This window comes from Oncorhynchus mykiss, chromosome 11, assembly GCF_013265735.2.
Source record: "Oncorhynchus mykiss isolate Arlee chromosome 11, USDA_OmykA_1.1, whole genome shotgun sequence".
Classification (NCBI taxonomy): Eukaryota; Metazoa; Chordata; class Actinopteri; order Salmoniformes; family Salmonidae; genus Oncorhynchus; species Oncorhynchus mykiss.
In genome coordinates this window covers 53,115,017-53,176,031 of record NC_048575.1, presented here as the reverse complement: position 1 = coordinate 53,176,031, position 61,015 = coordinate 53,115,017, and the positions used below count along the sequence as shown (strand labels likewise).

General features: G+C 45.7%; 1 protein-coding gene and 1 non-coding gene across 10 annotated transcripts; both read left to right on the top strand.

The window, feature by feature from the left end:
- Positions 1-1,788: 1,788 nt before the first annotated feature.
- On the top strand, positions 1,789-33,292 carry LOC110535947 (E1A-binding protein p400). Of its 9 annotated transcripts, none has more exons than XM_036935773.1 (54): positions 1,789-1,917; positions 3,006-4,352; positions 4,478-4,585; positions 4,748-4,829; positions 4,949-5,008; positions 5,092-5,205; positions 6,931-7,316; positions 7,416-7,715; positions 9,307-9,492; positions 9,597-9,737; positions 9,846-9,918; positions 10,021-10,070; positions 10,179-10,233; positions 11,149-11,238; positions 11,396-11,509; positions 11,670-11,860; positions 12,062-12,239; positions 12,350-12,486; positions 12,739-12,908; positions 13,126-13,300; positions 13,559-13,695; positions 13,906-14,092; positions 14,295-14,464; positions 14,629-14,801; positions 15,995-16,264; positions 19,234-19,407; positions 19,674-19,817; positions 19,969-20,024; positions 20,173-20,462; positions 20,654-20,856; positions 21,011-21,180; positions 21,994-22,190; positions 23,777-23,888; positions 24,032-24,298; positions 26,427-26,501; positions 26,633-26,767; positions 26,888-26,932; positions 27,206-27,359; positions 27,443-27,675; positions 27,871-28,044; positions 28,137-28,184; positions 28,280-28,416; positions 28,545-28,680; positions 28,795-28,974; positions 29,086-29,131; positions 29,227-29,339; positions 29,526-29,727; positions 29,906-30,042; positions 30,294-30,518; positions 30,746-30,920; positions 31,071-31,216; positions 31,411-31,569; positions 31,701-31,778; positions 32,080-33,292. In XM_036935773.1, exons 2-54 carry the CDS (start codon positions 3,039-3,041, stop codon positions 32,371-32,373), a joined length of 9,366 nt encoding a protein of 3,121 aa, XP_036791668.1. In that variant the 5' UTR covers positions 1,789-1,917; positions 3,006-3,038; the 3' UTR covers positions 32,374-33,292. The 9 variants fall into 9 exon arrangements, with proteins under 9 accessions (XP_036791668.1, XP_036791670.1, XP_036791672.1 ...); XM_036935775.1 differs by lacking the exon at positions 1,789-1,917 and adding an exon at positions 2,018-2,164; XM_036935777.1 differs by lacking the exon at positions 1,789-1,917 and adding an exon at positions 2,018-2,180 and having other exon boundaries at positions 19,234-19,398.
- LOC118937476 lies at positions 21,333-21,462 on the top strand. Its single transcript, XR_005034815.1, has one exon. It is a non-coding gene; the product is annotated as a small nucleolar RNA SNORA49 (small nucleolar RNA).
- Positions 33,293-61,015: the final 27,723 nt, after the last annotated feature.

Genomic DNA, 61,015 nt, shown 5'->3' with positions numbered 1-61,015 from the left:
AATGTGAAATCTTATGTTTATTAGACTCTGATGATAAATAAATAGAAAATATTCCTGTAAAGACTGTTAAATATTTAGGAATACATCTGTCAAAAAACACTCAGTCAGACAACATTTGAATTTCTCTCCTAAAATTAAGAAAACCAAAAATATAGTTAATAATTGGCTACAAAGAGATCTTCCTATACTTGGGAGAGTACTTCTGTCCAAGGCAGAGGGACTGTCTCTTTTTGTGTACCCCTCATTATCTTTATGTGTAAATCCTGCTACTTGTAAAGAGATCAATAAAACCTTTCTTGACTTCATCTTGAAAAATAAGTATCACAAACTAAAAAAAATCTGTCCTTTCTAACAAAAGAGCTGAAGGTGGTCTAGAAGTGTTGGACTTTGTTGACATAAATAATACTTTCAAGATCAACTGGTTGAAAATATGTTTGATCAATACTGATTCAATATGGTATTTCATTCCAAATAATGTATTTAATAAGTTGGGAGGTCTTCAATTTTTACTGAAATGTAATTATATTCCTGAAAGATTTCCTGCTAAATTGGCTAGGTTTCACCAACAAGCTTTAATGCCCTGGAAAATGTGTTTCATACACAATTTTTCCCCACATAAAGCTCTTTTGTGGAATAATTCAGACATAACTGTAAGGAATAAGTCATTGTTCTACCCCAGCTGGCATGAGAGCAATATTGACTTTGTTCTTGATGTTTTCAACAACAAGGGTAATGTTCTCACATATGAACATTGAAAGAGTTTCCAATACCTTTCAGAGAGTTTATTTCTGTGATCAAAGCCGTTCCCAGTGGTCTAACTACACTAATGAAAACTCATCTTAGCTTTGGCAATGATTACAACATTTATCCAGAACTCAGATTAGAAGGAGTGGGCTTACTTGAGAAATATTGTTGTAATAAATATATAGGGCAAATTCTTCATTCACAAAACCAACTTACACCGAGAGGAAAATTTTTCTGGAACATGCTTATTCCTGACATTGTCTGGAAAAATGCATGGTTAAGGGCTTACAAATATTGTATACCAAACAAAGTTAAGGAAGGGCACTTTAAAATTTGACAAAAGATATATCCATGTAATTCTATGATATCCACATTTGTGGATATTGATGATATCTGCATTTTCTGTGAAAATGTCTCACTTGTTCTTTGAATGTAGATTTGTGTCAGAATTGTGGGAAAATCTTGCAAAATGCTTATTTAACATTATGAACACTACTCATGTTTTTGACATGAAAGATATAATATGTTACTATTACAATGATAACAAGACCATTGAAATGATTGTGTTTTTTTAAATTCTTGTTGCCAAATACTTTATACACAAACAAAAATTCTAAACCAAAATTACCAATTTCTTTGATTTAATTTAATTATCTTGTTAAGACATTATCCCTAGTAAATAACAGCAAGAATAACATCTTCCTGAATCATTCTAATTCGATTTTTGCACTAAAATTGTTTCTTTTTTTTTATTATTTCATTGATATTTTTGTGTACGTGTGAGTATTTTCTTGTTAATACCTGTGCTTTGTTTTGTTAGACATGTTTGATGTAGCAATGTAAGTTGATTTTTGTATTATGAATAATATATATATATATTTTAAATGTATTTAAAAAAAACGAAGTTAGGGTACCCCAACAAGCAGGCCAAATGCGGTTTTATTTGCCCCCAAGCTCCTAGTGATTTTAATTGTGGAAATCTGTTCCCAAGTATTTCCACACATAATAGAGAGACAGATGATGAAATACAAATGTAAGCGCAGCTTTAAATATGATGTATGTTTGTGCTCCTTGCGGTCAATCTACAAAAGTGTAATTGTGTTCCGCACCGACCAGCCGCTCAAGAAAAAAATCGTCCCTCGCTTGAATGTAGTTGATGATCCCTGGGTTAAGGTAAGAGTTAGGGTTAAGTAAGGGTTATGGTAAATGTTAGTCTAAGGTTATGGGTTAAGGTTTAGGGTGGCGACGTCCCAAGGATACCAGATAGCACGATCCTTGAAAAAATTAAGGTGGCCACCGCCATGTTTCAGAATGAAATATGTCCAAAACATTACATGTAATATTTCCGTATAGCAGTATTTACATTTCATACATTTTTCTTTATTTTGAAATAATACTTTTTGGTTGATGACACTACAGCGTGAGTTGTATTTGCTGTAAGTAGCTAGTTCCGTCTATTTACCCATAGACTAACGTATTAGCTAGCGCTAGCTAGTAGCACGCTATCCGAGGGAAGGAGCGGAATATCGGCCTTACGCGTGCCAAGTATTTGGACATTTAGCTAGTTGACTCAAAAGCTTTTTGTAAGCAACGTAAATACACATTTCATTAATGCATGGTCAACGCTGCATAGTTGGCTAATATAATGCTCGACCGTAGCATTATAGTTAGCTGTATCACATCTGAGTTAGGACAAGGCCGTGCAAAAACATAAGCATAGTTTAGCTACTGTAGCTACAGCTCATTTGAAAATATAGGCAGCCTAATTGTTTATTATGCTGCTGGTTATGAAGGTGGTGTTAACTAGTTAGCTGCATAATATGAAATGGCTCGGCAGCTATTATTACCTAGCTAGCTAACGTTAGCGAGCTCAAATAGCATTGTTACATTGTCTTAAATTCTGCAAACAACATTGTTAGTAAGCTAGCTAGATGCTCAACTGCGTCTGTCAGTGGATGTCTTTATTTCTTTACCAAATAAAACACGTCAAATATAACTAGCTAGCTTGCATGATGGAACTCATTCATGAAAGGCTACCTTTGCCAAGCCATTCACTGATCTTTGCCAAAGCTGTCAAAATTAAAAGTAATGTTACAGCGTCAAATAGCTACAGTTATTATGTACAGAATTATTCATGGTTGACATTGATACAAGAATATGTCAATGTTTGATTGAATGATACATATTTGCATAGTTTTGACCATTAAAATATGAAACCAATATTGGCTAAATTATTTGATGATAATGTCTACCCGCTGCAGGTATTGTTTCCCATAAAGTAACAGTGTTACGCAATGCACCATGGGAGTGGACAACAGCATATGCAACTTCAGAGATCCAAGTCCATCACTGGATCTGAAGCAGAAGACCACCAGCAGCAGCAGACCATGGCAGTTACTCAACAGCAGGCAACAGCCAACCACCCACAATCACCTGTGACCACGTTTGCATCTGCAGCCAGCCCTTCAGCCCCCAAGTCACCCAACTACCAGATAATCATGAGCCGCAGCCCTGTCACAGGCCAGAACATGAACATCACCTTACAAAATGTCAGTCAAATGGTGACGGGCAACCAACAGATCACCCTCACCCCGCTCCCCCTCCAGAACCCAGGCTCTCCCGGCTTCCAGCACACAGCTCCGCAATGGAGGTTTGAACATGCCCCGTCCTCCTATATCCAAGTCACCTCGCCCCTGCCCCAATCCATGCAGCCCCAAAGTCCCACCCAGCACAACCCAATACCCCTCCATCGACCTGGGGCACCCGGAGCAGGACTGAGTGTGTGTGGACAGAGCCCAACACGTTTTGTTGATACTGGCATGCTTGTGAGACAAATCAGTCTTGGCAGCCCATCTGGAAGTGGCCACTTTGTTTACCAAGAGGGGACAGGGTTGACACAGCTGGCTCCAACCACAGCTGGGCAGGTGCAGCTGCAACTGTCCTCCCCAGGGGCACCAGGCTCTGTGCGGGAACGCAGGTTGTCACAGCCCCATTTACAGACTGGAGGCACCATCCACCACCTTGGACCTCAGAGTCCTGTGGTCAGTGGCACTGCTCTGCCCACACTGGGGAGCCCAGGCCACATCACCACCTCCAACTTGCCACCTCAAATCAGCAGTATTATCCAGGGGCAGCTGGCGCGTCCCATGATATTTGAGAAGACTCTTGGTGTGGTAGCTGGAGTGGGGACAGCTGCCACAGCATCTTTCAATATGCCTTCCACCATTCCTCCTTCCAGCCCTTCCCTCACTAACCCTTCCCAAGGCATCCCCAATCCCCCCCTCACACCTACCGGCATGAGCATGGGCTCCATCAAGAAACAGATACCCAAAAAGCTGGAGGAGATTGCACCTTCCAACCCAGAAGTGGCCCAGCTGAGGAAGCAGTGTCTGGAGCACCACACTAAGAAGATGGAGGGTCTGAAGGAGATCTTCAAAGACTACCTGATTGAGCTGTTCTTCCTCCAGCACCTCCAGGGGAACATGATGGACTATTTGGCTTTCAAGAAGAAGCCCTGCGTCCCGCTTTTCACTTACCTGAGGCAGAACGACCTGGACCTTGAGGAGGAATCGGAAGAGGAGGAGCAGTCAGAGGTCATCAATGACGAGGTACCGTTACAGAATTGATTGATATCTTGTTGTATTGTGTCTTAAAGTCCTATATTCAGAACCCCTCGGCTTGTTATCCTGTGTTTAGGCTACATGAATCTAGTTCAAATCTCTGCCACTCCCAGGTCAAGGTTGTCACTGGAAAGGATGGACAGGCGGGGACACCAGTTGCCATAGCTACACAGCTTCCACCCAATGTTTCAGCAGCATTCTCTTCCCAGCAGCAGTTCCAGGTGAAGAACGGTGATGGGGCACCAAGTGACTGCAACCTCTATAACCAGAGCGGATGGAACGGATTTATCGTTGTTTTAAATGTTTCCTTTTTTATCTCTTGGAAGACCATTTTTGATCTCTTGTATCCAAGCTCGTGTTAACCCTTGGATATGTCTCCTCAGGTCCACCTGGGAGCATCAGGCAGCATGACAAACCCAGGGGACATGGATGCCTTTAAGAGGCAACAGGCAATGGCACACGCAGGTAGGGCAAGGACAGCACACTCCCGTGGCCTTTTTGTTGGTTTGTTTCCTCCCCCTTTTCGTTCTTTTTGTTGTTGTTTTTTGTTTTGTTTTCTTACCTCAAATTGCTTCTGCTTTTAGATATTTGGCATCTTCTACTAGCGCTGTGTGTAGAAGTCTTAACCCGAGGAAGGAGAGGTGGTCTGTATGGTGTACAGAAAGTAATTGCTGTTTGCCGAGTGTCTTTTTCTCGTTATGAGGGTATTGTGTGTTTTAAATCCCAGATCAGGCTAAGAGGTCCCGGATTGAAGTTGGTCGCCATAGAATGATTTTCCAGCATCCTGGTGTTTTAGGATCACCTGGCGTTCCACTCCAGCAGCTTATGCCGACAGCGCAAGGTAGGAGTGCTACTACCAGGCCGTTATGTGTTCTGTTCAATGCTGCTGGACGTGTCATCAATCCTATGAGACAAACTGAATTCCAACAGCGTCCCATTGTCTCCAACGAAACCTCAAAGCAGCATCAACAAAGCGATCTTCATCCATCCGCTGGACAGACAACCCAGGAAGTTCAGGCATAGCTCTCCCAGCACTCTCTCTTTCTCTAGAACAAGGGATAACATGGGGAAGAAGAAAAAAAAAAGTCTGAAGAAAGGAGTAGCCTCACTGGGAAGATGCCATGTCTTATGATTTGACTTTTATGTTTTATTGATCATCCATCTCCATCCGTTTCTATTGTCAAATGTGTTCTTCTCGAGCGTCTGTTTGGACGGACTTTCCTGTGCCGTTGGAGCTTTGGCTAATTCGCAAGCGGATCACGGAAAGTAAGAAAGGAGGAACCCTGGGAAAAAACAAAATGTATCTTTCCAGTGGGGCATGTTTGCTTATTCGGTGATTGCTTTTTTGTTCTTCCTTTTTTATACTCATCATTCTCATCCCTCTGTCTCCTGCACCCCCCTCCCTCTCCGTTGGCCATCATTGCATTGTCAACATGGATTCACAATGCATTTCAATACTAAATTCAGTTATCAGTCATCAAGAGCATCCGTTGTTTCCTTTTCTTGTTCCATCATGCTCATCCTTTGTTGATTTCCCCCATCTGTTTCCATGGCATACCGTTCTGACTTGGCCTCTTTCCCCCAGTTGTAGTAGGAAGGAGGGGAGCCGTGTGGAGGAAGCTTGATGCAGTCATGACATGTCACAGGTTGGCGTGGTGTATGTCAGGGCCAGGTGTTGATGTGGTCTAGGGGATGATGTGAGTGATGGTCAGGGAGGTAAGACAGGTGCTGCTCAGTCTGTGCACAGCTCCGCTCAGCCCTGCTGTCTGCAAGATCACATGTGTGTCCTCCTGCTCACTCCTTTGCTTTGCTTTGCTATGGTCTGTGACCACAAAACTAGAGGCAAGTATTTGCCAGCATTCCAGCTAGGCATGACATTGCTTCATGCATGCTGAACATATGGTGTTTTTGTGATGGTGATTGCTCAATTTATTTTCTCTTTTCTTCCCCTCTGTTTTATATTTTCAATATTTTCTGTTTCATTTGATTTTGAACCCTTTCTTCTCAGTCCCTCTGCTGAAACTGTTTATGCATGATTAGTTCTGCTGTTTTAATCACATTCTCTTCTCTTAACATTTTAAAGATAATGTTTTTATTTGTAGTATTTTATTTGAAGGACATGTAGATGATCACATTGATTTGTTTCTTCTGTAACCATTGTTCTTTATCATTTTCATGAATGTTCTCTCTTCGTCAACAGTAAGAAATGCACTGCTGTTGACTCATAGTACATCCAATTGAGATGTTCTGGGTCGCTGGTACCATAGATGGAGCAGTAAACACTATCGTTTTAGAATCAGATGATCACGTTCAGTCAGTACTGAAATGTATTGGCTTAAGAACGAGGCACAAAATGCCCTTTGGCCTGAGTACTGCTCAGTCCCCCTTTAGTGCTCACCTGAATCTCAGTCCAGTGCAGAGTGTAGTGTTTTTAACAGGCCATTATTTTAGAGAGAGCAGGATTGGTATGGACAGAGAAACAGTAACTCACAGCCACACCTTGTTATTCTTTCCCTCTCTCTGCTCCGCTCCTTGTTTTCCCCATGACTTGGTTACTGTGCACCAGGCGGGATGCCCCCCAACCCACAGTCAGTTCAGATCCCCGGGCAGAAGCAGAACCAGCCACTCTATGACCCCTCTAAAGGGCCTCCGGTGCAGAACGCTGCCAGCCTGCACACCCCTCCCCCCCAGCTGCCAGGTCGCCTCCCACAGGGCGCCCTCCCCATGGCAGGCCTGCCCATGGCTCTCTCTCAGCAGTCACAGCTGTTGGAGAGCTCAGCCCAGGCCACCAACCTGCTTCAGGCCCAGGTGAAAGTGCAGGGGGCCGGCCCCATCATGGCTCCAGTAAACCACCACACACAGCTTCAGCAGCAGATGCAGTCTGGCCTTCACCTCCAGATGCAGGCTCAGCAGCTACAGCAGCCTCAGCTCATGCTGCAGCCAGGACAGGCGGTGAGTCCAAAGGATAACTTCCAAACATTGCATGTTTTTGGTTGTGTTCATCGGTTTGTAGATCAACGGTTTGCCTTCTCTCTCTCCTCCCTTGATCAGACTGTGGCTCTTGCTCGTCCTGGAGCAGAGTCCAACCAACCTGGCCAAAGAATGATGATCAACTCCCTGTCTAACCCCTCCATGTCTCCTGCCCCCCCCAATGTCCCCAACTCACTCCCTTCCCCCCACACCATTAGCCCCCTCCGCCATCCCGGGTCCAACATCACCCCTGCCACACAGTCCAAACTGGCCGGGCCCAACAGCACCTCTACTATCAAAATGGGTGGCTTTGGTCAGGGCTCAGGTATGCAGTCATCAGAAGGGAGCTCACAGGACAAACAAGCTGAGCAGACCAAACTGGTGAGGAGTTGGTTCAGAAAAACCTATGACTCTGCAAGAGCTTTTGTGTTCAGACTGTGTTTCATACTCTTTCAGGTGCTTTTGTGTTCAGACTGTGTTTCATACTCTTTCAGGTGCTTTTGTGTTCAGACTGTGTTTCATACTCTTTCAGGTGCTTTTGTGTTCAGACTGTGTTTCATACTCTTTCAGGTGCTTTTGTGTTCAGACTGTGTTTCATACTCTTTCAGGTGCTTTTGTGTTCAGACTGTGTTTCATACTCTTTCAGGTGCTTTTGTGTTCAGACTGTGTTTCATACTCTTTCAGGTGCTTTTGTGTTCAGACTGTGTTTCATACTCTTTCAGGTGCTTTTGTGTTCAGACTGTGTTTCATACTCTTTCAGGTGCTTTTGTGTTCAGACTGTGTTTCATACTCTTTCAGGTGCTTTTGTGTTCAGACTGTGTTTCATACTCTTTCAGGTGCTTTTGTGTTCAGACTGTGTTTCATACTCTTTCAGGTGCTTTTGTGTTCAGACTGTGTTTCATACTCTTTCAGGTGCTTTTGTGTTCAGACTGTGTTTCATACTCTTTCAGGTGCTTTTGTGTTCAGACTGTGTTTCATACTCTTTCAGGTGCTTTTGTGTTCAGACTGTGTTTCATACTCTTTCAGGTGCTTTTGTGTTCAGACTGTGTTTCATACTCTTTCAGGTGCTTTTGTGTTCAGACTGTGTTTCATACTCTTTCAGGTGCTTTTGTGTTCAGACTGTGTTTCATACTCTTTCAGGTGCTTTTGTGTTCAGACTGTGTTTCATACTCTTTCAGGTGCTTTTGTGTTCAGACTGTGTTTCATACTCTTTCAGGTGCTTTTGTGTTCAGACTGTGTTTCATACTCTTTCAGGTGCTTTTGTGTTCAGACTGTGTTTCATACTCTTTCAGGTGCTTTTGTGTTCAGACTGTGTTTCATACTGTTTCAGGTGCTTTTGTGTTCAGACTGTGTTTCATACTCTTTCAGGTGCTTTTGTGTTCAGACTGTGTTTCATACTCTTTCAGGTGCTTTTGTGTTCAGACTGTGTTTCATACTCTTTCAGGTGCTTTTGTGTTCAGACTGTGTTTCATACTCTTTCAGGTGCTTTTGTGTTCAGACTGTGTTTCATACTCTTTCAGGTGCTTTTGTGTTCAGACTGTGTTTCATACTCTTTCAGGTGCTTTTGTGTTCAGACTGTGTTTCATACTCTTTCAGGTGCTTTTGTGTTCAGACTGTGTTTCATACTGTTTCAGGTGCTTTTGTGTTCAGACTGTGTTTCATACTGTTTCAGGTGCTTTTGTGTTCAGACTGTGTTTCATACTCTTTCAGGTGCTTTTGTGTTCAGACTGTGTTTCATACTCTTTCAGGTGCTTTTGTGTTCAGACTGTGTTTCATACTCTTTCAGGTGCTTTTGTGTTCAGACTGTGTTTCATACTCTTTCAGGTGCTTTTGTGTTCAGACTGTGTTTCATACTGTTTCAGGTGCTTTTGTGTTCAGACTGCATTTCATACTGTTTCAGGTGCTTTTATGTTCAGACTGATCAGGTGCTTCAGTGTTCAGACTGCTCATGATGTGACCTCTGACCCCCCAGGAGAGCCAGGTGCACCAGCGTATCTCTGAGCTGAGGAAAGAGGGCCAGTGGTCAGCCAGCAGGCTGCCCAAGCTCATGGATTCCTCTCGGCCCAAGTCCCACTGGGACTACCTACTGGAGGAGATGCAGTGGATGGCAGCTGACTTTGCCCAGGAGAGGAGGTGGAAGATGGCTGCTGCCAAGAAGGTATGATGCCATAGTCCTCTTGGTGTACTGTTACTGCAGTATTGTCATTGTTAAGATTTCAGTACACGATCATAACTGCGTATGACATATTCCACATTCCCCAGCTGGTTCGCACCTGTTCCCGTTACCATGACGAGCAGAAGAAAATGGAAGCGAAGTTCAAGAAAGAGGAAGAACTGCGGCTTCGTCACATTGCTAGCACCATCGCTAGAGAGGTGGAGTTCTTCTGGTCCAACATTGAGCAGGTAAGTTTCTCTTGATGTGAAAACTGTTCCATTGTTGTCCTTATTCATTTCAAGAGTGTGATCCACTCTGTCCATCCTAATTCATTTGTTCCATTTGGTTTCTCTCAGGTTGTGGAAATAAAACTACAGTTTGAGATTTATGAGAAGAGACTGAAAATGCTCAGCCTGCAGAGAGCATCGAGTAAGGGGGAGAGTTTATTTAAGAGCCTTTTGAAATGGTTTTACTACAAGCTAACTTTCATATAATATCTATTGAATATATTGGTTATTCCTTGTGTCACAGGACAAGATGTTAAACCTACTCTGCCGACAGCAGATAAAGCTGAAAAAGACGTAGGTGCTGCATTGACTTCCTGGCTCTTGTTGTCCAAATTATCCAGACATAATCTAATATTTTTTGGGGGTGGTATGACACTTATTTAAAATGTATCTTATTCACAGGAACCCACTATGTCATCAAGGAAGCGAAAGTCCAGCACTTCATTGGCTGAAGAAGGTATGTGTCCAAAATATACTGAACAAAAAATATAAACCCAACATGTAAAGTGTTAGTCACATGTTTCATGAGCTGAAATAAAAGATCCCAGAAATTGTCCATATGCACAAAAAGCTTATTTTCTCAAATTTTGTTTACATCCCTATTTGTGAGCAATTCTCCATTGCCAAGATAATCCTTCCACCTGACAGGTGTGGCATATCAAGGAGCTGATTAAACAGCATGATCATTACACAGTTGCACCTTGTGCTGGGGACAATAAAAGGCCGCTCTAAAATGTGCAGTTTTGTCACACAACACAATGCCACAGATGTGTCAAGTTTTGAGTGAGTGTGCAATTGGCATGCTGACTGCAGGAATGTCCAACATAGCTGTTACCAGAGAATATAATGTTAATTTCTCTACCATAAGCCGCCTCCAACGTTGTTTTAGAGAATTTGGCAGTATGTCCAACCGACTTCACAACCGCACACCACGTGTAACCACGCCAGCCCAGGACCTCCACATCCGGCATCCTCACCTGCGGGATCGTCTGAGACCAGCCACCCAGACAGTTGATGAAACTGAGGAGTATTTATGTCTGTAATAAAGCCCTTTTGTGGGGAAAAACTCATTCTGATTGGCTGGGCCTGGCTCCCAGAGAGTGAGCCTGGCTCCCAAATGGGTGGGCCTGCCGAGTCATATAAAATTCATAGATTAGGGCCTAATGAATTTATTTCAATTGGCTGATTTCCTTATATGAACTGTAACTCAGGAAGATCGTTGAAATTGTTTCATTTATATTTGTGTTCAGTATAGATGTCATTTTGTTTAGGCTTTGAGCAGGTGGGTGCCAACAGGTGCCCTCTTGCATTGAACAGTTGTTTGAGCACAAGTTATCCTGTAACTTTTCTATGGCTGTGTTCTCTCTTACAGTTCAGGATGAGGAGAGCACCATAGAGGAGCAGGAAGCCTTGGAGGTGACAGCTGATCAGAGGGCAGAGTTGGCCGATCTAGCTAAAGATGGTCAGCATGACATACCTTTTTCTCACCAGAACCAGTGATGGATTTAGCCCGATGACCTTTATTTAATGGTGTTTTCTTTAAAACATGTCATGTTTATAAGTACCCCTTGGGTTTTGTCTCTGCTGAGCCTTTCCTCTCTGTCTTGTACCGTTCTCAGCTGAGATGCCTCTGGATGCATTGGTGAAACAGTATGCTGGTGCCTACACTGACAACTTTGACTGGCCCCAGCCTGCCCCACCGAGTGATGAGGAGGACCGGGAGGAGACTGAAGGTACACTTAAACTCTACATGTAAACTCCATCTCTGTGTACCCGTCTTGCTCGGTGCCGTGTGATTGTTGATATGCCAAGATGATTAGTTTCAAAGCAAAAGGATTTGTGGACGGGTGGTGTTCTCTCTGTAGTGCTGATGTGGTTATTGTTCCATCTCAGAGATGGAGTCCTCTCTGGACAGCCCCCACGAGGCTGTAGTGATAGACTCTCTGCTGAGTGTGGACCAGTATCGAGGTTCTGACAAGGCCTGCCCCCCTGGTGCTGACGGGAAGCCTAAGAAGGACATAGCAGAGGTGGCAGCCGCCACAGAACTCATCCTACCCAAGGGCAGTGCCAGGACCACCTCTTCTGTGAGTCCTCACATCTCAGCCTCACACTGACCCAGTGGTTCACTGTTGGGTGTCATATAACCAGTTTGAGAATGAGAGGAATTTGGCAAGATTAATGAAATAACAAAATAGCTTATAAATGAAGTCTACAGTTAAGAGGACAGTTAGTGGGTTACTATGTACAGACAGGGAATCATTATGACCCTTTGCTATGTATCCCAGGTCCGCAGCCAGGCTCCTTTCCTGCTGCACGGATCACTGCGTGAGTACCAGCAGATCGGAGTGGACTGGCTAGCCAGCCTCCACAAGAAACACCTCAACGGCATCCTAGCAGACGAGACTGCACTGGGCAAGACCGTGCAGATTGTGGCCTACCTGGCCCATCTGGCCTGTCAAGAGGGTAACCTAACCTAATGCTGAAATAGGTTATTCAATTCTTCTTTTATGTTTCTGTATGTAACCATGTATGTAGACATTCATATAGACTTATTTAAAAATTTTTAAATGTAGGTATCTGGGGCCCCCACCTAGTTGTGGTGAGGACCTGTAAGATGCTGAGCTGGGAGATGGAGTTTAAACGCTGGTGTCCTGGCCTCAAGATCCTCCTCTACCTTGGCAACAGACATGAATGCAGAGCAAAGAGACGGGTAACTACTAATGATCTGTTTCAATAGGACCTTTTTCAATAGACAGATCCATGAGATTGAGTCCTTTCCAGCAGAGAGACTTTGGGAAGGACAGCAGCACCAAATGTGACACAGTAAATCATGGACACTTCTCATGAATACAGTGCCATAAAGATGAACATTTTCTTCTCTTTTTGTCTAATTTCAAATGCCCTTGTATACCAGTTTGTATTTGTCTGTCCGTAACTTGTCGTGTTGTTGATGTGTCTCCAGTGGTGGGCGGAGGCCAATAGCTTCCATGTGTGTGTGACGTCCTACAAGCTGCTGCTGAAGGACCAGAGCCACTTCCTGAGAAGGAGGTGGAAACACCTGGTCCTGGATGAGGTGCAGCTCATTAAGAACATGTCTGAGAAACACTGGGAAACCATCTTTGCTCTCAAGAGGTGAACAACTCTTATTTTAGATTAGCTCTGTGGTTACACCCAATCACAGACTGGTCTGCCGAGTGCTTTTCGGTGACCGCTTAGTTAGCATGAAATGAAGGCTAAACTCTGAAATGTGTTATTTTTTTACCTTGTGGTTTTCCATGCATTTTAAATTGTTTGCGACTAAGAGAAACAACTAAAACTAATGATGTGTTGTTGTGGTTTGTGTTTCCAGTCAGCAGAGGATCCTCCTGATCAACACTCCACTACACAACACACTGAAGGAGCTGTGGACCATGATCCACTTCCTCCTGCCAGGCATCACCAGACCCTACACAGACTTCCCTGTCAAGCCAGGCACAGACCAGAACCAGGACTACTGCCACAAACTGGTCATTCGCCTACACAGGGTCAGTAGGGGTACAACCAAACGCTCATCTTTCTAATCCTTGTGTGTTTAGAGGTTGTCAGTAGTCACTGATATCATGGATCTCGATGGCAGTTTAGTTGTGGTGTGAAGTTGTTTATCATTCCTAATGTGTGTGTTTCATCATTAAAGAAGACATCTTGCTTAACATTGGTGGTCAGTATGTTTCCCATTTACCAGGGCATAGTTGTTCATACCTAGTTACCAATTGATCTGACATCCTTTCTCCTCTCCTCTCCAGATGATCCAACCCTTCATTCTGAGGCGCTGTAAGAGGGACGTGGAGAAGCAGCTCCCTAAGAAGTATGAACACATCCTCAAGTGTCGCCTGTCCAGCAGACAGAGGAGCATGTATGAAGATATCCTCACTCAGCCAGGGTGAGTCGGGCCTCCAGACACCACAGTTCCTTAGCCTAATGTATGGACAACCTGATTGCATTTTGTCCTATTCTTGTAGACTGAATATTTGAGCACAGGTTCAACGGTAGAAATGCATGATGATTCTATGGTTATTAACAGAGCATGGTTGCACAGATGTTAAATTCACTTGCCCTGTTTCTGAATGTCTTGTCCTCTGTCCGCCCATAGAGCCCAGGAGGCGTTGAAGCCGGGTCATTTTGTGAGTGTGCTGCAGGTGCTGCTGCAGCTGCAGAGGATCTGTAACCACCCAGACCTGGTAAACATCAGGGAGACCAGCAGCTCCTACGTGTGTTTGTCTCTGCAGTACAACACCCCTTCCCTGGTGCTGGGAGCCCTGCAGGAGGACCAACGCACGGTAGGACTAGGAGGGTGCCAGTACCACACAGCTAAAAACTCCTGAGGGTTTTTATTCCGATTATTTTATTTAATTAGTACTGCTCACCTGAATAACGTACAATGAAATTGATTAAATTGATTTTGATTTATCTCTAGGTCTTTATCTGACAACTTAGTCTCCACCTACATTCAGAACACGCTTTCCTTTTGTCATTTTCTAGAGCTTGGACCTGTCCCCGTTTGACCTGATCAGTAATGAGAACAGACTGACGCGCTACGAGACGGAGGAGGTTCTACCCAAACTCAAAGTCACCCGTCAGCTAATCGAGGAGCTCCACAGAACCCCGGACCCACCGGCCAGGCCCAAGCCCTGCAAGATCAAACCCATGAGGTCTGTGCGCTGCCTTTCACATCACATGGAAACCATAATACACATGACATGGATGATTACATTCTGTTTCTGACGAAAATGCAGAATGAAGTATATTTTTGAATTCTCACAGCGCTAGGCTGACTTGCTTGAACTTTTCATTGAATCTATGATTTGATTAACAGGTTGTTCCAGCCAGTGCAGTATGGTACCAAGCCAGAGGGTCGTCTAGTGCCCATGAGTAGTACTGTGGGTCAGCAGCGTCCTCCAGCCACCACTACCCCCGACACCTCCACCGCCCCTCAGTCAGCCCAGACCAGGGGCAAGTCCCCAGTCACCACCACTACCGCCACACAGGGTAAGACCTCACTATAGATCCCTATAACAAGGGTGCACCTTGGTATGCACAGGGGTTCACACTGTTTTCAAGTTGAATAACTTGATGGCGTAAATCAAACATTTATCTTAATGTGTTTTGATAATTGCAGTTGATTATTTACAGTATTTTTGCAGTGTGTATCACACAGATAATCGCATGATGCTACCATGTAATGGCATGTGTGATTTTAGTCTGTCATGACACTAAAAACTGCATTTTAGTGAAGTTAATTAAACTAACTGCATATTGTGTCATTACCGCCGTTTTACATTTTGAAATTGTCTGGTTTATGCACGTGTAACTTTAAAAGATGGGGTCATCAACGTAATTTTGGAAAAAAATCTACAAAACATTTTACTGCTCCAAATGTATTCTGAAGCAGGGAAGTCGAGTTATTATATTGACATCCTCTTTTGACTCTAAACCAGGGATGGGCAACTTTGATGGGGGTGGGGGCCATCAAAAATGGGAACTCTCCATGAGGGGATGCCGTGGCTCGCGGGTGTGCATACATGAGGTCAGAGCCGGCCCTAACTGTTTGGGGACACTAAGTGAAATTTTGCAAGCAACATATTTTAGGTGCCTCCTTGACAGTGAAGAGGGAAAAAAGTTAAGGTGTGAGAGTCAATTTCCTGCAAATCTACACATTTTTAAAACAAGTGCTGCAATTTGACATATTTTGCTATGGAGCGGAGAGAAGATTTAGCAATTTTATAACTCATTTCATGCAATTCTACTCATTTTGCCATGACGGCGGAGAAAAAATGTGTAGTTTTATAGCCTATTTCCTGCAAGTCACCACATTTTACTGACATGGGCTACTTATTTGACTGTCAGTGACTGACATAACAAGAGAAAGACTGCTGATTCACAACCACATTTTCAACTTGCACTTTGTGTATTATACTATTCTAACTCTCCACAGTACGTTGAGACACTCGACTGAGTTCCATAATCGAAAAATGATAATAATTGGAAATTGATCTGCGGGCCTACAAAAGGGGGTCTGCCAGTTGCCCATCCCTGTTCTGGACCTATCTATCCCAGACCGGTATAAACCAATCCTATGTGATGGACCCACCACCCTCGGGTTGTGCTGTTGAATTAACTGACACGTTGTTTCAGTCCCTTCCTAACAGTTAGCCCATTCCAAACCCCCTTGTACTTCACAGTGGCTGGGACGGCTATTCAGAAAGCCCAGACTACCTCTGCAGCCACCGGCACCACTGGGTCTGCTGTAGGCTCCTCTGGGAGCGCTGCCACTGGCCAGCATGTGGTGGGGACTGTGGCCCTGGGCCAGGCTCTGTGTGGCGCAGCCCAGCCCACTCTGCCTGGCATTGTCCAGGTCCACAGGCCATCCCTAGGCCCCACCCATGCCATCCAGCCCAGCCTGGTTCCACAGAGGCTGGTTCTAACGTCCCAGGCCCAGGCAAGGTTGCCTAGTAAGTGGCCCCCTCCCCTTCCTCCAACGTTTCCCTCCACTTTCGGCTCAACAGATAGGGCTGCTCTGACAACAGGCCTCTCTCTCTCTCTGGGACACTGCTGATGTGTGTTTGGGTCTTGGCTTTTAAAGAAACAGCACTTCTTTCTGTGTAAATACAAAAATGTATGTCATTGTGGAATTATAGTATTAGAATATTATTATCATGTTAACAGTATTGTTTGATATATTTTTAAAGGTAGAAAACATATTCAGGTTTACAGCTATGGCATTTCCATTGTCCTATTTTACTGCAGCGTATCACTGAGTGAAGATAAAAAGCACTTTAAAAATGAGAACTACAGCCACGTCAGCAGCATCCCCAAACAGCCCCCTCAGTATCTCTTCTGAGACCTGCATGTCCACAACCCAACGTCTGCTGCCATGATAGACCACACAAGACTGTTTTACCCATTTGAAAATTATATTCCCCCACCCCTAAATATTGGTTCTCCATTTTATTAATATTTTGCCTCTTATCAGCTCAGCTGCAGGAAGGGATCCTAAATCTTTGGTTCCTCTGTTTGTTGATGTTGTTTTTTCTGTTTAATTTGACTCTGAAGTAGAGGTCGACCGAAAATGATTTTTCAACGGCGATACCGATTATTGGAGGACCCAAAAAAGCCGATACTGATTAATCGGACGATTTAAAATAAATTCATATAAAAATAAAAAAAAATGTAATGTATTTGTAATAATGACAATTACAACAATACTGAAGGAACACATATTTTCACTTAATATAATACATCAATAAAATCTAGACTCAAATAAATAATGAAACATGTTCAATTTGGTTCAAATAATGCAAAAACAAAGTGTTGGAGAAGAAAGTAAAAGTGCAATATGTGCCATGTAAGAAAGCTAACGTTTAAGTTCCTTGCTCAGAACATGAGAACATATGAAAGCTGGTGGTTCCTTTTAACATGAGTCTTCAATATTCCCAGGTAAGAAGTTTTAGGTTGTAGTTATAGGAATTATAGGACTATTTCTCTCTATACCATTTGTATTTCATTAACCTTTGACTATTGGATGTTCTTATAGGCACTTTAGTATTGCCAGTGTAACAGTATAGCTTCCGTCTCTCTCCTCGCTCCTACCTGGGCTCGATCCAGGAACACATCGACAACAGCCACCTTCGAAGCAGCGTTACCCATGCAGAGCAAGGGGAACAACTACTCCAAGTCTCAGAGCGAGTGACGTTTGAAACGCTATTAGCGCGCACCCCGCTAACTTGCTAGCCATTTCACATCGGTTACACCAGCCTAATCTCGGGAGTTGATAGGCTTGAAGTCATAAACAGCGCAATGCTTCAAGCACAGCGAAGAGCTGCTGGCAAAATGCACGAATGTGCTGTTTGAATGAATGCTTACGAGCCTGCTGGTGCCTACCACCGCTCAGTCAGACTACTCTATCAAATCATAGACTTAATTATAACATAATAACACACAGAAATAGGAGCCTTTGGTCTCATTAATATGGTCGAATCCAGAAAGTATCATCTCGAAAACAAGACGTTTATTCTTTCAGTGAAATACGGAACCGTTCCGTATTTTATCTAACGGGTGGCATCCCTAAGTCTAAATATTCCTGTTACATTGCACAACCTTCAATGTTATGTCATAATTATGTAAAATTCTGGCAAATTAGGCGACTCAAACTGTTGCATATACACTGACTCTGCGTGCAATGAACGCAAGAGAAGTGACACAATTTCACCTGGTTAATATTGCCTGCTAACCTGGATTTATTTTAGCTAAATGTGCATGATTAAAAAGATATACTTCTGTGTATTGATTTTAAGAAAGGCATTGATGTTTATGGTTAGGTACACATTGGAGCAATGACAGTCCTTTTTCACGAATACGCACCGCATCGATTATATGCAATGCAGGACACGCTAGATAAACTAGTAATATCATCAACCATGTGTAGTTAACTAGTGATTATGATTGATTGATTGTTTTTTATAAGATAAGTTTAATGCTAGCTAGCAACTTACCTTGGCTTACTGCATTCGCGTAACAGGCAGGCTCCTCGTGGAGTGCAATGTAATCAGGTGGTTAGAGCTAGTTAACTGACTAGTTAACTGTAATGTTGCGAGATTCAATCCCCGAGCTGACAAGGTAAACATCTGTCGTACTGCCCCTGAATAGGCAGTTAACCCACCGTTCCCAGGCCGTCATTGAAAATAAGAATGTGTTCTTAACTGACTTGCCTAGATAAATAAAGGATAAATAAATGTGTAAAAAAAAAAACGGCCAAATTGGTGTCCAAAAATTCAGATTTCCGATTGTTATAACTTGAAATCGACCCTAATTAATTGGTCGACCTCTACTCTGAAGGTGTGCACTGCTAAGCATGTGTAAATGGTCGCACATACTGCTGACCTCAGGCCAGTCCCTACCCCCAGTGTGAACACACACGGTTACCTTTTCAATAGTAACTCAACACACAACTCAGAAATTATAGCATTTAAAACTATTATTGCCCAAAAATGTTTCTTTAAAAGAGCATACAGATCTTTTTGGGCAGTCATTTGGATAAAGGTGCATCGTCTAATTGCATGCCTGCAATAGGTGTTGTTGAAAAAGCAGTTAAGTGCAAGCCACTTTAACTGAAAAAAGCAGTGGCACCTGAAGATGACTTGTTCTTTTTTTAAATTTTCCCCCTCAGGTTCTGGTAGAGATTAGCAACCACAATGGTTCTGGTGTTGTGGAGTGCAGCTACCTACGCTTGTCCCACTCATTAACCCACCCTGGTTCTGCATGTCTAGTCCCCCTCACCCTTCAACTAACTGAAATATCAAACATGTCTTTATTTTGTCTTTTTGGTGATGCACTGCTAGACTGTTTCTGACAGCAGTCCTCTTTTGGTCTGTGGTGTTATTTGACTAGAGGTGTGTGTGTGTGTGTGTCTTCCCTCCTGAAGGTGGAGATGTGGTGAAAATAGCCCAGCTGGCATCCATAGCAGGCAGTCAGAACCGGATCTCCCAGCCTGAGACCCCCGTCACGCTGCAGTTCCAGGGCAACAAGTTCACCCTGTCCCCCAGCCAGCTCCGACAGCTCACCACAGGGCAGCCCTTGCAGCTCCAAGGTACACTCGGTAATGTACACCCAACATTTCATACTCTCCTTATTACCTCTCTTTCCCTTCAATATATTGCAATCACTTGCAACAAATATGTTACTTTTCTCTCTGCCATGTAATTTATTCCAAATCCCCATCATATAAATATTTAGAGTTGAATAACCGATGTTACATGTATATACATTTTTACTTAGAGAGTGATGAAATTAAATGGTTATTACCCTAAATAGCTGTTTGAAGGTTTCCGTGTTGTCTGTGTGCCTGGTTGTGTGGTGGTACAGGTAACATCCTGCAGATAGTGTCGGCCCCCGGTCAGCAGATCCTCCGGCCTCAGGGCTCCATGCTCATGCAGACGGTACCTCAGGCTGTACCCGTCTCCAACTCCTCCTCCACACCTGGCACCCCATCCCCCCCAACCCACCAAGGTAAGCCATCCACCTTCAACTGTGAATAATGCAGATAGTGCCTGAAGAATTACATCACTGTCTCTGCTGTCTTGGCTTACAACTCTATAGTCACCTTTCTGACAGTGGTTGTGCCGTAATGGCCTTGGTCTTTATCCCTTTACTTGTAAAGTTTCAGCCTCAGGGGTGAGCGTCAAGCCAGCTCCTGCTGCTCCTATTGCCCCTCAGGTAGGTAGAACTGGCACCGGTAGAACACATACACAGAACACAGACGAACACAGAACTACATACCTATATTTCTGTAGTCCCATGATCCATATTCTCACCAACGCGATGAAATGTCACTATGATGCTGTTCTTGTGTGTCATGTACAAGGAGTCGTCAGAGGAGAGGAGTCGTCTGCTGAAGGAGCGTCTGAGCCGCCTGTTCAGTTCCAACGAGCGGCGCTGTGGCCGCAGTGTCCTGTACGGGGCTGACCTGCTCCAAGCCTGTTCTGTGACCCCAGGGGCTCCTCACTCTGCCCTGAGCCCCAGGGGCTGGAGGTGGGTGGGCAGGGACAGCTGCCTCAGGGCCCAAAGGACCCCTGTGGCCACCACCACACACCTCCAGTCTGCCCTGCTCTCCTCCACACACCGCCAGGATGCCGGCAGCCACCTAGTCAGCAGGTATCCAACTTCCCACAATGGTCAATCACCTCACATCACTGTCAGATTAAACTTTTATTTCAGGATGGATGTGATCACCCTGGTTCAAAATATAGTTATGTTTGCGTATAGTGAATTGAGTTAAAGCCTACTTGAGTTCATATAGCCTTTTGTATTTCTTACAGTCATTAAAAACTCTCTCCTCTCTTTAGGTTATCATGTGTTGTCCCTGTCGCAGTAGCTCCTCCCCCTCACCTGTATGCAGCCAATCCCCCAGCTCCCTACAGCCTGGAGCAGAAGTCGATCAGTCGCAGGCTTCAGGAGGCTGCAGCCCCCTACAGCACAGAGATCCACCGCCTGGCCTCTGGACGCCAGCTCCAGTTCCCTGACCTGCAGCTCATGCAGATGGACTCAGGTGAGCTCAGCAGAAGACTATATTTAGCTTTGTGTGCCAGGGCTCTAGGCTCTCCTATAAGCCTGGCTCAACATAGGTAGTCCATTTGGTGCGTGGGCTGCACACATTGTTCGAATTACGCAAAAATGAGCTTCTTTTTTTTCCCTCGCTGAAGGTAAACTTGAGGCCCTGGCCATTCTGCTCCAGAAGCTGAGGTCGGAGAATCATCGAGTCCTCATCTTCACACAGATGGTGAAGATGCTGGACATCCTGGAGGCCTTCCTGGACCACCGGCAGCTCACATACATCCGCGTGGACGAGAGCCTGACCACAGAGGAACGCCAGGTAAAACACCTTTGTACCAAGGAAGTAATCCGCTGCACCAGTTATGGTGCCTGTGTTATAGTGAGTTCACACACAGAGACTTCTATTGTGTTGCATGACTAGGGTTAATTGTAGTTCACTCACTAAGTGACAGCCCTGCCTCTCTTTCTGTTTCTCCCTGTCTAACACTGGGACCTGTTGATTCAGTGCAGTGTTCTGGCACTATAAGGGGACAGAGTACTATGCTCTCTTCCCTCCCTACTGGATTCTGTTCCTCCTAGGGCCTTAAGAGAAGCACACAGTGACAACTCTAGAGAACCTATGGGGCTATTGGGCTTTTTTAGTGCTGTACTTTTTACTTTTCTGCTACACTTGCTATTTTTATTTTCTGGCTGTCCAATCAGATGTGTCTGCCTCTTGTCTAACCGACCTCTTGTTTAATTCTCCTTCTGTCTCTCTGTCGGTTAGCTGAGGGAACTATACCGGAGGTGTTTGTTTTGTAACATTTGAAGCAGAGGAAGCGTGTCTTCATTTGTCTAAAAGACAAAGTATAGTTGTGATGAACTGCTCAGTTTCAGCACACCAGTCACTGATGCAGCATATACTCTTATCATAAACCATACAATAATTTGTAGGATTTAGACCTCTCCAACCATCTATACCATGTGTTTTGTAGATGCTAGACAAGTATTGGTCAGGGTCAGAAGACGTAATGCTACCTATACAATTATCTTAATTGGAGTATTGGGATAGGATACAACTCTGAAGCCCTCTCCTTAGGACTAATCTGTCTCTCTCTCGGTTTCTCACGATATCTCCCTCCCCCCCCATCAGGAGCATATGAAGACCTTCAACAGGAACAGACAGGTGTTCTGTAGCATTCTGACCAACCGCTGCTGCTCAGCCGTGGGGACCGTGTTCGATGCAGACACCATTATATTCTACGACACAGACCTCAACCCCAGCATGGACGCCCGCACCCAGGAGTGGTGCGACAAGATCGGACGCTTCAAGGACATCCACATCTATAGGTAACACACAGGATAAAGACATGTTCTGCCATACAGTTGAAGTCGGAAGTTTACATACACCTTAGCCAAATACATTGAAACTCAGTTTTTCACAATTCCTGACATATAATCCTAGTAAAAATTCACTGTCTTAGGTCAGTTAGTATCAACACTTCATTTTAAGAAGGTGAAATGTCAGAATAATAGTAGAGATAATTATTTATTTCAGGTTTTATTTCTTTCACAAGCTTCCCACAATAAGTTGGGTGAATTTTGGCCCATTCCTCCTGACAGAGCTGGTGTAACTGTGTCAGGTTTGTAGGCCTCCTTGCTCGGACAGGATTGAGGTCAGGGCTTTGTGATGGCCACTACAATACCTTGACTTTGTTGTCCTTTAGCCATTTTGCCACAACTTTGGAAGTATGCTTGGGGTCATTGTCCATTTGGAAGACCCATTTGCGACCAAGCTTTAACTTCCCGACTGATGTCTTGAGATGTTGCTTCAATATATCCACATAATTTTCCTTCCTCATGATGCCATCTATTTTGTGAAGTGCACCATTTCCTCCTACAGAAAAGCACCCCCACAACATGATGCTGCTACCCCCATGCTTCATGTTTGGGATAGTGTTCTTTGGCTTGCAAGCCTCCCCCTTTTTACATCAAACTTAATGATGGTCATTATGGCAAAACTGTTCTATTTTTGTTTCATCAGTCCGGAGGACATTTCTCCAAAAAGTACGATCTTTGTCCCCATGTGCAGTTGCAAACCGTAGTCTGGCTTTTTATGGCGGTTTTGGAGAGGTGGCTTCTTCCTTGCTGAGCGGCCTTTCAGGTTATGTCGATATAGGACTCGTTTTACTGTGGATATAGATACTTTTGTACCTGTTTTCCTCCAGTATCTTCACAAAGTCCTTTGCTGCTGTTCTGGGATTGATTTGCACTTTTTGCACCAAAGTACGTTAATCTCTAGGAGACTCCTTCCTGAGCGGTATGATGGCTGCGTGGTTCCATGGTGTTTATACTTGCGCACTATTGTTTGTTCAGATGAACGTGGTACCTTCAGGCGTTTGAAAATTGCTCTCAAGGATGAACCATTTTTTTCTGAGATCTTGGCTGATTTCCTTTGATTTTCCCATGATGTCAAGCAAGGAGGCACAGAGTTTGAAGGTAGGCCTTGAAATACATCCACTAGTACACCTCCAATTGACTCAAATTATGTCAATTAGCCTAGCAGAAGCTTCTAAAGCATTGACAACATTTTCTGGCTTTTTCCAAGCTGTTTAAAGGCACAGTCAACTTAGTGTACGTAAACTTCTCACCCACTGTAATTGTGATGCAGGGAATTATAAGTGAAATAATCTGTCTGTAAACAGTTGTTGGAAAAATGACTTGTGTCATGCACCAAGTAGATGTCCTAACCAACTTGCCAAAACTATAGTTTGTTTACAAGACATTTGTGGAGTGGTTGAAAAACGAGTTTTAATGACTCCAACCTAAGTGTATGTAAACTTCTGACTTCAACTGTAACTCTACATACCATATCAGGATGACTAACTGGAATGTTAGTCAGTTTGAAGTTGGTAACTTGGTATTTTGTATCCCAGACTGGAGAGTGGGAACTCCATTGAAGAGAAGCTGCTGAAGAACGGCACCAAGGATCTGATCAGAGAGGTGGCTGCCCAGGGGACTGACTACACCCTGGCATTCCTCACACAGGTAGGATATTTTACCCTCACTCCAACCAGCCCCCAGCCCCACTCACACAGGTAGGATATTTTACCCTCACTACAACCAGCCCCCAGCCCCACTCTGACTAAAACTCCATACTATATTATTTAATATGCTGTGTCTCTGTCCAGCGGACCATCCAGGACCTGTTTGAGGTGGAGACCGGCTCTGGGGAGAAGGTTGAGGAGTTTGTTGTTCTGCACCAGGAGCCGTCTCCCTCTGAGGCAATCTCTCCCCGCGTGGCCAGGCCCTACATCCAGGCCCTTCACAGCATCAGCCTGGATGCCCCACCACCAGAGTGGCAGGGGGAGGAGGGTCAGGAGGAGGACCTGGAGAAAGAGGCACAAGTCAAAGAAGAGCCCTCTCAGCTGGAGGAGCTCAGTGCTGTCATGGACCAGGTGATAAACAGTCATTAAGTGCCTTCTTACAGTATGTTGTAGACTACATACCAGGGAGCTAACACATCAGCTTTAACTACAGCTGGATGGTCTTGTAGACTACATACCAGGGAGCTAACACATCAGTTTTAACTACAGCTGGATGGTCTTGTAGACTACATACCAGAGAGCTAACACATCAGTTTTAACTACAGCTGGATGGTCTTGTAGACTACATACCAGGGAGCTAACACATCAGTTTTAACTACAGCTGGATGGTCTTGTAGACTACATACCAGAGAGCTAACACATCAGTTTTAACTACAGCTGGATGGTCTTGTAGACTACATACCAGGGAGCTAACACATCAGTTTTAACTACAGCTGGATGGTCTTGTAGACTACATACCAGGGAGCTAACACATCAGTTTTAACTACAGCTGGAAGGTCTTGTAGACTACATACCAGAGAGCTAACACATCAGGTTTAACTACAGCTGGATGGTCTTGTAGACTACATACCAGGGAGCTAACACATCAGTTTTAACTACAGCTGGATGGTCTTGTAGACTACATACCAGGGAGCTAACACATCAGTTTTAACTACAGCTGGATGGTCTTGTAGACTACATACCAGAGAGCTAACACATCAGTTTTAACTACAGCTGGATGGTCTTGTAGACTACATACCAGGGAGCTAACACATCAGTTTTAACTACAGCTGGATGGTCTTGTAGACTACATACCAGAGAGCTAACACATCAGTTTTAACTACAGCTGGATGGTCTTGTAGACTACATACCAGGGAGCTAACACATCAGTTTTAACTACAGCTGGATGGTCTTGTAGACTACATACCAGGGAGCTAACACATCAGCTTTAACTACAGCTGGATGGTCTTGTAGACTACATACCAGGGAGCTAACACATCAGTTTTAACTACAGCTGGATGGTCTTGTAGACTACATACCAGGGAGCTAACACATCAGCTTTAACTACAGCTGGATGGTCTTGTAGACTACATACCAGGGAGCTAACACATCAGCTTTAACTACAGCTGGATGGTCTTGTAGACTACATACCAGGGAGCTAACACATCAGTTTTAACTACAGCTGGATGGTCTTGTAGACTACATACCAGAGAGCTAACACATCAGCTTTAACTACAGCTGGATGGTCTTGTAGACTACATACCAGAGAGCTAACACATTAGTTTTAACTACAGCTGGATGGTCTTGTAGACTACATACCAGGGAGCTAACACATCAGTTTTAACTACAGCTGGATGGTCTTGTAGACTACATACCAGAGAGCTAACACATCAGCTTTAACTACAGCTGGATGGTCTTGTAGACTACATACCAGGGAGCTAACACATCAGTTTTAACTACAGCTGGATGGTCTTGTAGACTACATACCAGAGAGCTAACACATCAGTTTTAACTACAGCTGGATGGTCTTGTAGACTACATACCAGAGAGCTAACACATCAGTTTTAACTACAGCTGGATGGTCTTGTAGACTACATACCAGAGAGCTAACACATCAGTTTTAACTACAGCTGGATGGTCTTGTAGACTACATACCAGAGAGCTAACACATCAGCTTTAACTACAGCTGGATGGTCTTGTAGACTACATACCAGGGAGCTAACACATCAGTTTTAACTACAGCTGGATGGTCTTGTAGACTACATACCAGGGAGCTAACACATCAGTTTTAACTACAGCTGGATGGTCTTGTAGACTACATACCAGGGAGCTAACACATCAGTTTTAACTACAGCTGGATGGTCTTGTAGACTACATACCAGGGAGCTAACACATCAGTTTTAACTACAGCTGGATGGTCTTGTAGACTACATACCAGGGAGCTAACACATCAGTTTTAACTACAGCTGGATGGTCTTGTAGACTACATACCAGGGAGCTAACACATCAGTTTTAACTACAGCTGGATGGTCTTGTAGACTACATACCAGGGAGCTAACACATCAGTTTTAACTACAGCTGGATGGTCTTGTAGACTACATACCAGGGAGCTAACACATCAGTTTTAACTACAGCTGGATGGTCTTGTAGACTACATACCAGAGAGCTAACACATCAGTTTTAACTACAGCTGAATTGTCTTAAACTTATACTCCATCAGCTGACGCCGATAGAAAAATATGCCCTGCAATACCTGGAGTATCTTCATGTCAGTGAAGACGAACATGTTGCCAAGGTAAGACTCAAAATAGTCCTCTCAGTAGTACCTCTGGATGTCTAACTCGTAAGACCTTGCATTCTCAAGTAGCACCAGGCCACAATTAAAAACAACGTTGAAAATTATTTCATGACTAATGTGAATTCCAGGAGCGACTGTTGTGTGCAAAGAGAGGCTGGGAGATGCAGCACCTCCAGAAACTGAAGGCTGAAGACTCAGAGAGGATGATCATTGAGGACGAGGAGAACCTGTTCACCTACACCAGAGAGGATGCTTACAACATGGTAGGCTTTCACTCTCTCATCTGGTGGTCACGGTGTTGAGATAAGAGAACAGAGCCTGTAGTGAGTTTCCATTGTAACTCCATTGTAATGGGAGCTTAGCTCTTGTCTCTGTTTCAACAGGAGTATGTGTTTGATGGAGAAGATGGCCAAACGGAAATCATGCCGGTAAGTCAGTCTTATAATGTCTACATCAAATCAAAGGGTATTGGTCACGTTCACAGTTTTGCAGATGTTATCGCAGGTGCCTTGAAATGCTTATGTTTCTAGCTCTAACAACGCAGCAATATCTAGCAATACAATAACAATACACACATAATCAACAAAAAACGGACTTATCAGAACGAGCAAGACATGACAGTACCTGAGCTATGTCATAGTGAAGCCTCATATGATCCATGAGCCTGTCAGCTGTATGTTAACCTATGGTTCTGGTTGCAGCTGTGGACTCCACCTACCCCACCGCAGGATGACAACGACATCTATATCGACTCTGTCATCTGTCTGATGTACGACTCTGCTCCCATGCCGGAGTCCAAACTGCCTCCTGTCTACATCCGCAAGGAGCACAAGAGACTCAAGATGGACCCCTCGGGTAAGGCTTTGTATGGTACATTGTGTGTGTGTGTGTGATGCACTTGTGAGCTCTGTCCTAACCCATGTGCTTGTGCTCCGTAGCAGGCAGGAAGAAGAAGAAGGGTCATGGGGAGACAGTGATTCCTCCTCGTTCCCTCTTTGAGAAGGCCAGCATGCTCAAGGTCCGCCGTGAGGGCAAGGACCAAAAGAAGAACTTCTCCCTGAAGCAGCAGGCGCCCTTCGCCAAGCCTCTGCCCTCCCTGGTCAAACCTGCCATGGAGGCCGGGCAGGACAATCCAGAGTGGCTCATCAGTGAAGACTGGGCCCTGCTACAGGTACTGAGAAGGCTTGTTTTACCCACGGTGGAAATGTCTGTCATAATGTACGTTTGCTAGGTACTCTCAGATGAGGTGAACTAAAATATACTTAGAAGCTAAGCTATTTGTAATTGTGGTGAAATGTGTTGTAGTTAAGTTAGTATGATGTGTTCCGTTAGTGAAGTAAGTGTCTCCTCTCTCTGTCCGTGGCAGGCTTTGAAGCAGCTCCTGGAGCTCCCTCTGAACCTAACCATCATGTCTCCGGCCCACACGCCCAACTGGGACCTGGTCAGCGACGTGGTCAACTCCTGCAGCCGGATCTACCGCTCGCCCAAGCAGTGTCGCAACCGCTACGAGAACGTCATCATCCCCCGGGAGGAGGGCAAGGTGAGCAGCCATGACTACTAAAGTCCTGAATGACAGCTGTTGTTTTGAGTATTCAGATAATTAACCCATACCGTTTTTGTTACTCCTTTTAGTTGGTGTATGAGGCGAACCCCAAGAAGAAAACCAAGAGCATATACAAGGTACATTGCCCTACTCTTGTCTTTTACAGTGGTCATATTGTTGGATTCACAGAGCTCTCTTGATTGGCCAGTTTCCCTCCTTTCTCCTTCCCCAGTCTAAGAACAGCCGGCCGCTCCGGACCTGTCAGATCTACACCCAGGATGACAACGCTACACACATCCAGCTCTACAACAGCCGCTTTGAGCTCATGAAGATCATCGCCAGCAAGAGGAGTCCCCCCATCAAACCCCTGTAAGCACTCAACATGACCATTCCTCTGTAGCATGAAGTAATACATGTTGTTTTATCAGCCTCTTGATAAACATGCTTAGTGTGCAACTATCAATTAACTCTATGGAATGTTTGCTTCGTCTTCAAAGTCTGGGGATGAACCCATTCCAGAAGAACCCCAAACATGCCTCTGTCCTGGCAGAAAGTGGGATCGGCTACGACAAGCCCCTCCCTCCCATTCAGGTGGCATCACAACGTGCTGAGAGGATTGCCAAGGAGAAGAAGGTGTGTACTGTTACTGTATGTTCTCTCTGGTTTTGGATTAATGGCTAAGTATGCAGTGTGACAGTGCTCGCGCTCTGATCTTCAACATTCCTATCTGTCTGTGTGTCCTGCCAGGCCCTAGCAGAGCAGCAGAGGACTCAGCAGCTAGCTCAGCAGGCTGGAGCCCCCCAGGCCGTGGCCGGTGCTGCCCAACCCCAGGCTGGGGCTCCTGCTGTAGGCCAAGCCCAGGCCCCGGGAGTCCCCCAGGCCCCTGCAGCGACTGGAGCTACCGCTGTACCCAACATAACGGTCCTGGTGAGAATGGGGAAAACCAGACCATTTTCAATGTCAGACCAAGAGCTGTCTATATATATTTATTTAGTGGAAAGAAAATGTTTTTACGAGAAAGTTGCTTGTGTATTTCAGGCTGGAGCCATTAAGAATGCTGCTGGGGGGGCGACCATTCAAACTGGTGGGTTTTCATGGCACAGTCATTGATCATTACAAAACATTTGGTCTGTAATGAAATAATCACTTCTTAAATACTTTCCTTTTTGTCCCTTTCAGGCACCGTAACTGGGAACGTGATTGTGAACACAGTGTCTGGAGTTCCTCCAAGTCCGTTCCAGGCCAACAAACGGCTGGCATCACCAGGTCAAGTCATACCAGGCACACTGTCTGTAAGTCACTCTATGTATTTACCCTGTTATTGTTTCCCTCAACTCCTAGGGAATCTTTCCCAGTGTTTGTTATAACACACAATCACCGTTTGAGAAATATTCAGTCTTGCTGACTGAAGTGAATGGTCCTAGTAGGTGTTGACTGTTGGTCTAACATGATGTCCTGTGTTCGTGTCCCCCCTCCAGCCTGCCGGTGCAGCAGGAGCCCAGGTGGTCCACTCCCAGCAGAGAGCCGTACCTGCCGCTGCCACCCCTGGAGAGGTGATCGCCATAGCTACAGGTCAGGGTGTCAGGGCTGTTACCCCGGTGACCGCCTCTGCGGTGGTGTCCACCACTCTGACCCCAGTGCAGTCTCAGACCCGCTCCCTGGTCACTCAGGTCACACCAGGTACTGGACACATTATTCACACTGAACACATACAAACAATCAATTAATCTATCAAATTAATTTAGATAGCCCTTTTAACACCAACTTTAAAGTAACCCGTCAAAGAAAACATACAACATAATTAAAGTGCCCTGTTGCCTGGTTTTGTGATCTGACCCCTCTCCCTCTTTGTCCCCAGCTACAGGCATGCAGCTGCCCCAGGGGAAGCCCATAACCCAGGCCCACCTCCACATGCTCCGCCAGCAGCAGCTCCAGCAGCAGCAACAACAGCAGGCTTCCTCTCCACAAGGCATTAAGGCTGTGGGCAAACCCCAGGTATTGTGCTCTACAGAGAAGCCCTTCATTCACTGCATGGCCTCCTGGCTTTTGCTGCTACTGATGCTCAGTCCCCTTCTCAAAGCAGTGCAAGTTTAACACTTTGCAAGTCTATGTGAATGCACTTAAATTGGATTCACGTAGGATTACAAAATTCATCAGTCAGCGAACCACACTGCACTATATTCCAGATTCTAAGATGTTAAAGCACTTGAGATATAACTTGACTTTAACTTGTTCTCTGACTGTAGGAGCTGCTAAAGATGCACAAGCAGAAGATGCAGATGTCCCAGCAGCAGGTGGCAGTGGCAGCAGCCCAGGGCCAGCAGCAGGCAGGCCAGCAGGCCTCCCAGGTCCAGCTGGCTAACCCCCAGGCAGCCCAGGCCAACCCACAGCTAGCTGCTGTAGCTGCTGCTCCCAGAGCCGGAGCCGTGCTGGCTGGTTCCACCGTAGCCAACTTGCAGCTGGCCAGACTGGTGAGGACCAACTTTATCCCCTGCTCTTGTTTTTTTTCTACAGTATGTAGCCTGGTCTAGGGGATTAGTACCACTGTTGTGCTTTATTATTTTCAGACTGGTAAATGCCACACAATGTCACTGCTGAGACGTGTCCATTTTGAATAATGATCTACCAGAAGTAACCGTGATGAATTAATGATCCATTGAAACAGTGTTTAGAACAGTGTTTGTCTTTGCCACCCCAGACGCGGGTGCCCACCCAGGGTCAGATCCAGGCCCAGCCAGGGCAGACGGCCCAGGTGACCCTCACTAAGCCCCCCGTAGTCTCTGTGCCCGCTGTGGTCTCCTCCGCTGGCGTCACCACACTGCCCGTCTCTGTGGCTGGTATCAGTGTGGCCATTGGCCAGGCCCAGAAAACAGGTGGGGAAGCTCTCCTATTCTCAGCAACTGATTAGACTGAAGCACTCAGAATATTTTCCTCTTAGCACAAAAACACATACCCCCACACTCCCTCTGTTGGTTGAGGTTGTCCTGTCCCTGAGTCACTATGTTTCTCTTCTGATCCTGTAGGTGGGCCGGTGTTGCCGCCCCCGTTCCCCCAGATGCAGGTGCAGCAGCTGCTCCAGATGAAGAAGCAGCAGGCAGCCGTGCAGGCAGCAGCAGCCCAGCAGAAAGCAGTGGAGCCACAGCAAGGACCGGCCACTGTGCAGCAGAAGGTGTGGCTCAAGGGACAAATATTTAAGTGTTCTCTTGTTGTTACCATAAGGGTATGGGCTGGTCAGAGGTGCATTTCTAATCTGAACTGAAAGTGACACTTATGAAACTACAATCCAGTCTGTCAATAGTTGCCATGCATATTTGTCAGAAGAATCTTGTTGTGAACCTAGTTCTGCTCTGTCCTCTCCCTCAGTTGGGCACCCAGCAGGTGACAGTGCACAGTCCCCAGGCTGCCCAGCAGCAGAAGGTCACCTATGCTGCCACCACCCAGCTCCAAACTGGCATCAAGACCCAGTTCTTCACTACCTCCATCGCCCAGTCTGGAAAACCCACTGGGGCCCAGCAAATCCAGGTATGCACTCATCTACTACTCAGATACTTCAATCCACTGGCCTGGATACTTCAATCCACTGGCCTGGACATGTATAGAGGGCTATTATCCAGATGTGTGAGGAACGCTAACTGTTTTCCCTTGTATATTAGGTGGCTAAGCTCCCCCAGATAGTGCAGGGGCAATCCACTGTGGCCAACATCCAGCAGATCGTATCACCTCCACAGCAGGTAAGAGCACTATGCCCCAACAGAAGGGCAGAATTATACAGGATTCTTATGAGGCATAAGGAATGAGAAGTAACAGGTTTTGCTCACTGTGCATCATGACCTTTCACGTCTTCCATGCATGTGACTCAAATACCAGTCAGCTTGCTTAAATTGCACAATGCTTTCGTGCGTTTTGTCATTTCGGTCATTCCCTTCAAACTCTTGTGAAATGTCATGACAGTGAATATAGCTACCAAGAGGGCAGTATAGTCTGGTAACGTTGTCGTCTGTCTAATGTGACCCTCTTGTTGTGTCGTACCAGATCCACTCCCAGACTGTTCCCTTGACCCAGACTGCGTCCTCAGCCCAGCCCCAGGTCCAGATGATTCCATCAGGCACATCCCAGGTGGTTCAGCAGAAGCTTCTCCAGCAGCAGGTGGTGACTGCAGTCGCCTCGCCTCAGATCCAGACCACCTCTCCTCACAGCCCGGCCCAGCAGGCCCAAGCGCCTGCTGCAGCCGAGTCCCCTGTACTACAGCAGCCAGCCAAGGGCCAGGCTCGCGGAGGGGCCATGAGGGGCAAGAACCAGGCCAAGCCCAGTGGGGGCAGCAGCTAGGAGCCCACAGGAATAGTTAGCACTCCCCTTTCAGCTAGGCCAAAGAGCCCATATCATCAGTGTAAATGCACTCAAAATGACATGAAGAGATGCTTTCACTTTGGCAGAGTGGTGAAGCCACTGAGGTGGCTGTGTTGAATCTAACCTGGCTAAAGGAACTGCTCCATGTAAAGGAATGGCATGTCTTCAAGAGTGTTAATCTTCTACAACAGTTTTGTAACTGTTTCAGAAGGTCACCCCTGGAGGCAACCTCGCCCTGCACCAACATCTAATAAAGATCTGAAAAGCATATTCATGCATTTGATGAATATATTAATGTTACTACATGCCTGAAGCATCACTAATTTGGGGGAATGTTCATTTGAATGTTTTGTATATTCATACACTGCCCTCCTTGGTGTCCTCATGCTTACCTTTTATGTCTGTAATTTCCTAGTTGTTTATAGATATAGAACATATCATGATCAAGTAATGTAGCTACATATCAGTACTACAGCTGCATTGCCTACCAGAAGGATAAGTGAGGATTTCAGTCCTCATTCACATACCATTCATTCACATAACCTTTTTCAATGTACCAATTTAACATTGAGAGGTGTCCTTTAAAGTTAGCTCATTTAAGCTTGCCATGTCAGACTGCCCCAATAGTCATTGTATCGCAGTTAAACAAACCACTCAATACACAAATAAAATACAATCTGGATGTGACTTTTGCAGATATTCTATGGAAAATAATGCACGTTCCTTTAGTCCATTGTAACAAACACTGTAAACATTAAGTATCTTGTTTTCTGTCATTTTGTATTGATGTAAAAAAAAAAAAAATGTAAATAACAATGGAAAACATTTGTACTTGTAAAGTAGTTTATTTGATTTTTTTCAGCCTAATTGTAATAAATTGTTTTGTTTTTATACACTATCTGCGCTGACCTTAGTGAATGATAAAACATATCTTTGTATATGAGTGAGTTATGTAGGTCATAGACTCTTAAAAGCTATGAAGCTCAAGAAAGCATATGGTCTTGATTGTGTCTTTGGCACCTGGGTAAGTGATGGCAGGCAGTGTTACCATTGTGCACCGGCATAACCTAGCTATCTATAGCGGCAACCAGCTGATGTCTGTCAGTGTCATAGGTTGACTTTTTATATGACCGTTTGAAATTATTAATGGGGACTACTCATGTATAATATGTTAAAACAAAGGGTTGAATATGCTGCAATAGATAATTGTGTTTTAGGTTTTAGCAGTGAGGGAGACCAGAAAGCTCTCAACACAGTTATCCTATGCTGAAGAGACAATGTATTGGGATAGGAGGGCAGAGAGCTGAGGCTCAGGCCTACAGCCATTAAGATCATAGTTCAGAGGGCACGCCAGTGTCAGGAGACCATCTGGATCAGACCTTGTTTAGAAGAGCTAGCTATACAAACACCACTATAGTTTAATGTGGTGATCACTGCTAACATTAAAAAGACTTGTCATCTGATTTGTTAACGGGAGAGCACATAAGACAGAAAATACATCAATTTAATGCAATGAATGATTTTTAATAAGTTGGCCAATAAATGGTCTGAGTTACTTGGTATTTGAGAACTGTTTGAAGGGCTTTCACAGGCCTTTGGAGTGGATGTTGGCAAGACTTCTGTTGAAAAATGTAGGGGATATCCTCTGGCAGTGCATATGGTACTATGCTGGGCGCTACAGAAGAGGAAGAGTTGACATACACTTAAATTTAAAAATGATATGTGATGTTTTGGTAGGTTACAGCCTTCATCTAAAATTGATTCAATTGTCCCCCCATCTACACATAACGACAAAGCAAAAACAGGATTAGACATTTTTGCTAATTTATTACATAACAAAAGTATAAAAATAACATTTCCGTAAGTACTCAGACCCTTTACTCAGTACTTTGTTGAAGCACCTTTGGCAGCGATCACAGCCTTAAGTCTTCTTGGGTATGACGCTCCCATTCTCTGCAGATCCTCTCAAGCTCTGTCAGGTTGGATGGGGAGCGTTGCTGCACAGCTATTTTCAGGGCTCTCCAGAGATGTTCGATCGGGTTCAAGTCTGGGCTCTGGCTTGGCCACTCAAAGACATTCATAGACTTGTTCCGAAGCCACTCCTGTGTTGTCTTGGCTGTGTGCTTAGGGACGTTCTCCTGTTGGAAGTTGAACCTTCACCCCAGTCTGAGGTCCAGAGAAGGTTTTAATCAAGGATTTCTATACTTTGCTCCATTCATCCTTGCCTCGATCCTGACTAGTCTTCCAGTCCCTGCCTCTGAAAAACACCCCCACAGCATGATGCTGCCACCACCATACTTCACCGTAGGGATGGTGCCAGGTTTTCTCCAGAAGTGACGCTTGACATTCAAAGCAAAGAGTTCAATCTTGGTTTCATCAGACAAGAGAGTCTTGTTTCTCATGTTTGAGAGAGTTTTTAGGTGCCTTTTTGGATACTCCAAGCGTGCAGTCTTGTGCCTTTTACTGAGGAGTGGGTTCCGTCTGGCCACTCTACCATACATGCCTGATTGGTGGAGTGCTGCAGAGATGGTTGTCCTTCTGGAAGGTCCTCGCATCTCAACAGAGGAACTCTAGAGCTCTGTCAGAGTGACCATTGGGTTATTGGTCACCTCCCTGAACAAGGCCCTGCAGAAATGTTTTGGTACCAGTCTCCAGATCTTTGCCTTGACACAATCCTGACCTCTACGGACACTTCCTTCAACCTCATAGCTTGATTTTTGCTCTGACGTGCACTGTCAAATGAGGGACCTTATATCGACAGGTGTGTGCCTTTCCAAATCATGTCCAATCAATTGAATTTACCACAGGTGCACTCCAATCAAGTTGTATAAACATCTCAAGGATGATCAATGGAAACAGGATGCACTTGAGCTCAATTTCGAGTCTCATAGCAACGGTTCTCAATTCTTCTCTAAATAAGGTATTTCTGTTTTTTATTTTTAATACATTTGCATACATTTTTAAAAACCTGTTTTTGCTTTTGTCATTATGGAGTATTGTGTGTAGATTGTTGAATATTATTATTTTTTAATCCATTTTAGAATAAGGATGTAACGTAACAAAATGTGGAACAAGTCAAGGGATCTGAAAACTTTCTGAATGCACTGTATATTTTGTATTCTTCCACAAGTTACTTTAAACAAGTCTGCAGTAAGTTAATTGTCACACTGTTCAGCCTTTGTAGGAAAGGACACTTCCTGCTTCTATAGCTTATTGTCCTATAGGGCCTATAGACAGTAGCCTTCAAATTCTCAGCCAGAGGAAGAGCCTCAGGCCTGGTGGCTTTGAACGATGTTCTTGAGGCTGCCATCGATAGCTCATTACATCTGTGGAGAAACTCTTCACTCAAAGACAAGAATCCTATTAAATGTAGAGTTCGGAGTCAACACAGTCCATTGAGGGATTTTCTCAGAGCCAAACTCCTCCAACAGATTTTTGTAGACGGCCCTGTAGAGTTTATGAATCCTCAGGTTATTGGGATGTGCTTGGGTCTCAGAGCAGCCTGACCATGCACATAAGACAGCCATGACTTTTGGGACCAGGTCTTGTGACGTGTGCAATGTCAACTGGGTACTCCTCTGTTGGGGTTTGGATTTAGTTAGAAGTCTCACCACTAACATGCTGATGAGGCCGGGGAAGTCATCATCACTGTGTGAGTTATCAGAGGATGGAGTTGGAAGTGGGACGTTTCCACTTCCTCTCCATCCATGTAGGCCTTAAAGGTTCGTGCTGCATTGGCGGTCTCACTTGTTGCCATAATGGAGCTAGAGAGAGACAGCCAAGGGGAGGACTTGCCACTCAATAGACTGCCTTCATCAGTTAAAGTGGTTAGAGATTCGGTTGGAAAGGACCCTCTACTTTGTGCATCAGAAACCACAGAGTCCATGACCTGGTTTACCATAACTTGGTAAAGACACTGATTGTGTCACTAAATACTGATGGAGAAGAAGAACATGAAACTATCTTCAGAAACTCTGGCATACACCCGGGCTCCCTGAGCCAAGCTCATCGACACCTCTGCAAACAGCTAAACCAGCACATAAATTGTAAGCTTCCCCACTTTCTTGTCATTCAGCTTCACAGGGACCGTATCAGATGCACTCGTTCCAGCCGGCACTGTCAGTACCAGAGGGGCCAAGTTACTCTTAGAAATGATGCGGTTGACTTGGTGACTGAGATCACAGTAGAGAGCGCCAATCCTACACTGAGATATGAGTTCCTCCAGTCTAGCTATTTCGGCTGTCAGATCCAGGTGAGATGTAACCTGCCCTTCTTTCTCTGGATATACCTTCTTTGTGATGGTATCCACTATCGCAGACATGCTTGTTCTGGCATCAAACACCATATGTTTTTGGCTTAGTACAGTATATTCTCTAATTTCAATGACTGAGCATTTTACAATGGGCTGAGCAGTAATCTCGGTTAACTCGGAAGGGATGGGAGGGAGTGCCAGGGAGTGAAAATTCCCACTCTGACTTAACTTGGCAGATGAGGAGGAAGACCACCGTGACTCTTGATAGACCAGTTCCTCACCACATTCGCTGCTTATCTTCTCAACGTCCTCCAGCATAGTTCCAACCACTTTCTTTATTTGTGAAAGCTCTCCTGCAGTCACTGTTTTTTACAGTTCTTTCTGAATGGAAACCAGAATATGGCTGAGGGTATTTTTGGCTTGAGCCTTCGTGGCTTTGGCTTGTCTTTGCAATGACAAATAATCCCTCATCTTTGCCTTCACATTGTGGTAAATAGTCCTATGCAGTTGTCCAGATTTTCTTCTCAGATATTTCTACACCAGAATGTGAACTTATAGCTGTGGCCTCTGAGGTTTTCTCATCACTGTTTAAGCATTGAGCCTGCCTGCCATAACATTGTAGAAGCAGCTGAATCTGTATGCTTCGAGGAAATGGTGAATGTTAGCTGGCAACATCTGAGAATCGGTCTGGCTTGAACCGACTTTGCTGGGGACGCTATTGATGGATTTGATCAGTATTTTTCTGACTTAGTTGCTTGCCTTCATCTGGAACTTGTCACTTGAGAGCTTCTCAATGACTGAGGCTGGATTAACACTCCTATGGGGAACTGGACACGGGCATGTCTTCTAGGTAAGACATGATACCATCGAAAAAGTCACAGACTTCAAGGGAGTTGTAAGAGGAATTTTCAACAACACTGGATGTGGATTCCAAGTATGACATTTCTGACCTATTCACAATCTGAGATAAGATCTCTTTGGTGCAGGGCTCCAGGTTTGGATCACAGAAAACCAGTAGAGGTTGGGAGTTCCCACTCTGGCATTTGCGGAAAGCACCAACTCCAATTGAATTGACTGACCTCTTGCAGTACAGCCTCACTCTTACTAAGCAGAGGAGAGTTCTGACTATGACTATAATCTGCTCTGGTCTCAAGTGTTTTCTCTTCTACAGAGCCAGATGAAAGATGTCCTCTAGGAACAGCGGATGAACTGGGTTCTGCTATGGGTGACTCACTCCTACTTGCTGAAGATGAGTTCAGGGTTGAACCAGCCAGAACCCTGGAGTCAGTGTGCTCCAAAAGCAAAGCACTGGAGTCAGCTTTCTCCGGAAGCACAGTACTGGAGTCACAGTACTGCTTTATCCAGAAGTTCTTAATTTGAACATCTTCATTTGAACATCTTGGCCATGTTCTGTTATAATCTCCACCAGGCACAGCCAAAAGAGGACTGGCCACCCCACATAACCTAGGAAGAAACATAGAGGAACCAGGCTTTGTCCTTTCTAGGGAGTTTTTCCTAGCCACCGTGCTTCTACACCTGCATTGCTTGCTGTTTGGGGTTTTAGGCTGGGTTTCTGTACAGCACTTTGAGATATCAGCTGATGTACAAAGGGCTATATAAATACATTTGATTTGATTCTTCCCCTTGGACTTGAGATCTACCCATTCTGTGAAATGATTTGTTTAACTTTGACTGACGCCTGTTGCAGAGTATACAAGCATTGTGAAAGGGTTTCCACTTTGGCATACAGTGTCCCACTTGGGAATCCTAATTTCCTAGTTGTTTATAGATATAGAAAATACCCTTCTGGAAAAAGCAATCTTATCATGATCAAGTAATGTATGTGAGAGTTCAGTGACCAGCCGGAGAAAGACGACACGATAGCACCCTCCTCAGGGGATAGGTACTCAGTGGAAAGCCAATTAGTACGCAGCTGGGGCCACTAATTGCTTTGTGTCTTCGTCTATATAGGTGTGCCAGGAGAGGAGCTAGGTGAGGATTGGGAGTAGAGATGGGAACCTGTAAGGACATTGGTGTGTCCTACCTCAGAGAACTTCTGTGACTGGGCACATTCTCTCTGTTAACCTAGGCAGGCTTTAGGTAGAGAGAAGCGTTCCTCCTGTAACTGTTATGTGTAGACGATAGAAGTAACGGTTTGTTGTTTCGTTTAACCTTTTAGGCCACAGCCTTTTGGTCAACGGCTTAGTTTGTTTATTTGTTTACGAGGGGTATGAGAGCAACTCGTGGGAGCTCCAGAGGGAGCAGTTATGCCAGGTGTTTCAGGAGTCATCGAGGGAGAGCACCATTAAGGGGTTTGGCCCCGACCAGGAGCGCAGCCTCTCTTGCCCCAACACACACAACTTCACCCTGTTGGAAGAGCTAATGGGCCAATTCGGAACCTCCCAACCCTGGGACCCTGACCTTCACCAGGTAATGCGGAAGGTGAAAAGGATAGATGGGAGGAGTATCGGCTCGGAGGGTGAGGTAACCACTCCTTATTACGCCATCAAGTGGGGTCTCTTGTACTGGGTGGCCAAACGTAGAGGGGTAGAACAGGATCTGCTAATGGTGCCCCATTCATACAGAGATGTAGTGTTACACATGTACTAGGGGGGTACCTCACCAGGGAGAAGATCAGTTGTGGCGTTTCTATTGGCCGCGGATTACCCAAGATGTCGCTAAGTATTGCAAATCTTGTGGCACTTGCCAACGCACTGCTCCCAAGCGAACATACCGTAACCCTCTTATCCCTCTCCCAATTATAGAGACCCTGTTTGAACACATAGCCATGGACCTGGTGGGACCCCTTCTGCATTTGACATGCGGACATGAGTATATCTTGGTGGTGGACTACTCAACAAAGTTCCCAGAGGCTATTCCCTTGATATCAATGAAAGCCAAAGCAAAGGAACAGTATCTCATGTTCTCCCGAGTGGGCCTCCCGGCCACCATCCTGACCGACCAGGGCACACCGTTTATGTCCAGACTGATGAAGGATCTGTCACTTATACCGACCGGGTCAAACAAATAAGAACCAGTGTGTACTATCCCCAGACGGACGGGCTGAAGAAAACCATCAAAAGCATGCTACGCCAGGTGGTGGACTGGGACGGGAAGAATTGGGATATGTTGTTGCCCCACCTCATGTTCGTGCTCCGGGAGGTCCCCCAGGTGTCCACGGGCTTCTCGTCTTTCGAGCTGCTCTATGGGCAGCCCTGTCGCGGCATCCTTGGATTGCCTGGGAGAACCAGCCCTGCCCGTACTGTTCCCTCATCGAACACGTGATCTTCATGAAGGACCGAATGGCAGCGATATGGCCGGTGGTGAGGGAATACATGACCAAGCTCGTACAATAGAACGGCCCAGCCGAGACAGTTCTGCTCAGGAGATAAGGTACTCTTCCTCATCCTCACACTGGAACACAGGCTCCAGGCTCAGTGGCAGGGCCCATATGTGGTGACAGAGCAAGTCTCCCCCGTCCACTACAGGGTGAGTCAGCCTGGATGACGGCGCCCTCAGCAGATATACCACATCAACCTGTTGAAAGCCTATGTGGAACGAGAGGCACAGGTGATGGGACTTAAGGCAGACAGAGAGAAACGTCTGCCAGAAAAGGTGCCTTTTGGCACCACTCTTACGGCTCAACAGACGCGAGACCTTAAAGGTTGTCCACCAGAACCAACGAGTCTTCTCCCCCCCTTCTGGGGCAGACCTCCTTGCTCTGCCTTCGCATAGCCACTGAGCCAGGGAAGAAGGTCCATCTCTAACCCTACAGGGTACCAGAGGCACGCCGGAAGATGGTATGGAAAGAGGGGAGGGAGATGGAAGATGGAGGTCATCAAATGGTCCAGCCTATAGAAACCCGATGGGTCTATTTGCTTCTGCAACGATTTCAGAGCCCACAACGCCATCTCTAGGTTCAACGCCTACCCCATGCCGAGGATCGATGAGCTTATCGAGCGGCCTGGCAAATCCCGCTATATATCGACCCTTAACCTCACAAAGGGGTACTGGCAGGTTCCTCTGGCCCCCGAAGACTGCCACAAAACGTTTTCCTCCCCTTCGGCTTGCACAGAGCAGCTGCCACCTTCCAGAGGCTTTTGGACATGCTGTTACGTTCTCACCAGGCCTTCGCCGCCTATATTGATTACTTGGTAATACACGGTGACGACTGGAAGGACCACCTCCAAAGTGCCACCTGGGACTGAACGAGGCTGAATACCTCGGCTACACCATCGGCAGCTGTCTGATCAAACCTCTGGTGGAGAAGAACCGGGCCATCCAGAAGTGGCCGCGGCCCAGGGACAAGAAGGGGGCTGCTCATTCTTTGGCCTAATGGGGTACTACAGGCTGTTCATTCCAAGCTCCGCCACCATCGCCACCCTACTAACCAACATGACAAAAAGAGGAACCCGGTGAGGGTGGTATGGACATGGGAAGCCAAGACACTGTCCACACTGACACCTCCAGAACCGGCTTGGGTGATGTTCTGTCCCAAGGGGATGTGGTGGAAGAAATTCCCGTCCTATACATAATCTGCAAGCTGTCCAACAGGGAGCGGAAGTACGATAGAGAGGGAAGGACTGGCAACTAAGTGGGCCCTGGAATTCCCATCTCCTGGGAAGATGATTCCGTCTGGTCATGGATCATGCGCTCCTCCAGTGGGTGGCAGGTATGCGAGAGACGGACAGCCGAATAACAAGATGGTTCCTGTCACTTCAACCTTTTCATTTCCAGGTGGTTCACCAATCGGGGAGAGCACACGGCAATGCAGACGCGCTATCCCATCAAGACCCGGAGGTCTCGTCTGGCGCACGCCCCTCTGGGTTGATCTTGGGAGGGAAGGCATGTGAGTTCAGTGACGGATGTCGGTTTTTCCTATCTCAGAGAAAGCTTCTGTGACTGGGCACCTTGTCTCTCTGTTAGCCTAGGCAGGCTTTAGGTAGAGAGAAGCGTTCCTCCTGTAACTGTTATGTGTACAGTCGTGGCCAAAAGATTTGAGAATGACACAAATATTCATTTTCACAAAGTTTTCTGCTTTGGTGTCTTTAGATATTTTTGTCAGATGTTACTGTGGAATACTGAAGTATAATTACAAGCATTTCATAAATATCAAAGGCTTTTATTGACAATTACATGAAGTTGATGCAAAGAGTCAATATTTGCATTGTTAACACTTCTTTTTCAAGTCCTCTGCTATCTGCCCTGGCATGCTGTCAATTAACTTCTGGGCCACATCCTGACTGATGGCAGCCCATTCTTGCATAATCAATGCTTGGAGTTTGTCAGAATTTTTTTTGTTTGTCCACCCGCCTCTTGAGGATTAACCACAAGTTCTCAATGGGATTAAGGTCTGGGGAGTTTCCTGGTCATGGACTCAAAATATAGATGTTTTGTTCCCCGAGCCACTTAGTTATCACTTTTGCCTTATGGCAAAGTGCACAATCATGCTGGGAAAGGCATTGTTAGTCACCAAACTGTTCCTGGATGGTTGGGATAAGTTGCTCTTAGAGGATGTGTTGGTACCACTCTTTATTCATGGCTGTGTTCTTAGGCAAAATTGTGAGTGAGCCCACTCCCTTGGCTGAGAAGCAAGCCCACTCCCTTGGCTGAGAAGCAACCCCACACATGAATGGTCTCAAGATGCTTTACTGTTGGCATGACACAGGACTGGTGGTAGCGCTCACCTTGTCTTCTCTGGACAAGCTTTTTTCCGGATGCCCCAAACAATCGGAAAGGGGATTCATCAGAGAAAATAACTTTAACCCAGTCCTCAGCAGTCCAATCCCTGTACCTTTTGCAGAATATCAGTCTGTCCCTGATGTTGTTCCTGGAGAGAAGTGGCTTCTTTGCTGTCCATCTTGACACCAGGCCATCCTCAAAGTCTTCGCCTCACTGTGCGTGCAGTTCCACTCACACCTGCCTGCTGCCATTCCTGAGCAAGCTCTGTACTGGTGGTCCTCCGATCCCGCAGCTGAATCAACTTTAGGAGACGGTCCTGGCACTTGCTGGACTTTCTTGGGTGCCCTGAAGCCTTCTTCACAACAATTGAACCGCTCTCCTTGAAGTTCTTGATGATCCGATAAATGGTTGATTCAGGTGCAATCTTACTGGCGGAAGAACAATGATTCCAAGCACCGTCCTTTTGAAGCTTCCAGTCTGTTATTCAAACTCAGTCAGCATGACAGAGTGATCTCCAGACGTGTCCTCATCAACACTCACACCTGTATTAACGAGAGAATCACTGACATGTCCGCTGGTCCTTTTGTGGCAGGCCTGAAATGCAGTGTAAATGTTTTTGGGGGATTCAGTTCATTTGCATGGCAAAGAGGGACTTTGCAATTAATTGCAATTCATTTGATCACCCTTCATAAAATTCTGGAGCATATGCAAATTGCCATCATACAAACTGAGGCAGCAGACTTTGTGGAAATTATTATTTGTGTCATTCTCAATCTTTGGCCACGACTGTAGATGATAGTCTAAGACAGGAGTAACTGTTTGTTTTGCTTTCGCTTTTGGTCAACGGCTTAGTTTATGTTTATTTGTTTTGTGACGCTGGCGTTACCGCGTTGGACGTTCCCTGTACTGGATTTATTTTGTATGGCGAAAGAAGTCCCATTTAGTAAACAATGCGAAAGAAAAAGAACCACAATCACTGTTTCTGGTCTGTTCATTTTATGTCTCACGACTGTGTTAGGTTGCTTCGGACAAACTGATCCATTCACATGTATAGTAATATGGCTGCATCTCAGTACGTTGCATTGACTAGCAGAAGGATAAAAGTGAGGATATCAGTCCTCCGACTAACTGTCATTGTGAAACATGTAATCACACAAAAAAGCCCTGAGCCATTAGTGATTGCAGAGTTGTACCCATAGAAACACATTCACATAACCTCTTTCAATGTACCAATTTAACATTGAAAGAGGTGTCCTTAAGTTAGCTCCCCAGGGCTTTAGACAAAAGAAGTGCACTACATGGGAAATAAGGTGCTATTTGCTACGCAATGTGCATCCTCCCTCTCTAGCCCATGCCTCCACCAATCCAATGACTTTATATTTGTGGGAAGTAGAGAATGAGTGTACACTTCAGGAGAAAGGAGATATTATTGGGACGTATCCCTAGGCTATAGCCAAGGTCTAAGCCAAGTGGCCTTTAGTGCGAACGCAAAAGCTCAGACACCTAAAGCTCTATCGGAGCTAATTTAGTTTTAAAAAAACACTAACACTTCTAAACGTAAAATTAATCTAGGTCCTCCTGAGTGGCGCTTCGGTCTAAGGCACTGCATCGCGCATAATTGGCCCAGCTTCGTCCGGGTTAGGGGAGGGTTTGGCTGGCCGGGGATGTCCTTGTCCCATCGTGCTCTAGAGACTCCTGTTACGGGCCGGGTACATGCACACTGACATGGTCGCCAGTTGGACGGTGTTTCCTCCGATAAGTTGATGCGGCTGGCTTCCCGGTTAAGCGAGCGGTATGTCAAGAAGCAGTGCTGCTTGGCAGGGTTGTTTCGGAGGACGCATGGCTCTCTCCTGAGTCTGTAGGGAGTTGCAGTGATGGGACAAGACTGAAACCACCACTTGGAAATCATGAAAAAGGGGGTTAAAACAATCTACATTCCCCAATATTTCACTTACATATTCTTCTTCCATAGTCAATGTATATCTCCAAAAGCATGTTCTTGACTGTGTTGGCTACTTTCAATTCGAATATTTAGGGTGTGTACGTAAATTGCCTCCAGTGTGTCAGTGTGCTCTGGGTTGTTTTGTAAATTCGGAGCATTTTCAGATTGTCTGTTCAGAAATTCACAGCGCTTCGCTCTGGGAGAATTCAGAACGCACACTGGACGCTCTAGCTGTGAAGAAGGGTTGATTCGCAAAGGCAGTCAAGCTCACTGGCTAAAGTTGGCTGGCTCACTAGCTACTTCCAGACACAAATGAGAGAACGCATCACTCTGACCATTTTACTCACCCTGGCATAGCTGATTAGGCTGTTTTCATGTTATCTACTAGAGTCAGTGACTCTAACAGTTATTAATTTTGAACTCTTTATCCCTTTTTCTCCCCAATTGGTAGTTAGTCTTGTTCCATCGATCCAACTCCCGTACAGGACTCGGGAGAGGCAAAGGTAGCGTACAGCTGGTGACTGAAGTCAGCATACATGCGCCCGGCCACCACAAGGAGTCACTAGCGCACCATGGGACAAGAACATCCCAGCCGGCCAAACCATCCCCTAACCCGGACGACACTGAGTCAAATGTGCGCTGCCTCATGGGTCTCCCGGATGCAGCTGGCTGCAACACAGCCTGGGATCGAACCCAGATCTGTAGTGACGCCTCTAGCACTGCGATGCAGTGCCTTAGACCGCTGCGCAACTCTGGAGGTCCTAGTGACTGTAACAGTTATGTTTTTTTGCCAATGTTTATTGACACTGGCCATATTCAACAGGTGTTGCACATTTGTAAATTAATCAGGTATTCTGCGCTCTGGCACATTCAGACGAGAGTGCTCTGAAATCCGATTCGATGGCCAGAGTGAATTTACGAACGCACCCTTAGTCAGTCGGCTACCTGCCTACTTAATGGAATCACTATAGTTTTTTTTTGAGAAGTGTGGGAAAGGTTACTTGGTTTTAAGAAATACCTAGTCATGCTATGTATGTCACCCTCTTATGGATTTATTTTAGGTACAGTACAATGTGTAGCATCAGATTGATTGTTCCCTCCTTGTGACTGTCTTGTGTCCTGTTATTAGTCATCAGCTACTTCCCACAGAGCAATACATATGAATTGAAAAGGGGTAATACTCTTTTTTTTTTTCTTCTTCAAAAGGTACAGTATATGGGTGAACCAGTGGAGGCTGCTGAGGGGAGGACGGCTCATAATGTCTCAACTTATTTCGCTCCAGCCATTACCACAAGCACGTCCTCCCCAATTAAGGTGCCACCAACCTCCTGTGGTGTGAACAGATCAGTGGTGGGAGTGATGCAAGTATTTGCCGCACCGCTAGGGGGCACTGTGGTGTCAGCCTTGGGTTTTATCAGGCACTTTTTCAGAAATGTATCAATGCTTTTCTAGCATCTTTCCCATGTCTGCACCTCCCTCCTCCATCACTCCTCCCATTTGACACTTTGGTGTCAGTCTTCTGCCTCAACAAACAGTGACAGGGTAGGTGACATACAGTAGATGGCCTGAGAGGGTCTTTCTGTGGAACTCCTCTGCTATGATGTACCCATAGCCGCCGGAAGTAGTTTGGGGTTGGGGGTGCTGCAATTTGACTGAAGTGGGGGTGCAGAAGAAAAACAATTGCCCGTGCTGAAGATGTCTATTTTAGTCCAAATCACTAATTTTGTGAGATTCTGTTTTTACTAAATGTATCTGTACAGAACAGTTAATCTGATGATAATTGTGGAATATAAAAATACTTGCTTGATATATGTTTTCCAGTACTCAATTACTGTATTGTGCATTGTTTTTCTTCATGGTGATGGAAAGTCTCCAGGTACGACCCTAGATGACCAGCCTATGTACAAACAAATTAAAATTAAGTAGTTGGTAAGAATGGACTTTTTTTTTGACAGGGGGTGCAGGATTTCTTGGGGCCTAATTTAGATACACTTAGGTTGGAGTCATTAAAACTCGTTTTTCAACCACTCCACAAATGTCTTGTTATCAAACTATAGTTTTGGCAAGTCGGTTAGGACATCTACTTTGTGCAGGACACAAGTCGTTTTTCCAACATTCGTTTACAGACATTATTTACCTTATAATTCACTGTATCACAATTACATTGGGTCAGACGTTTACATACACTAAGTTGACTGCGCTTTCAAACAGCTTGGAAAAAAACCGAAAATGATGTCATGGCTTTAGAAGCTTCTGATAGGCTAATTAACATCATTTGAGTCAATTGGAAGTGGACATGTGTATGTATTTCAAGGCCTACCTTCAAACTCAGTGCCTCTTTGCTTGACATCATGGGAATATCAAAAGAAATCAGCCAAGACTTTAGAAAATAAATTGTAGACCTCCACAAGTCTTGTTCATCCTTGGGAGCAATTTCCAAATGCCTGAAGGTACCACGTTCATCTGTACAAATAATAGTATGCAAGTATAAACACCATGGGACTACGCAGCTGTCATACCGCTCAGGAGGAAGACGTGTTCTGTCTCCTAGAGATGAACGTACTTTGGTGCGAAAAGTGCAAATCAATCCCAGAACAACAGCAAAGGACCTTGTGAAGATGCTGGAGGAAACAGGTACAAAAGTATCTACAGTGCCTTGCGAAAGTATTCGGCCCCCTTGAAGTTTGCGACCTTTTGCCACATTTCACGCTTCAAACATAAAGATATAAAACTGTATTTTTTTGTGAAGAATCAACAACAAGTGGGACACAATCATGAAGTGGAACGACATTTATTGGATATTAACTTTTTTAACAAATCAAAAACTGAAAAATTGGGCGTAGATGGCATCATGAGAGAGGAAATGTATGTGAATATATTGAAGCAACATCTCAAGACATCAGTCAAGAAGTTAAAGCTTGGTCGCAAATGGGTCTTCCAAATGGACAATGAGCCCAAGTGTACTTCGGAAGTTGTGGCAAAATGGCTGAAGGACAACAAAGTCAAGGTATTGGAGTGGCCCTCACAAAGCCTGACCTCAATCCTATAGAATATTTGTGGGCAGAACTGAAAAGGGGTGTGCGAGCAAGGAGGCCTACAAACCTGACTCAGTTACACCAGCTCTGTCAGGAGGAATGGGACAAAATTCACCCAACTTATTGTGGGAAGCTTGTGGAAGGCTCCCTGAAATGTTTGACCCAAGTTAAACAATTTAACGGCAATGCTACCAAATACTAATTGAGCATATGTAAACTTCTGACCCACTGGGTATGTGATGAAAGAAATAAAGCTGAAATAAATAATTCTCTACTATTATCCTGACATTTCACATTCTTAAAACAAAGTGGTGATCCTAACTGACCTAAGACTGGGAATTTTTACTGGGATTAAATGTCAGGAATTGTGAAAAACTCAGTTTAAATGTATTTGCCTAAGGTGTATGTAAACTTCCAACTTCAACTGTATATATACAAAAGTATGTGGACACCCTGTTCTCTGGAGTGATGAATCACACTTCACCATCTGGCAGTCCGATGGACAAATCTGGGTTTGGCGGATGCCAGGAGAATGATACCTGCCAGAATGCATAGTGCCAACTGTAATGTTTGGTGGAGGAGGAATAATGTTCTGGGGCTGATTTTCATGGTTCGGGCTAGACCCCTTAGTTCCATTGAAGGTACATCTTAATGATATAGCATACAATGACGTTCTAGACAATTCTGTGCTTCCAACTTTGTGGCAACAGTTTGGGGAAGGCCCTTTCCTGTTTCAGCATGACAATGCCCCCATGCACAAATTGAGGTCCAAACAGAAATGGTTTGTCGAGATGGGTGTGGAAGAACTTGACTGGCCTGCATAGAGTCCTGACCTAAACCCCATCGAACACCGTTTTTGATTGAATAGGAACGCCGACTGCAAGCCAGTCCTAATCGCCCAACTTCAGTGTCCAACCCCACTAATGCTCTTGTGGCTGAATGAAAGCAAGTCCCAGCAGTAATGTTCCAACATCTAGTGGAAAGCCTTCCCAGAAGAGTGAAGGATGTTATACAAGCAAAGGAGGGACCAACCCCATTTTAATGCCCATGATTTTTGAATGAGATGTTCGACAAGTAGGTGTCCACATACTTTTGCTCATGTAGTGTATGTTTCGGCTTATAATTTCCAACATTTTGGTAGGCTATTTTTTAGTCAACTTGTCTATAATTAGATACATGTAGCTTCTATTTTGTTATTATATGTTGCCCTAGAAGACTAATAATGTAATAGAGTTTTCACTTTAACCTTTCGCTGAGCAAGGAGGTTTAAGGAACTGTTGAGAAAATACAATAATGAGCAAAATGTCCAATGACATCAGTTTGAGTTTAGAAGTTTTGAAAACGACCCAAGGTGTTTCTGATAAGATTTCAGTTTGGCTTCGATGCATATTTTATGTGATTGAAATACTGTCAACTTTTATGATGCTTTGATGGTGAAGACAGCACCTCTACAGATTTGATCTAAATGAGCGTTGCATTCTCTCAAGATGCAGAAATAAAAAAGTAATATTTCTCCATTCCTGTTTGCTAGATCAGATTTTGCCTACATTTTGTGTATCATTTTACTGCAAGAAATGCTTCATTTTGCAGGAGTTATTAAGGCTATGTGAGAGGTTATAAACCTACAGTCAGTGTCCAGATTTCAGTTTCCAATTAACCCATCTAAACAGTAGGCTGCAGTTCCCTTGACATGCCATAGGCCTATATGATGTCCTGTCTTGTGACTGTCGAAGGTGTATAGCGCCTCACAATCATCACACACTGCTATCATACTATTTTATCACTTCACCAAAATTTTTCCAAAGATTACATTTCTGGCCCTCCCTCTTGTTTTCAACTCTCCTTTTGCAGTCTTTGTCTTATTGATTTAAACTTCAACAATGTCCTTTTGCTTCCGTTAAAGCATTATTTGGCTATCTGCCCGTTCCCAAAAACTTTGGCGATTGGCTGTGTAGGCTATATGGCATGCACAGAGTTAAACCCTAAAGTTTAGCCAAAATGAAATAAAAACATCAATGTAGCCTATATAAATTGCACAATAATTATACATTTATGGATTTTTTTAAAGGTATTGTTTCTCTTTATTCAACCCGCCTCCCACCCACCTGCCCTACAGCCACACAATATTTAATGACCCTATGCCATCAGCCCGCAGATATAACCCCAGGGACTGCATAATCCTGCATCACTAGTTTGAGGATAAAGGTTTGTTCTTTCTGGATTCCAATATAATGACAATCTCAGAGAAAGGGACAAGGCAACAACTCTTACAACTATTGAATCCTGCATGATACTGTTCTTAATTATATAACTTCTGCGAAAGTGGAGATGCTGAATTTTTTGGGTTGTTGCTTGAGCTACAGATGTTAATATCGGTCTCCTAAAAATAAAAATGTCACCGGAGAAGAAGGCAAAGGTTTGTGTTTTTTTGTTTGTTTATTTGCAACTTTTTTTAAATGTATTTTGTACATAATGTTGCCGCTACCGTCTCTTATGACAGAAAATAATTTCTGGACATCAGGACTGTGAATCCTTTTTTTCCTTCAACAAGTCTGACGAGCCCGACGGGACCGATATACTGCTTTCTCGAGAATAGGCCAAGATCCCCGTGATTTGCGTGAAGAGGAGGCGGAGAAAAAGGGTCCGGAGGGCGGGCTGCCTTCGGAGAATTCGTAGGCGATCGAATAAACCCCCACTTCCTTCCATTCTGCTAGCAAATGTGCAATCTTTGGACAATAAAATAGATGACCTACGCAGAAGATTAAACTACCAACGGGACATTCAAAACTGTAATATCTTATGCTTCAAGGCGTCATGGCTGAACGACAACACTATCAACATACAGCTGGCTGGCTATACGGCAGGATAGAACAGAGGCGTCTGGTAAGACAAGGGACGGCGGACTATGTATTTTTGTAAAAAACAGCTGGTGCACGATATCTAAGGAAGTCTCGAGCTTTTGCTCGCCTGAGGTAATGCATCTCATGATAAGCTGTAAACCACACTGTCTACCTAGAGTTTTCATCTGTATTTTTCGTAGCTGTTTACATACCCCCACAGTCAGGGGCTGGCACTAAAACAGCATTGAATGAGCTGTATTCCGCCATAAGCAAACAAGAAAACACTCACCCAGAGGTGGCGCTCCTAGTAGCCGGGGACTTTAATGCTGGGAAACTTAAATCCGTTTTACCAAATTTATATCAGCATGTTAAATGTGCAACCAGATGGAAGAAAACTCTGGACCACCTTTACACACACAGAGAGGCATACAAAGCTCTCTCTCACCCTCCGTTTGGCAAATCTGACCATAATTCTGTCATCTTGATTCCTGCTTACAAGCAAAAATTTAAGCAGGAAGCACCAGTGACAAGATCAATAAAAAAGTTGTCAGATGAAACAGATGCTAAACTACAGCACTGTTTTGCTAGCACAGACTGGAAAATGTATATAGCATTAAGGGGTACACCACATCAGTCATTGGCTTGATCAATAAGTGCATCGATGATGTCGTCCCCACAGTGACCGTATGTACATACCCCAACCAGAAGCCATGGATTACAGGCAACATCCGTACTGAGCTAAAGGCTAGAGCTAAAGGCTAGACTCTAACCTGGAAGCTTATAAGAAATCCTGCTATGCCCTCCGACGAACTGTCAAACAGGCAAAGCTTCAATAAAGGACTAAGATCGAATCGTACTACACTGGCACCGATGCTCGGCGGATGTGGCAGGACTTGCAAACCATTACAGACTACAAAGCGAAGCACAGCCGAGAGCTGCCCAGTGACACGAGCCTACCAGACGAGCTAAACTACTTCTATGCTCGCCTCGAGGCAAATAACACTGAAACATGCATGAGAGCACCAGCTGTTCCGGAAGACTGTGTGATCACGCTCTCCGCAGCCGATGTGAGTAAAGACCTTAAAACAGGTCAACATTCACAAGGCCGCAGGGCCAGAGGGATTACCAGGACGTGTACTGTGAACAGGCGCTGACCAACTGGCAAGTGTCTTCACTGACATTTTCAACCTCTCCCTGTATAAGTCTGTAATACCAACATGTTTTAAGCAGACCACCATAGTGCCTGTGCCCAATAACACTAAAGGAACCTGCCTAAGTTCAACACCATAGTGCCATCAAAGCTCTGGGACACCTCCCTCCGCAACTGGATCCTGACTGTTTACGTCACTGCCTGGTATGGCAACTGCTTGTCCTCTGACTGCAAGGCACTACAGAGGATAGTGCGAACTGCCCAGCACATCACCGGGGCCAAGCTTTCTGCCATCCAGGATCTCTATACCATGCAGTGTCAGAGGAAGGCCCTAAAAATTGTCAAAGACTCCAGCCACCCTAGTCATAGACTGTTCTCTCTGCTACCGCACGGCAAGCGGAACAGGAGCGCCAAGTCTAGGTCCAAGAGGCTTCTAAACAGCTTCTACCCCCAAGCCATAAGACTCCTGAACACCTAATCAAATGGCTACCCAGACTATTTGCATTGCCCCCCCCCCCCCCCCCCCCCCCCCACATCTCCCCATCTTTTACAGCGCTGGTACTCTCTGTTGTTATCATCTATTCTTAGTCACTTTAATAACTCTACCTTCATGTACCTATTACCTCAACTAACCGGTGCCCGCACACATTGACTCTGTACCGGTACCCCCCTGTTTATAGTCTCGTTATTGTTATTTTACTGCTGCGCTTTAGTTACTTGTTCCTTTTATTTCTTATTCTTATCCATATTTTTTTAACCGCATTGTTGGTTTGGGGCTCATAAGTAAGCATTTCACTGTGAGGTCTACTCATGTGTGGCACATGTGACTAATACAATTGGATTTTATTTAATACTAACAAAGGCCCAGTGCACCACTTTTCTGAATTTGAAATATATATATATATTTTTTTTTTGAATAATATATATTTTTATTCTGTTTTTTCAGGGGGTGCTGCTGCTCTCTCAATGTCAAATGCATGGTTACATTTGATTGCACATTAGGCAGGTAACCAACGCAGACGTGAAGAGAGTAATATGGGTCATCGTGGTTAAGAGTGATGATAAAGGGAGGATTTCACTGCAGGTCAATGCAGAGCCAATGATGGAGGATTTTTATGGCAAGACATAAAATCAGATACAGCACCACACAGGAAACCTCTGAGGGCCATAATGGCTGGTACCATTAAATCTGGGGGAGGAGGTGGTGTAGCAGACCTCAGAGGACAGGAGCTGTCATGGTGGGGTTAAGGACAGTAGATGGATCACAGCACTTTACTCAATTCATTTTTATCATACCCACGAGTGTATGTGCTTGTGTGTGTGTGTGTGTGTCTGTGTGTGTGTGTGTGTGTGTGTGTGTGTGTGTGTGTGTGTGTGTGTGTGTGTGTGCGTGTGCGTGTGCGTGTGTGTCTAACTGACAGAGATAGAGAGTGATGAAATACAGAATTGTGTGTTTGTTGTACATCTCTATTATTGTAATAGCTCATTTTCATCCCTAGCTGTTTAAATCATATACCTAAGAGAATGAGGCAAGATGAAGTCTAACTTCTTAAATAAGAAACATGGCTGACTGTTGCCTTTCAGGTGAATCCTCATTCCCTTTTAAAACTGAGCAATTATGCAAGAGCTCTGATCTAGAAGCCAGTGAAAATGAGGTTTTACAACGGTAAGTTCCACTCAGTGTTTTGATGTCTCTATTTCCATTGAAAGTGTCTCCCGCGTGCAATTGAAGTAGATAAAGCAGTGCTGGGTAGAGCTGGTGGAGCTGTCAGAGTCAGTTTCATTTTTCAGCTCAGGCGTGGGGCGGACATCCTATGAAGTGTTTACCTCAGGAGGGCCCTCTCAAAATGCTCTAAATGGTGTCAAATGTGAGAGACAGTGGGATCGAGTGCTCTTTTTCCGTTGTGTGCTGTCTCTCTGTTTTACAGAGCCGTGAAAGCGAAGCCCTGAGCTGTGTAAGACATGGAGGAAAGCCTTGCCAATGATAGCCTTATTCCAGTCAGAGAGATACTATCATTATTAGTCTAATGCTTCAGTCAGGTTAGCAACACGAACACGGCTGGGGCATTTGCTGACGTCTGTCTGAGACCCAGATACTGCCTGAGCAAAATACATTTAGCAGTACAAGGGGGGAAAATCACTCAGGAATGAAGCAGCCCTCTGTCTCTGCGATGCTCCTATCATTCTTGTAAGTTGACGATAAAGGGAAATACCTTGAAATTGACAATCTATTCTATTCTGTACTATTCTATTTTACCTTGATCCTAGTAATAGAAACACAATACCTATCTATTTACCTAGCTTGGCACACTCCGTTATGCCCTGATTGGACTGCCAGTCAGTCTCTGATCACAGAGACCCAGGGGGCTTCCAGCTAATCATGAACCTCCAATGATGCTACTGAACAAAGCCTACGTTGGTGCGAAGTTCAAAGAACTTCAGCCATTCCGAAGGGTTGTCATGGAAACCAATTGCTACCCCTCTGTGTGCGTACCATGGGGTTGGTAAAACAGCACCTCATGTCGTACAGGGTACCAATACTAATACCTCTATATGTGGTGTGTGTCATATCAATATACGTATGCCATTTCTGAATAGTTTACGTTTTTAAAATTATAATAACGTACTGTGTATTGATCATTGATCATGATGAGACATCTTACACTACTAGTACATCATTGCAATTCCTTCTTCTATTGATCGTTGAGTTAAACATTGTGTCACGACTTCTACCGAAGGTAACTCCTCTCCCTGTTCGGGTGGCGCTCGGCGCTCGGCGTCGCCGGTTTACTAGCCGCTACCGATCAAATCAAATCAAATTTATTTATATAGCCCTTCGTACATCAGCTGATATCTCAAAGTGCTGTACAGAAACCCAGCCTAAAACCCCAAACAGCAAGCAATGCAGGTGTAGAAGCACGGTGGCTAGGAAAAACTCCCTAGAAAGGCCAAAACCTAGGAAGAAACCTAGAGAGGAACCAGGATATGTGGGGTGGCCAGTCCTCTTCTGGCTGTGGAGTGGAGATTATAACAGAACATGGCCAAGATGTTCAAATGTTCATAAATGACCAGCATGGTCCAATAATAATAAAGCAGAACAGTTTAAACTGGAGCAGCAGCAAGGAGTCATCATGTCAGGTAGTCCTGAGGCATGGTCCTAGGGCTCAGGTCCTCCGAGAGAGAGAAAGAAAGAGAGAAAGAGAGAATTAGAGAGAGCACACTTAAATTCACACAGGACACCGAATAGGACAGGAGAAGTACTCCAGATATAACAAACTAACCCTAGCCCCCGACACATAAACTACTGCAGCATAAATACTGGAGGCTGAGACAGGAGGGGTCAGGAGACACTGTGGCCCCATCCGAGGACACCCCCGGACAGGGCCAAACAGGAAGGATATAACCCCACCCACTTTGCCAAAGCACAGCCCCCACACCACTAGAGGGATATCTTCAACCACCAACTTACCATCCTGAGACAAGGCTGAGTATAGCCCACAAAGAGCTCCGCGGGGGGGGGGCAACCCAGACAGGATGATCACATCAGTGACTCAACCCACTCAGGTGACGCACCCCTCCCAGGGACGGTATGAAAGAGCCCCAGTAAGCCAGTGACTCAGCCTCTAATAGGGTTAGAGGCAGAGAATCCCAGTGGAAAGAGGGGAACAGGCAGGTCAGGCAGAGACAGCAAGGGCGGTTCGTTGCTCCAGAGCCTTTCCGTTCACCTTCCCACTCCTGGGCCAGACTACACTCAATCATATGACCCACTGAAGAGATGAGTCTTCAGTAAAGACTTGAAGGTTGAGACCAAGTTTGCGTCTCTGACATGGGTAGGCAGACCGTTCCATAAAAATGGAGCTCTATAGGAGAAAGCCCTGCCTCCAGCTGTTTGTTTAGACATTCTAGGGACAATTAGGAGGCCTGCGTCTTGTGACCGTAGCGTACGTGTAGGTATGTACGGCAGGACCAAATCAGAGAGATAGGTAGGAGCAAGGCCATGCAATGCTTTGTAGGTTAGCAGTAAAACCTTGAAATCAGCCCTTGCTTTGACAGGAAGCCAGTGTAGGGAGGCTAGCACTGGAGTAATATGATCAAATGTTTTGGTTCTAGTCAGGATTCTAGCAGCCATATTTAGCACTAACTGAAGTTTATTTAGTGCTTTATCCGGGTAGCCGGAAAGTAGAGCATTGCAGTAGTCTAACCTAGAAGTGACAAAAGCATGGATTCATTTTTCTGCATCATTTTTGGACAGAAAGTTTCTGATTTTTGCAATGTTACGTAGATAGAAAAAAGCTGTCCTTGAAATGGTCTTGATATGTTCTTCAAAAGAGAGATCAGGGTCCAGAGTAACGCCGAGGTCCTTCACAGTTTTATTTGAGACGACTGTACAACCATTAAGATTAATTGTCAGATTCAACAGAAGATCTCTTTGTTTCTTGGGACCTAGAACAAGCATCTCTGTTTTGTACGAGTTCAAAAGTAGAACGTTTGCAGCCATCCACTTCCTTATGTCTGAAACACATGCTTCTAGCTAGGGCAATTTTGGGGCTGTTTCATGTTCCCTTTTTCCTTTTCTGGTTGTTTTGTCTGTGGTCCTTTTCACACCTGGTTTAAATTGCTTTTATTTCTGTGTGTATATAGGGCACCTGTTGCCTGCCTTAATTCGTGCAGGATTGCTTGTGTGTGTGTATTTGCGTTCGATTATCTATGCTGTTTATTGTTTTCGCTATTACGTACGTGTATGTAGTGTCGGAACTGTGGTTGTTCCTTCGTGTATTGACACGAGTTTCTGTTCCTTCGAGAGCGTAGTTTGGGATTTTCATCTGTGCCAATTTTGTATTGGTGGACTATGTGTATATATACACATATACACATATATATGTATACACATATATCTATATTAAACACGCTTCTCAAAAATCCCTGCTCTCCTGGCCCTGACTCCTACACCTCTCACCGAGACTCACCTTATCACAGAATCCTGCACCAATAAATTATGGAGTCAGCAGGAGCAGACGTACTCCCAGGGTCCGGGGAGGAGCGAGTTCAACACCACACGGCAGTGTTACACCGGCTGGGGACTGCCATGGATCAGGTGATGGCGACGATGGAGAGATGGGAGAGAGGTGGCCCTCCCACACCTCTATCAGCCACACCCCAACCAGTACCACTACCCTCTCCTTCATTGCCTGAGCACAGTGGGATTCGACTCGCCCTCCCGAGGGAGTAGGATGGGACGGCGGCCGGGTGCCAGAGGTTCTTACTCCAGATGGACCTATACCTGGCGACCGTTCGTCCGGCTCCTTCGGGGGGTGAGAGCGTAAACGCCCTCGTCTCCTGCCTCTCAGGTAAAGCTCTGGAGTGGGCCAACGCACTATGGAACGATCCTGACTCGGCGAGGGACCACTACCCAGAGTTCACCCGTCGCTTTCGGGCCGTGTTCGATCACCCACCTGAGGGTCGAGCGGCTGGTGAACGGCTGTTCCATCTGAGGCAGGAGAAGAGGAGTGCTCAGGACTTTGCTCTAGAGTTCCGGACCTTGGCCGCTGGCGCGGGATGGAACGACAGGGCCTTGATCGATCACTATAGGTGTAGTTTGCGTGAGGACGTCCGTAGGGAGCTGGCCTGTAGAGACACCACCCTCTCCTTGGACAAGTTGATCGACATGTCCATTCGGTTGGACAACTTGCTGACGACCCGCGGACGTCCAGATCGGGCTCTGTCAGTTCCATCCCCCAGCTACACCACTCCAACACCCATGGAGCTAGGAGGTGCTGCAGCGAGGGCGACCGGAGGAGGGGGCCTTTCCTGTGCCAGCTGTGGTCGCAGAGGGCACACTGCTGGGGGGGTCCTCCAGGGAGTCGAGACGCCAGACCGAGCACTGCCCGGACACCTCAGTTGAGTCGGCACCAGGCTCACCCAGAGCCCCCTGTTGGTCACATGTATGTATGGATTGTTTTTCCTGAATTTTCCCCTCTTTCCCGGCATAAGGCGCTAGTAGAGTCAGGCGCAACAGGGTTTAGTGCACAGGTTAGGGATTCCCCTTGTTCAGCTTGACAAACCCTTTCCAGTGCACGCCGTAGATAGCTGACCACTAGGGTCAGGGCTAGTCAGGGAGGCCACGGCTCCACTGGGTATGGTCACGCAGGAGGGTCATGAGGAGGGAATTAGTCTCTTCCTCTTTAATTCTCCTGCGTTTCCAGTGGTGTTGGGGATCCCCTGGTTGGCCCGTCACAACCCCAGGATTTCGTGGCAACAGAGGGCTCTACAGGGGTGGTCGTAGGAGTGCTCAGGCAGGTGTGTAGGAGTTTCCATCGGTGTTACAACGGTGGAGAGTCCAGACCAAGTCTCCACCGTGCGCATTCCCTCAGAATATGCCGATTTGGCTATCGCCTTCTGTAAAAAGAAGGCGACCCAATTACCACCTCATTGACGAGGGGATTGTGCGATAAATCTCCTGGTAGGCGCTGCACTTCCCAGGAGTCACGTGTATCCCCTGTCACAGGAGGAGACAGTGGCTATGGAAACATACATATCTGAATCTCTGGGGCAGGGGATCATTCGGCCCTCCATCTCACCTGCCTCCTCGAGTTTCTTTTTTGTGAAGAAGAAGGAGGGAGGTCTGCGTCCGCGCATTGACTATAGAGGTCTAAATTCCATCACGGTGGGGTATAGTTACCCGCTACCTCTCATTGCCGCGGCGATTGAGTCATTTCACGGAGCACGGTTTTTCACAAAACTGGATCTCAGGAGTGAATATAACTTGGTGCGTATCCGGAAGGGAGATGAGTGGAAGACAGCGTTTAGTACCACATCCGGCCATTATGAGTACCTCGTCATGCCGTACGGGTTGAAGAATGCTCCAGCAGTCTTCCAATCTTCTGTAGACAAGATTCTCAGGGACCTGCACGGTCAGGGTGTGGTGGTTTACATCGATGATATTCTGGTCTATTCCGCTACACTCGCCGCGCATGTGTCTCTGGTGCGCAAGGTACTTGGGTGACTGTTGGAGCATGACCTGTATGTCAAGGCTGAGAAATGCTTGTTTGTCCAACAGGCCGTCTCCTTCCTTGGGTATCGCATTTCCACATCGGGGTTGGTGATGGAGGATGACCGCATTGCAGCCGTGCGTAATTGGCCGACTCCAACCACGGTAAAGGAGGTGCAGCGGTTCTTAGGGTTTGCCAACTACTACCGGGTCTGGGATGGTCGGCTGAGGCGGACAGGGCTTTTGGTCGCCTGAAGGCTCATTTTACCTCGGCTCCCATGCTAGCGCATCTGTACCCCTCTTTGGCATTCATAGTGGAGGTGGACGCATCCGAGGCTGGGGTTGGAGCCGTGCTCTCCCAGCGCTCGGGTACGCCACCGAAGCTCAGCCCGGAGCGAAACTATGACGTGGGGGATCGAGAGCTGCTGGCTGTTGTCAGAGCCCTGAAGGTGTGGAGACGTTGGCTTGAGGGGGCCCAACACCCTTTTCTCATCTGGACTGACCACCGTAATCTAGAGTACATTTGGGCAGCGAGGAGACTGAAAGGTGGGCCATGTTTTTCACCCGATTTAGGTTTACCATCTCCTATAGACCAGGCTCCCAGAACACTAAGGCAGACGCACTGTCCCGACTATATGATACGGAGGAGCGGGCCATTGATCCTGCGCCCATCCTCCCGGCTTCTTGTCTAGTGGCACCTGTGAGGTGGGAGGTGGACGCAGACATTGAGCGAGCATCGCGTGTTGAGCCTACTCCACCACAGTGTCCAGCGGGACGGGTGTATGTTCCGCTGGAGGTTAGAGACAGGCTAATTTGGTGGGCTCACACGTCCCCCTCCTCTGGTCACCCGGGGATCGGTAGGACGGTGCGATGTCTTAGTGGGAAGTACTGGTGGTCCACTTTAGCCAAGGACGTGAGGGTTTATGTGTCCTCCTGCTCAGTGTGCGCTCAGTGCAAGGCTCCTAGGCACCTGCCCAGAGGGAAGTTACAACCCCTTCCCGTTCCACAGCGGCCTTGGTCACACCTGTCGGTTGACTTATTGACCGATCTGCCACCATCACAAGGCAACACCAAGATCCTGGTCGTTGTGGATCGGTTTTCTAAGTCCTGTCATCTCCTCCCTTTGCCCGGTCTCACTACAGCCCTACAGACGGCGGAGGCCCTGTTTACTCACGTCTTCCGGCACTACGGGGTGCCTGAGGATATTGTTTCTGATCGGGGTCCCCAGTTCACATCCAGGGTGTGGAAGGCGTTCATGGAACGTTTGGGGGTCTCGGTCAGCCTTACCTCTGGGTAAATTGCCAGGACCGGCAAGGGGAGTGGGCGAAGTACATCCCCTGGGCAGAGATGGCCCAGAACTCACTCCGCCACTCCTCTACGAACCTGTCGCCCTTCCAATGTGTGTTGGGCTATCAGCCGGTCCTGGTACCATGGCATCAGAGCCAGACCGAGGCTCCTGTGGTGGACGATTGGGTGAGACGCTCAAGGGAAACCTGGGAGGCCGCCCACGGGTACCTTAAACGGGCCGAAGTGCGGCAGAAGGCCAGTGCCGACCGCCACCGCAGCGAGGCCCCGGTGTACATACCGGGGGACCGGGTCTGGCTCTCGACCCGAAACCTGCCCCTCCACCTGCCCTGCCGGAAGCTGGATCCGCAGTTTGTGGGGCCATTCAAAGTCCTGAGGAGAATAAATGAGGTGTGTTATAGGTTACAGCTCCCCCTTATTACCGTATTAACCCCTCGTTTCATGTGTCTCTCCTCAGGCCGGTGGTGGCTGGTCCGCTTCAAGAAAATGAGGTGCGGGAGGTCTCTCCGCCCCAGGATGCTGGGTGCCGGTGGAGGACGTACTGGATCCACCTATGCTAAGGGAGTTTCACCGCCTCCATCCGGATCGCCCTGCGCCTCGCCCTCCGGGTCATCCTCGAGGCCGGCGTCGTCGCGCTGCGGGAGTGGGGTGGGGGGGGGGTACTGTCACGACTTCTACCGAAGGTAACTCCTCTCCCTGTTCGGGCGGCGCTCGGCGCTCGGCGTCGCCGGTTTACTAGCCGCTACCGATCCCTTTTTCCTTTTCTGGTTGTTTTGTCTGTGGTCCTTTTCACACCTGGTTTCAATTGCTTTTATTTCTGTGTGTATATAGGGCACCTGTTGCCTGCCTCAATTCGTACAGGATTAAGCTTGTGTGTATTTGCGTTCGATTATCTATGCTGTTTATTATTATTTATTTTTTTTAGTTTCTGTTCCTTCGAGAGCGTAGTTTGGGATTTTCATCTGTGCCAATTTTGTATTGGTGGACTATGTGTGTGTATGTATATATATATATATATATATATATATATATTAAACACGCTTCTCAGAAATCCCTGCTCTCCTGCGCCTGACACCTACACCTCTCCCCGAGACGCACCTTATCACACATTGCATATGATAGCTAGACATGTAAAGAATAAAACCCATATGATATGGGTGTAATGTTCTACCTATTGTATTTATTGTCTGTCCCTGTAGTCTGACAGCTTTGTACTCTGTCGTTTGTCTATCCTGTGGGTGCAGTAGGCGACTCCTGTGGCCAGGACCAGACAGACCTATTACTTTAAAGGTACCAGCGAGACATACCTTCTTTGCCACTCTTCTTTTCCCTCTCTCTCTCTCTCTCTCTCTCTCTCTCTCTCTCTCTCTCTGTCTCTCTCTCTCTCTCTCTCTCTCTCTCTCTCTCTCTCTCTCTCTGTCTCTCTC

Excerpts from the sequence above, each read along its gene's own strand:
- LOC110535947 (XM_036935773.1), top strand. The coding sequence starts at position 3,039 with ATGCACCATGGGAGTGGACAACAGCATATGCAACTTCAGAGATCCAAG. Across the intron at positions 11,239-11,395 it reads GGCCGATCTAGCTAAAGATG|CTGAGATGCCTCTGGATGCA; the intron begins GTCAGCATGACA and ends TACCGTTCTCAG. Across the intron at positions 28,681-28,794 it reads GGATTGCCAAGGAGAAGAAG|GCCCTAGCAGAGCAGCAGAG; the intron begins GTGTGTACTGTT and ends GTGTCCTGCCAG.